The following is a 72,089-nucleotide window of genomic DNA, read 5'->3' as shown; positions in this document are numbered from 1 at the left end:
GTATTGCTATGAACTTTCCTCTTAGCACTGCTTTTATAGTGTCCCACAGGTTTTGGGTTGTTGTGTTTTCATTTTCATTAGTTTCTATGCATATTTTGATTTCTTTTTTGATTTCTTCTGTGATTTGTTGGTTATTCAGAAGTGTGTTGTTCAACCTCCATATATTGGAATTTTTAATAGTTTTTCTCCTGTAATTGAGATCTAATCTTAATGCATTATGGTCAGAAAAGATGCTTGGAATGATTCAATTTTTTTGAATTTATCAAGTTTAGATTTATGGCCCAGGATGTGATCTATCCTGGAGAAGGTTCCATGAGCACTTGAAAAAAAGGTGAAATTCATTGTTTGGGGGTGAAATGTCCTATAGATATCAATTAGGTCTAACTGATCTAATGTATCGTTTAAAGTTTGCGTTTCTTTGTTAATTTTCTGTTTAGTTGATCTGTCCATAGGTGTGAGTGGTGTATTAAAGTCTCCCACTATTATTGTGTTATTGTTGATTTCCCCTTTTGTACTTGTTAGCATTTGTCTTACATATTGCGGTGCTCCTATATTGGGTGCATATATATTTATAATTGTTATATCTTCTTCTTGGATTGTTCCTTTGATCATTATGTAGTGGCCTTCTTTGTCTCTTTTCACAGCCTTTGTTTTAAAGTCTATTTTATCGGATATGAGTATTGCCACTCCTGCTTTCTTTTGGTCTCTATTTGCGTGGTATATCTTTTTCCAGCCCTTCACTTTCAGTTTGTTTGTGTCCCTTGTTTTGAGGTGTGTCTCTTGTAAGCAGCATGTAGAGGGGTCTTGTTTTTGTATCCATTTGACCAGTCTTTGCCTTTTGGTTGGGGCCTTCAACCCATTTACGTTTAAGGTAATTATTGATAAGTATGATCCCATTACCATTTACTTTATTGTTTTGGGTTTGGGTTTATACACCCTTTTTGTGTTTTCTGTCTAGACAATATCCTTTAGAATTTGTTGGAGAGCTGGTTTGGTGGTGCTGAATTCTCTCAGCTTTTGCTTGTCTGTAAAGCTTTTGATTTCTCCTTCGTATTTGAATGAGATCCTTGCTGGGTACAGTAATCTGGGCTGTAGGTTATTGTCTTTCATCACTTTAAGTATGTCTTGCCATTCCCTCCTGGCCTGAAGAGTTTCTATTGACAGATCAGCTGTTATCCTTATGGGAATCCCCTTGTGTGTTATTTGTTGTTTTTCCCTTGCTGCTTTTAATATTTGTTCTTTGTGTTTGATCTTTGTTAATTTGATTAATATGTGTCTTGGGGTGTTTCGCCTTGGGTTTATCCTATTTGGGACTCTCTGTGTTTCTTGGACTTGGGTGATCATTTCCTTCCCCATTTTAGGGAAGTTTTCAACTATTATCTCCTCAAGGATTTTCTCATGATCTTTCTTTCTGTCTTCTTCTTCTGAGACTCCTATAATTCGAATGTTGGAGCGTTTCATATTGTCCTGGAGGTCTCTGAGATTGTCCTCGTTTCTTTTAATTCGTTTTTCTTGTTTCCTCTCTGATTCATTTATTTCTACCATTCTATCTTCTATTTCACTAATCCTATCTTCTGCCTCCGTTATTCTACTATTTGTTGCCTCCAGAGTGTTTCTGATCTCATTTATTGCGTTATTCATTATATTTTGACTCTTTTTTATTTCTTCTAGGTCCTTGTTAAACCTTTCTTGCATCTTCTCAATTCTTGTCTCTAGGCTATTTATCTGTGATTCCATTTTGATTTCAAAATTTTGGATCATTTTCACTATCAATATTCAGAATTCCTTCTCCGGTAGATTCCCTACTTCTTCCTCTTTTGTTTGGTTTGGTGGGCAACTCTCCTGTTTTTTTACCTGCTGAGTATTCCTCTGTCTCTTCATCTTGGTTATATTGTTGCATTTGGGGTGGCCTTTTTATATTTTGGTAATTTGTGGAGTTCTCTTTATTATGGAGCTTCCTCACTTTGGGTGGGGTTCTATCAGTGGCTTGTCAAGGTTTCCTGTTTAGGGAGGCTTGTGTTGGAGTTTTGGAGTGCAGTGGAGTGACCCGTAATGGGTTATGAGACATCAAAGGTTTGGGGATCATTTTGAGCTGCCTGTATATTGAAGCTCAGGGGAGTGTTCCTGTGTTGCTGGAGAATTTGCGTGGTATGTCTTGTTTTGGAACTTGTTGGCCCTTGGGTGGAGCTTGGTTTCGGTGTAGGTATGAAGGCATTTGATGGGCTCCTATTGCTTAATGTTCCCGGAATTCAAGAGTTCTCTAATGTTTTCAGGCTTTGGATTTAAGCCTCCTGCTTCTGGTTTTCAGTTTTATTTTTACAGTAGCCTCTAGACTTCTCCATCTATACAGCACTGATGATAAAACATCTAGGTTAAAGATGAAAAGTTTCTCCACATTGAGGGACACTCAGAGAGGTTCACTGAGTTACAAGGAGAAGAGAAGATGGAGGGGGTCGTTAGAGGTAACTGGAATGAGATGCGGTGAGATCAAAAGAGGAGAGAGCAAGCTAGCCAGTAGTCACTTCCTTATGTGCGCTCTATAGTCTGGACCGCTCAGAGGTATTTACAGAGTTATACAGGGAAGAGGAGAGGGAGGAAGTAGACAGAGGTGTCCAGGAGGATAAGAGAGAGGAATGAGTAGGAGAGAGACAAATCCTGCCAGTAACCAGTTCCTTAGGTGTTCTCCACCGTCTGGAACACACAGAGATTCACAGAGTTGGATAGAGAAGAGATGGGGGAGAAAAGAGACAGAGGCCACCTGGTGGAGAAAAAGGAGAGTCCAGAGGAGGAGAGGGGTCACGCCAGTAATCTCGCTCTCAGGTAAACTTGGGTAGTGAAGTTTGGGTTTTTAAATTTACAAAATTGACAACAAAAACCTAAGAGCAAAGATTAAAAATCTGTTTTTGAAGACAATGGTCTGCTTTTCTGGTTGCCTGATGTCCTCTGCCAGCCTATAGAAGTTGTTTTGTGGAGTTTGCTCGGCGTTGAAATGTTCTTTTGAGGAATTTGTGAGGGAGAAAGTGGTCTTCCCGTCCTATTCCTCCGCCATCTTTTTGTATTCTGGTCCCACCACTTCTTTATTGGACAAAACACACTGTATGAATAGTCTGGCTACTCTTAAACTGGCTACACATAAGGGATAAATAAAAGCAGATATTCTTACGAGCCATCCAAGACTTTTGGTTTTGTTTGTTTATCTTTTGTCACTGCCACATGGCATCAGGGGTCTTTAGTTCCTTGACCAGGGATCCAATCCATGCTCCCTGAAGTGGAAGCATGGGGTCTTTTCAATGCACCGCCAGGGAAGTCCCAAGCCATCTAAGACTTTATTAATCAGTATTTGATGGGGCTTCAAAAATCTCTCCTAATGATGCTAATGTCTCACCAGTTTGATAACAACTTTTTTCCTTTTTGTCAAATTATGAAAAGCATTGAAAAAGTTAGCCTTCTTAAACACTTTAAGTTGACCATTTTTTTATCACTTATTCCAAGATTATACTAAATTTTGACCTGTAACAGGTGAACTTCTCAGCACTGCAATACCCCTGCTAGTGGTCCTGCTGCTCACACTTTATGAGGTCCTGTCCCACATATAGACTGCCTTTTGAAAGCAGGCAGCAGACTAGAAGCTGTACAGGTATGTGCAGGTGGGCGAGTCCCAGTAATCATGCTCTTTCAGTCTTGAACAGACCTCTACAGAGAAAAAAGCAACAAACTTTGACCTTTCTGTTCTAATCCTTGCAACACCTCAGTGAAATAGGCAGGGCTGGGTCATTTGTTTAAGTAGATAAGGAAGCTGAACCCCAAAGAGGTTATGTAATCCTTCTAAGATTCCACAGACTAGAAACTGTTCCAATGAACCACTTCTGTGTGTGTGTGCTCACTCAGTCATGTCTGACTCTTTGGGGCCGCATGAACTGTAGCCAGAACTGTAGCCTGCCAGACTCCTTTGCTTATGGAATTTTCCAGGCAAGAATACGGGAGTGCGTTGCCACTTCCTCCCCCAGGGGATGTTCTGGACCCAGGGATTAAAACTGTGTCTCTTGTGTCTCCTGCTCTGGCAGGTGGATTTTTTATTTGCCACTAACGATAGCTGCGAGGACTGAACCACTTCTACTAGGAACCAAACTCAGGTCTTCTAACTCAGATGAGGCTGTCACTGATTAGGCAATAATAGATAAACATGTGTACACACCCAAACACACACACACTTAAAACACAGACACATACACAGAAAGATACCTGTGATCTGTATCAACCAAAAGACTTTTAGTGATTATCCTATAGCTAGACTAGTAGAGCATGACTGATATATTTCTCTTAAATGTACTTGTCTAAGGTTTGGATATTTTCATGTAGATAAATATCTATATAAGTTAACTGTTCAATGCCTTGTAAGTTCTTACAGTTTGTGTTATGTATTAACTCATCAATAGTCTTCTGTCTGGATAATTCACCAATGCATGCTTCCTCTTTCCATTTCAGGGCTTTTTCCTCTATACAATGGGTGATCACTGGGATTTAGCACTGACATTCTATGACTTTTGTTTCTAATGTTTGTAATATATGCTATTCCATTGACCACTAACTCTGCCTGCATAATTACTACACAGATGGCAGGGCTCCAGACATCAGTCTTGGGACCCAGGAGAAGCAATGATGCTACTTCTTGTTCTGAATGGTTGTGGCATATTATCTGTGCTTCCTCATGTCTCATTTTCTCCCTTCTAGTTCTCTCTATATAACTTCATCTTGTGGAACTGTGAGCCTCTCACATTCAACTGAGAGTCTCTTGGCCCAAGAACAGTACAGTGAAAGGAAGAAGTGAACACTTTTGGAGGGCTGCAAGATTGGAAGTATTATTATATTCAATTAGCATAATGGGCAATAGACAAGGAGACTGAGGAACAGAGAGGTTAAGTAAATTGCCCAAAGTTACATAATAGTTAAGTGACAAAAATCTAGTCTTGTAACCGCTAGGCTATACTGTCCCAGTCCATGTACTTCGTGAAGGAAATTTATAAGCTACGCTAAGTCCAGTCTCCTTCATGCCTTGTAAACCCATTTCCTTCACCAGAAAGTAAGGAAACAAGAAGGACCTGGTGGCGTGTTTTTACAAGGGCACAGGATGAATCTTTACCATTAATGGGCAAGGCACCAGCCAGGTGAAGGTGAAAATGGAGGGCACCTTGGACAACTGGCTGCAATTATTTGCTTGTAGGGGCAGCTACACTGTTGGCCCTAAACAAATCAGGGAAAACAGCACTTGGCCAATGCTAATAACCACAAACAAAGCCTCTGTTGTTTCCTCAGCATTTCTTTCTTTCTTTTTTTTTTTTTTTTTTGGCCTTATGTCTCAATCAGTACTTAGAAAAAAAGAAAGACACAGCCTCCCTGAGCCTGGAGCTATTCTCCCAGGACACATTGAAATTGAAAAAGAAATCTGCAGTCCTGGATGGAATCAGCTTTGTATTTGTTTTATAACAGTTGCATCAGTTAGAGTAGTGAAACAGGGTAAGTCTTTGGGATCATTTTCAAAACAGGTTTTGAAGCTCAGTTTTAAAAGGAGATGCTTTATTTTAGAGCAGTGTTTGGCAAACTTTTTCTCTAAAGGAAGAGATGGTAAATATTTTAGACTTTGGAGGCTAAAGGTCCAAACTGAGGATGTGATATAACAAGAGAGACAAGAGGAAAAAGCTCAATTTGCCTGGGGTTGTCCAAGGTCAAATGGGGTGGTAAGCATGCTGTGGGCTCAGGTCCTGACAGATGTTCTTCAGAGAATCCCTGAAGAAAGGGAAGAGAGTCAGGCTGTGTCAGGGGAAGTGGTCCCTCACTTTTTATTCTGATATGACCCCTAGATTCAGATGCTTTCTCTCCTTCCAGAGAGCCTGGCCTTCTTAACCAAGGAAGATGGCTGGGATTACTCATTGAGATTTCAGTCTTCTCTTATCTTCCAAACTGAGTTTTCACCACCTCTTGCCAGCAGCAACCAAAGAGCAGAGCCCTCAACATGCAGATGGCAATTAGTGCAGGGTGTGGCCAATTGAGAGGCATCCAGGGGTAGAATGGGGAACTGGAGTGGAAAGAACTCTGGCATGCTTTTCATGACTTGAACTGCAAATCTGCTACAGCAGTGCCATGAGCTGTACCAAAGAGACAGCAGTCTGAATTCTGCCCACAGGTGGCCACTGTTTTAGGATAGGGCTGAACGTGACATGGAATAAAACTGACCTTTTCCAGCCCTGTGGCCAATGCTGAGTTTTCCAAATTTGCTGGCATATTGAGTGCAGCACTTTCACAGCATCATCTCTAAGGATTTGAAATAGCTCAACTGGAACTCCATCACCTCCACTAGCTTTGTTCATGGTGATGCTTTCTAAGGCTCATTTGACTTCACATTCCAGGGTGTTTGGCTCTAGCTGAGTGATCACACCATTGTGATTATCTGGGTCATGAAGATCTTTTTCGTATAGTTCTGTGTATTCTTGCCACTTCTTAATAATATCAGTTTTTGTTCCAATCCCAAAGAAAGGTAATGACAAAGAATGCTGACACTACTGCACAATTGCACTCATCTCACATGCTAGTCAAGTAATGCTCAAAATTCTCCAAGCCAGGCTTCAACAATAAATGAACCGTGAACTTCCAGATATTCAAGCTGGTTTGGCTCAGAGGTTAAAGCGTCTGCATCCAATGTGGGAGACTTGGGTTTGACCCCTGGGTCGGGAATATCCCCTGGAGAAGGAAATGGCAACCAACTCTAATATTCTTGCCTGGAGAATCCCATGGACGGAGGAGCCTGGTAGCTACAGTCCATGGGGTCGCAAAGAGTCGGACACGACTGAGCAACTTCACCTTCACCCTTAGAAAAGGCAGAAAGAACAGAGACTAAATTGCCAACGTCGGTTGGATCATCCAAAAAGCAAGAGAGTTCAAGAAAAAACATCTACTTCTGCTTTGTTGAGTATGACAAAGCCTTTGACTGTGTCAGTTAGTTCCGTTCAGTTCAGTCGCTCAGTCGTGTCCGACTCTTTGTGACCCCATGAATTGCAGTACGCCAGGCCTCCCTGTCCATCACCAACTCCTGGAGTTCACTCAGACTCACGTCCATTGAGTCAGTGATGCCATCCAGCCATCTCATCCTCTGTCATCCCCTTTTCCTCCTGTCCCCAATCCCTCCAAGCATCAGTCTTTTCCAATGAGTCAACTCTTCCCATAAGGTGGCCAAAGTACTGGAGTTTCAGCTTTAGCATCATTCCTCTGAAAGAAATCCCAGGGCTGATCTCCTTCAGAATGGACTGGTTGGATCTTCTTGCAGTCCAAGGGACTCTCAAGAATCTTCTCCAACACCACAGTTCTTCTGTGCTCAGCTTTCTTTATAGTCCAACTCTCTCATCCATACATGACAACTGGACAAACCATAGCCTTGACTAGATGGACCTTAGTCGGCAAAATAATGTCTCTGCTTTTGAATACGCTATCTAGTTTGGTCATAAGTTTCTTTCCAAGGAGTAAGCATCTTTTAATTTCATGGCTGCAGTCACCATATGCAGTGATTTTGGAGCCCCTCAAAATAAAATCTGACACTGCTCCCCCATCTGTTTCCCATGAAGGGATGGGACCAGATGCCATAATCTTCGTTTTCTAAAAGCTGAGCTTTAAGCCAACCTTGTGGATCACCATAAACTGTGGAAAATTCTGAAAGAGATGGGAATACCAGACCACCTGAACTGCCTGTGGAGAAACTTGTATGCAGGTCAGGAAGCCACAGTTAGAATGGGACATGGAACAACAGACTGGTTCCAAACAGGAAAAGGAGTACATCAAGGCTGTATATTGTCACCCTGTTTATTTAACTTATATGCTGAGTACATCATGAGAAACTCTGGGCTGGATGAAGCACAAGCTGGAATCAAGATTGCTGGGAGAAATATCAATCACCTCAGATATACAGATGACACCACCCTTATGGAAGAAAGTGAAGAAGAAGTAATGAGCCTGTTGATGAAAGTAAAAGAGGAGAGTTCAAAAGTTGGCTTAAAGCTCAACATTCAGAAAATTAAGATCATGACATCTAGTCCCATCACTTCAGGGCAAGTAGATGGGGAAACAGTGGAAACAGTGTCAGACTTTACTTTTTGGGCTCCAAAATCACTGCAGATGGTGACTGTAGCCATGAAATTAAAAGACACTTCCTCTTTGGAAGAAACACTATGGCCAACCTAGACAGCATATTAAAAAGCAGAGACTTACTTTGCCAACAAAGGTCTGTCTAGTCAAGGCTATGGTTTTCCAGTGGTCATGTATGGATGTGAGAGTTGGACTATAAAGAAATCTGAGTGCAGAAGAATTGATACTTTTGAACTGTGGTGTTGGAGAAGACTCTTGAGAGTCCCTTGGACTGCAAGGAGATCCAACCAGTCCATCCTAAAGGAGATCAGTCCTGAATATTAACTGGGAAGACTGATGCTGAAGCATCATCTTAGATGATGGTAGTCTGAGAGGCTGAATTTGGAAGGTGTAGGTGTGTAAAGGAATTGACCATGTGGGCATTACCAGGAAGGTGGAGGTTAATGCCATAGGCAGGGGGTTTTACAGTGACTGGATCTCAGAAATCCATGTGGCTTACTGCTTCCTGTTCCCTATAAAAGGCATATTTATATATTTCTATCAACTGTTTTATGATTCATGGGAATTTTCTGTGGAAGTATTGCTCCTATCTCATCAAGTTATCTACATGATTTGATTTGATTAATGATGTTTTTTAAGAACCTGTGATGTAGTGCTAGGTTTATGAACCACGCCATGATTTCTTTGGTAACTCCCAGTTCATTCTGCTAAGAAAATGTATGTACTTTTTGTATGTACTTGGATTTTGGAGCAGCTGTAGAGCTATGTTATCACTCAGCCCAAATGTCATTGGAACTGAGAGGTAAAACCCAGGGTTTTGTCTTTAGCAGATTCTATTAGTTTTTGTTATTTTAACTTTTATGAGTTTGGGTCTCCCATATTGTAAAGTAATTAGCCTCCAAGTAAAATAAGTTAATTTTAAAAACAAAACAAAACAGCAACAGCAAAAGAAGAAACTCAGTTTTCATAAGCCACAGAGATTTTTGAAGCCATTTGTTATGCAACAGAGCTGACTGATACGAAACAAAATTTAGAAAAGGAGAAAAGAAGCTTCCATGAGTGAAATCTGTTACTAGATATGAAAACCAGATACCAGGCTAAGGGTTAAGGCCAGGACTCCCTCCCACGATGATGAGATAAGGCAGGACATGATGCCTAGCAGCCCTGGTCCCAGGATACTGGACAGGATGTTTGGACAGGAATTTAGATTTATGAACTAGTTTGTCTTCCCTGAGCCACAAAGTTAGGGCTAGCAGCAGTGACCTTAACCCAAGCCAAGTCATTCAAATCCATGTATATTAAGAGTTTCTCACTTTATATCAGGAGTCAAACCCTGAGCTAAGGATTCAGAGAAAACTCAGAAGGTACAGCTCAGGTACTCATGGTGAGGAGGGTACATCATGAAGTTTCTTGAGAGGACATTGGGTCTAGAAGGTTGTGTAGATGAGTGGATTGAGGGACTAGCAGGCATAACTCCATGGAAGCATTAGGATTGGCCCAAGTTCCTTAAGTCCCTCCTTCCTACTCAAGATTGGTCCATGAGCAGTTCCTTAAAGTAGCTTCACAAACCACCTGTGTCAGAAACAGCTTCAAAAAACTCACAGATCCTGATCCCAAGTCTGGCAAATCAAGGTTTCTAAACCTGAAACCTCAGAATATGCAAAATGGACCCTCCTCGTGACTCTGCACTCAAGTCTGAGCCCCAGAGATGCAACTCAGTGGGTCTCAGACCCAGCTTCACATTGAATCATCTGGGCAGCTTGTAAGATATAACATGCCTGCATCTTGACATGGAGGTCTCCCTTAACTGCTCTGGTATAGGGTTCAAGCACTGGCATGTTTTAGAAGTTTCCTAAATTTATTTTGATGCAAACTCAGTTTGAGAATCCCTGGTATAGAGATAAATATCAGTTCATAGCTACTGCATATTCAGGAGGTATATCATGAAGATAACATTCAGGACACTGTTGTGTCTGGAGTAATCAAACTGAGGATGGTCTTTTTAAAAAGGAGCTCAAAATATTGAAATCTGATAGAAAGATAGTACCTGGCACAGGGTAAGCATTCAAAGTCATCAGTTGAGTGGATTAATGAAGAGACATATGTCCAAAGAGTTTGAGTATTGAAAGCAACTTTTCTTGTGCCGCTGCTAAGTCACTTCAGTTGTGTCCGACTCTGTGCGACCCCATAGATGGCAGCCCACCAGGCTCCCCCGTCCGTAGGATTTTCCAGGCAAGAGTACTGGAGTGGGGTGCCATTGTCTTCTCTGAAGCAAGTCTTCTAGGTTATTCTAATTGAGGTTTAAGATCTAATGTTCTAGAGACAGTGTGGGAAAGGAGTAGGGAGGGATGGGGTAGGGAGAGGAGAAAAACCTGAGTGTAGCTAGGCCTCAAGAAGCCCAGGAACCAGACCTTGACAGGATGATCTGGCTCAAAGAACACAAGGGCTTCATTCTCAATTGCCCTGAGGGCCTGGAGACTTTTGTGTTATTGCTTCTAATACAGAACTTATTCTCAGAACATGTGCTAAGTTATCTACCAGTTTCGGGTTTTGCTTATTGCATTTTCAGAATTGAATTTTTCAAGAGCGATTGCCACAATACAATTCTGTGAACTTGTAGCACTGAACATTTCTAATTAGGTTGCTATAGCCCTTAGCCAAATTACTGCAAATGTCATCTCTCTCTGCGCTCTTTTTGATGCAAAAATGTAGGGCAGTCAGCAATATACACAATTTAATCTTAACACAGGCAGACGCTGCTCTTGGTGACAGAAGGGTCTGTTTTCCATTAACCTAAAATTTGCTTAGTCAAGCAATTCCCTCATTACACAGCTTGTATCCAAAAGGATGTTTCTGACTTTCAAGCAAGCTACTACTTGAGCAATTAGCTCTCCATAAAAATGTGAGTAATCACCCTATCTCTGAATGGTTGGAATGTCGATCACGCCCACGGGCCAGTCTTGGCCATTCCTAGTCTCCTCTGCTGGCACTGTCCCAGGTTTCAGAGATTCTGCATCAGTAGGACCCATGGCAGGATCGACAAGTGCATTCCCAGCCTTGGCATTGTTCTCTTTAGAGGAAGTTGTATTCAGTTATCCAAAATGTTTTTTCGTAAATTCTCATTAGGTCAGCCTCGTGACATAATGCCCTCACCTTTGCCCTTCAAGTCCCATTTTTTAGTTCCATAAATTTTGCCCACACCCCAGCCTGGACCAATTCATGAGCCAACAAATCATAACAAAATAAAATGAACCATTGGTCAAGAGGAATAGTAGTCGCCACCACTGAATACTCACTATGAATGAGGAACTGTATTGGGCCCTTTGTTGTTGTTTAGTTACTAAATTATGTCTGCCTCCTTGCAACCCCATGGACTGTAGCCCGCCAGGCTCCTCCATCTGTGGAATTTCCTAGGTAAGAATATTGGAGTGCGTTGCCATTTTCTTCCTAAGCCAGTGATCAAACCTAGGTCTCCTGAAGCGCAGGCTGATTCTTTACCACTGAGCCACCAGAGAAGCTTATATTAGGCCCTTTAGATCACATTTAATTCTGGCTGCAGTTCAAAGTATATGCATTATTATTCCCAACTTACAGACAAAAAACTGAGTCAGTGAGAATAAGTGAGTCATGAAATAACTAGCTACACAACATCCGACTGTACAGCTCTTTTTTACACTGTCCTAAACAACATAGCTATGGGTGTTAAAAAATATGCTTGGGGCTGGTGCATGGGGATGACCCAGAGGGATGTTGTGGGGAGGGAGGTGGGAGGGGGGTTCATGTTTGGGATCGCATGTACACCCGTGGTGGATTCATGTCAATGTATGGCAAAACCAATACAGTATCATAAAGTAAAATAAAGTAAAAATAAAAATTAAAAAAAATAAAAGAAAAGAATAAAAAAAAAGAGTATACATCAGAAAAGGGTACATGGAAAGGATTGGATGGAAAGGATTTCTTTGTGGGGCACCCTGTAGCTATAACACCTACTAATTTGTGATATTAAGAAACTTTTTTTATTCCTTGATGTGCGACTCCTAATAAACACTTCCCCATATTGGTTTAAAAAAAAAAAAAGCCATCCTTTCTGACTTGGAATCCTCAGCCCCATGAACAATGGGCTCCCTGGGCACATTCCTATCTGCAGTTTTTTTCTGGAGATGAAGCTGATTTCCCAAGAATATTTGTTCTCTACTCTTTGGAGTCTGCTTCCTATGAATAGTCATCTAAAATAAAGCTTACTTAAACTCCTGACTCTGAGAATTGTCTACTCCAGGTTCTTCATTGCTAAGATTGGTCCACTAATTAGTACCAGATCTGATCCTCTGACTTCACCAGGAGAATCCCCTTGAATTCATCTGGGAGACAGGGAAGATGTGCAAGCTTATGGGACCTTAGGTCTTCTCTATCACATAGCCAGCATCACATAAAATGGACTCTCTGCATCTCCTCATTATTCACAACCTTGGTTATGACCTGATTTTCCTGATCTATTTCTTTGTCCCATTACATGTTGTTCTGATTTTATAAGTTTATAAGCTTGTTGCTTCATTAATTCATCTTTACTTTTAACCCCACTTCCCTCTGGCTTCTCAAAGGTGACTGTGAGTTTCTTCTTCGTCAGCCACTTTGTCTCTGGGCATACTGTAGTCAGCTCACCTGAACTATCTCTCACTTGGGTCTCCCCTTACCTTCTGGTTCGTCACCAACTAAAAGTCTCATAAGGACCTTAATGACTCTCACTATTGGTATTCATGGAGAACCATGTCCTGTGGATTCTTATTTCTAAATCCCTTTGATGTTTTTTACCTTTTCCTCCATTACCTTTTCTACTTTCCTGTTCTAGACCCTCATCACTTATTGTCTAGGTTAGGATGTAACTTCCCTCTACATCTCTAAAAACAACATTCTGATATTCTATCTTCTCCCTTTCCATCAGGGTGATCTTTCTAAAGACTATGCTCCTCCTTTTTAAACCTTTCAAAGGATACCCATGTTTTCAAGATAAAGTCTGAAGCTCTTATGATAGCTATCTTACCTATATTTCAAATTGTATTCACCTTTCAAAATCCTACATAAACTTCCTCTCTGTTTGTCTATCTCAATTTACTCTACCCCCAAGCAATTTCTAACACAGAATTTCTTAAATTAGGTTGTAATGATTTATCATGAGCCACTCTCACCTCTCTGAATTTTACATACCTTGACTAGGCAAAGACTGAGTCTAGTTAATCTCTGTATCCCCAAAGATAGAAGTGTCTGGCACTTATTGGATGTGCACTAATTGTTTGCTAAATGAATGGATGTGTGAATCAGTTAATGGTGGAAATAGAGGTCAGCATCACCATTGCTTTCCTTCATGTCCACCTAAGAAACAGTGAGTGCCTCATTAGGATACAGAGATGAAGGCAGTCATGAAAACCCAATGAAACTGCTCAGTTTCTTTTCAATCAGATATATGCCAAGCTAATTCTATGGGTCTTTATGCTGTAGAAAACATTCATTCAAAGCATATACTTTTTAAAACTCAGATTTGCATATGCCCTTAGCTTGTGGACAGGGAGATGAGATTCCAAAGTTACTTAGAAATAGGTTTTTGTGACTGCAATCAGTATAGGATAAAAGCAGGGGGGTTGATAATGTTGGTAACAGAGAGAAAATGAAAATTGTAGGTGGAGAGCAGGTTCAGTAAGTGCTTCTCCTCCTGCCTGTAACCTCAGTGACATTAGAACAGAATGAAAAGGTAAAACGATGGTCTTTAGAGGGGTCTTGCCATTCCACCAGCTACTTATGAGCACCATCCTGGGACAGGCACTATGCTAGGCTCCAAGAATAAAGAAATACTGAAGAGAAGCTCTCTGCTCCTGGTGTGACGTGGAGCAGGGACACAACATAGGTTGTTATGTGCAATGTAGAGAGTATTAGACTAGAAAATGGACAATGTACCCTGGATGTAGATTAGGGATGAAAGTTGTTGTCCTAGAGACTGTGGGAGAGCTTTGCAGGGGTGACATTTGAGTTGACAGTGGAAGTGCGATTCACGGAAAACAGCATTCTAGCTGGATAGAAGACTTTGTCTAGACTTCCCAGTGTGTGAAGTGATGTGGTCAAGGCGTGATGCAACAGGCGACAAATGAGTCTGAGGCGGAAGATGGGAAGAGTCATTTCATGAGCAGAGATCCAGAAACCAGTGGAGGAACTGAGAGAGGGCTTGACTTGACCCCACAGATACTGTACATTCACAGGCTTCATAAAGTTTGAAGCCTGTATAATTTAAGATATTATCTATTAATTCAATTCAGTTCAGTCACTCAGTCATGTCCGACATTTGTGACCCCGTGAACTGTGGGACGCCAGGGCTCCCTGTCCATCACCAACTCCCAGAGTTCACTCAAACCCATGTCCATTGAGTCGGTGATGCCTTCAAACCATCTCATCCTCTGTTGTCCCTTCTCCTGCCCTCAATCCTTCCCAGAATAAGGGTCTTTGCCAATGAGTCAGCTCTCTGCATCAGGTGGCCAAAGTATTGGAGTTTCAGCTTCAGCATCAGTACTTTCAATGAACACTCAGGACTGATCTCCTTCATAATAGACTGGTTGGATCTCCTTGCAGTCCAAGAGACTCTCAAGAGTCTTCTCCAAAACCACAGTTTAAAAGCATCAATTCTTTAGCACTCAGCTTTCTTTACAGTCCAACTCTCACATCCATACATGACCACTGGAAAAACCATAGCTTTCATTAGATGGACCTTTGTTGACAAAGTGATGTCTCTGCTTTTTAATATGCTGTTTAGGTTGGTCACAACTGTCCTTCCAAGGAATAAGTGTCTTTTAATTTCATGGCTGCAATCACCATCTGCAGTGATTTTGGAGCCCCCCAAAATAAAGTCAGCCACTGTTTCCACTGTTTCACTGTCTATTTGCCATGAAGTGATGAGACCAGATGCCATGATCTTAGTTTTCTGAATGTTGAGCTTTAAGCCAACTTTTTCACTCTCCACTTTCACTTCATCAAGAGGGCCTTTATTTCTTCTTCACTTTCTGCCATAAGGGTGATGTCATCTGCATATCTGAGGTTATTGATATTTCTCCTGGCAATCTTGATTACAGCTTGTGCTTCCTCCAGCCTAGTGTTTCTCATGATGTACTCTGCATATAAGTTAAATAAGCAGGGTGACGATATACAGCCTTGACATACTCCTTTTCCTATTCGGTGAACCAGTCTGTTGTTCCATGTCCAGTTCTAATTGCTGCTTCCTGACCTGCATACAGATTTCTCAAGAGGCAGGTCAGATGGTCTGTTATCCCCATCTCTTTCAGAATTTTCCAAAGTTTATTGTGATCCACATAGTCAAAGGCATTGGCATAGTCAATAAAGCATAAATAGATGTTTTTCTGGAACTCTCTTGTTTTTTCGATGATCCAGCAGATGTTGGCAATTTGATCTTTGGTTCCTCTGCCTTTTCTAAAACCAGCTTGAACATCTGGAAGTTCATGATTCACATTTTCCTGAAGCCTGGTTTGGAGAATTTTGAGCATTACTTTACTAGTGTGTGAGATGAGTGCAATTGTGTGGTCCTTTGATCATTCTTTGGCATTGCCTTTCATTGGGATTAGAATGAAAACTGACCCTTTCCAGTCCTGTGGCCACTGCTGAGTTTTCCAAATTTGCTGGCATATTGAATGCAGCACTTTCACAGCATCATCTTTTAGAATTTGAAATAGCTCTACTGGAATTCTGTCACCTCTACTTGCTTTGTTCGTAGTAATGCTTCCTAAGGCCTACGTGACTTTGCATTCCAGGATGTCTGGCTCTAGGTGAGTGATCACATCATTGTGATTATCTGTGTTGTGACGATTTTTTTTGTACAGTTCTTCTGTGTATTCTTGCCACCTCTTCTTAATATCTTTGCTTCTGTTAGGCCCATATCGTTTCTGTCCTTTATTGAGCCCATCTTTGCATAAAATGTTCCCTAGGTATCTCTAATTTTCTTGAAGAGATCTCTAGTCTTTTCCATTCTTTTGTTTTCCCCTATTTCTTTTCACTGATCACTGAGGAAGGCTTTCTCAACTCTCCTACTATTCTTTGGAACTCTGCATTCAAATGGTATATCTTTCCTTTCGTCGTTTGCTTTTCGCTCCTCTTCTTTTCACAGCTATTTGTAAGGCCTCCTCACACAGCCATTTTTTTTTTTTTTTTTTGCATTTCTTTTTCTTGGAGATTGTGTTGATTTCTGTCTCCTGTACAATGTCAGGAATGTCTATCCATAGTTCATCAGGCACTCTATCTATCAGATCTAGTCCCTTAAATCTATTTCTCACTTTCACTTTATAGTCATAAGGGATTTGATTTAGGTCATACCTGAATGGTCTAGTGGTTTTCCCCACTTTCTTAAATTTTAGTCTAAATTTGGCAATAAGGAGTTTATGATCTGAGCCAGAGTCAGCTCCCAGTCTTGTTTTTGCTGACTGTATAGAGCTTCTCCAACTGTGGCTGCAAAGAATATAATCAATCTGATTCAGTGTTGACCATCTGGTGATGTCCATGTGTAGAGTCTTCTTTTGTGTTGTTGGAAGAGGGTGTTTGCTATGACCATTGTGTTCTCTTGGCAAAACTCTATTAGCCTTTGCCCTGCTTCATTCTGTACTCCAAAAGCAGATTTGCCTGTTACTCCAGGTGCTCTTGACTTCCTACTTTTGCATTCCAGTCTCCTATAATGAAAAGGACATCTTTTTTGGTGTTAGTTCTAAAATGTCTTGTAGGTCTTCATAGAGCTATTCAACTTCAGCTTCTTCAGCATCACTGATTGTGGCATACACTTGGATTACTGTGATAATGAACAGTTTGCCTTGGAAGTGAACAGAGATCATTCTGTTGTTTTTGAAACTGCATCCAAGTACTGCATTCCGGACTCTTTTATTGACTATGATGGCTACTCCATTTCTTCTAAGGGATTCCTGCTCACAGTAGTAGATATAATGGCCATCTGAGTTAAATTCACCCATTCCAGTCCATCTTATTTCACTGATTCCTAGAGTGTCAATGTTCACTCTTGCCATCTCCTGTTTGACCACTTCCAATTTGCCTTGATTCGTGGACTTAACATTCCAGGTTCCTATGCAATATTGCAGTTAAAGACCGTTTTATGCTTGTACTTTATACTGACAGAAAATTAAGTACATATTTGTGAAAGTGAAGGGCTCTGTGCTCATTAGCCTCAAGGTAAATTGTCTTCTGGTTCAGAGAGGGTGGACTTGATTGGTATAAAATGTTCTACTCTTAAATAAATTCTGAAGATAAAGTGGGACTTACTTTGCTAGAAAGAAAGCAAGTAGAACCATAAAACACACAGAAACCCAGTTTAGAATGGCTAAATCAGCCTCTGTGAAGAAGTCTTCTGGCTCTGGAAAGCTGTCCCATCTCTCTTTAAATAGAGTTGACAGGCTGCCTCTTTTGACAATCCTATCACCGTATCATCAATTTCTCCTTCTGCTCCTGAAAGGGTGCTAATCCAATGGAGGAGGAGGTGGGAAAGCCTAACACATGTGAGGCATTTTATTTTTTTATATTGCCATATATCCCATGTGTAAATAAGTAGTAAACATTCCAGTAATTTGTTTATGGAAGAAAATGTCATAAGAAGTGATCAGAAATAGTTAATCTATACATGCCATTTCATTTCCTTTCTAAGCATCTCTGGAAAGAGAACTTGGACAGAAAAAAATTGTTGACTTCTCCCAAGATTTTCTGCATGTCATGCATCTTACACCAGTCAACTGGTTTGGATTTCTCTGCCACTGCCACTGTTTGTATCTCTACTATTTATAGCATACTGTAGGTGAGGTCAACTTGTCTACTCCCCACAGTTCATAAATGGTAGAGTTCACATTTGAAACCTGGTCTTCCCAACCCCCATAGTCAGTCTTTTCCCATTGTTGCTGTTCAGTCACTCAGTTGTGTCTAACTCGTTGCGACCCCATGGACTGTAGCATGCCAGGCTTTCCTGTCCTTTACCATCTCCCAGGACTTGCTCAAACTCATGTCCCTAGAGTTGGTGATATCATCCAAACATCTCATCCTCTGTCATCCCTTTTTTCTCCTGCCTTCAATCTTTCCCAGCATCAGGGTCTTTTCCAATCAGTCAGCTCTTTGCATCAGGTGGTCAAAGTATTAGGGCTTCAGCCTCAGCATCAGTCCCTCCAATGAATATTCATAATTGATATCCTTTAGGATTGACTGGTTTGATCTCCTTGCAGTCCAAGGGATTCTCAAGAGACTTCTTCAAAACCATAGTTCAAAAGCATCAGTTCTTCAGCACTCAGCTTTCTTTATGGTCCAACTTTCACATCTCACATCCATTTCCCATTAGAAAGTTTATTTTCTTAAAGGCACCACAGTTAAAAAAAACTACTGCAGGTCATCTAAGGCACCCACAAAAAGTTCCAATCTGATTTCAAATAATGTAGCCTTTAAAGAATTTGATATTTTGCTGGCGTTACTCATTAGAAATTATGGGAATGAACACTGGTAATTTCTCAGGATTCTTCCACGCCATTTCAAGATATTATTTCCTTGCTGTGGACCATTTTTAAAGTCTTTATTGAATTTGTTACAATATTTCTTTTGTTTTATGCTTTGGTTTTTTGGTCATGATGCCTGTGGCATCTTAGCTCCCTGACCAGGGATCAAACCTACATGCTCTGCACTGGCAGGCAAAGCTGTAACCACTGGACCACCAGGGAAGACCCTGCCATGCCATTTTTTGACTCAAGTACCTTCATTTGGTAGTCCATTTCCTGAGCTTCTCCTCCCCATGCTGGTGTGCAGACACTATTGATTCATGACAGCATCATATGCCAATTACAAAACATCATGTCGTTCTTTCACTATAAATGGAATGAACTGGACATTCCTATCGTGAGTGCCTTGATTTCTTGCCCAAAAGTCTTGTCTCACTGTTCTCACTTCTGGAGTGCTTCCCTGCATTTTAATTAAATACAGCTGAGTGCCGAAGAATTGATACTTTTGAACTGTGGTGTTGGAGAAGACTCTTGAGAGTCCCTTGGACTGCAAGGAGACCCAACCAGTCCATTATAAAGGAGATCAGTCCTGGGTGTTCTTTGGAAGGACTGATGCTAAAGTTGAAACTCCAATACTTTGGCCACCTCATGCGAAGAGTTGACTCATTGGAAAAGACTCTGATGCTGGGAGGGATTGGGAGCAGGAGGAGAAGGGGACGACAGAGGATGAGATGGCTGGATGGCATCACAGACTCGATGTACGTGAGTCTGAGTGAACTCCGGGAGCTGGTGATGGATAGGAAGGCTTGGGGTGCTGAGATTCATGGGGTCGCAAAGAGTTGGACATGACTGAATGACTGAACTGACTGACTGATTTTACTTTCAGAGGTAATTACGACATGTGACCATGCCTCCAAGCCTGGGTAGGGTCTTCCTTGTATGTATCATCTTATTCAAGTGTAGATCCATTCTCTCGTCTTCTGTAATTGACTACAGTCTTTTCAAGGATATAATCAGTGTCTGACTCATCCCTATATCTCTCACAGCATGAGCTGAATGTGTTTTTATAATTGCTAGAATGCATGGGTAGATACATTTAGGTATAATGATCTTTGACAAACCTTATTACTTCTGTAACATCTCCATACTAGTAGAACATGATTAGAGCAGCTAGCAATTTTATGAACTCTTTTCAACTTTCACACTATATGTTGGTTTACAGGAAGCCCTAAAAGAGCTTTCTAAATCTCAGTGATAGGAGGAGAGCCATTTCTGATGGGGAAATTTATCCATACAGGTGATTTCACATGTTTCTTCTCCATATAACAGATAGATATAGTCATCTTTTCTTAAAGAAAGAAAAGCTATCTTGTCTAACATGAAGAAATTAAACTGAAATGAATGGAATTTAGTCATATTTCTATGCAATTGGCTACAGATACTTAAATCAGCACCTTTCCTAGGATCAATCTTTTTTCCCAGTGACAAAGACTGTTAAGCGGTTTTTGGGAAATTCCCTAAAGATCTGAAGAAAGAACCTATATAAACTCAAGGGTTTGAAATTTTGAAAAGTGGAGAAAAAGAGAGTCAGAGAAGCATTTGTCATAGTCATTGCAAGAGGGATAAAATGTATAACTTCATCTGTACAGTTTTTAATCTTCCTCTCTCTCTCATAAAACAGGGAAATACCATAAACTTGGTGAATTACAGTATTAAAAGGAAAATAACTTGATGAGATTCTTCAGTATGTATCTATTGACTGGGAGGAGACAGTGGATTCAAACTTGGTGAAAATTTATCCAGTGAAGGCAGAAAATGGACAGTTGCCATCCCACAGAGACACTTAATGATATGCTCTAGCAGTGTCTCCTTTATACCACTTGCATTCACAAATTGTGTAGAAATATGCATGGTCCACTTGCAGAAGGAATACGTAAGATAACACTGAGTGGGAGAACTCTACACATGAAGTTGTATTTATAGAAGTACAGAGCATGTGAAAAAAAAGAATGCTCTTAGCTACCCAATGTAAACATGAAAGTGATGATAGGGAATATGAAAGTCAGTATTGTGAAGAATTTTTCATCAGCACTTTTGAATGCTTGGGCTGCCTGGTAAAACAGATAAAAATACACCCTGATGGTAATTTAGTTGTTATGACCTATTTTAAAGTCTCACGCGATAAAACAGGTGAGACCTCTTCCATGTAGTTTAGCCAACTGAACTGAAATGCATGGGTAGAAGTTAGCTTGAATCAGAAAGTACCTGCATGTGGAAATTAAACAATTAAATCAGGGAATATTTCTTGAATGGATAAACAATAGTGTCCTACTGTATAGCACAGATGTATTCAATATCTTGTGATAAAACATAATGAAAAAAATATATGCATATATATGATATATACATATATATTTAAATAAAATTAAAGTATATATATACTTTAATAAAATTAAAAAAAATAAATTCATCCAACTTGGTCTAGGAAGTATAAGCTCTGGAGTTTTGTAGTAATTCTGGCTATCTATTTCTGCATTATTGACTATGCCAAAGCCTTTGACTGTGTGGATCACAATAAACTGTGGAAAATTCTGAGAGAGATGGAAATACCAGACCACCTAACCTGCCTCTTGAGAAACCTGTATGCAGGTCAGGAAGCAACAGTTAGAATGGGATATGGAACAACAGACTGGTTCCAAACAGGAAAAGGAGTACGTCAAGGCTGTATATTGTCACTCTGCTTGTTTAACTTCTATGCAGAGTACATCATGAGAAACGCTGGGCTGGAAGAAGCACAGACTGGAATCAAGATTGCCAGGAGAAATATCAATCACCTCAGATATGTAGATGACATCACCCTTATGGCAGAAAGTGAAGAGGAACTAAAAAGTCTCTTGATGAAAGTGAAAGTGGAGAGGGAAAAAGTTGGCTTAAAGCTCAACATTCAGAAAATGACGATCATGGCATCCGGTCCCATCACTTCATGGGAAATACATGGGGAAACTGTGGAAACAGTATCAGACTTCATTTTGGGGGGCTCCAAATCACTGTAGATGGTGACTGCAGCCATGAAATTAAAAAACGCTTACTCTTTGGAAGAAAAGTTATGACCAACCTAGAGAGCATATTGAAAAGCAGAGACATTACTTTGCCACCAAAGGTCTGTCTAGTCAAGGCTATAGTTTTTCCAGTGGTCATGTATGGATGTGAGAGTTGGACTGTGAAGAAAGCTGAGCGCTGAAGAATTGATGCTTTGGGACTGTGGTGTTGGAGAAGACTCTAGAGAGTCCCTGGGACTGCAAGGAGATCCAACCAGTCCATTTTGAAGGAGATCAGCCCTGGGATTTCTTTGGAGGGAATGATGCTGAAGCTGAAGCTCCAGTACTTTGGCCACCTCATGCGAAGAGTTGACTCATTGGAAAAGACTCTGATGCTGGGAGGGATTGAGGACAGGAGGAGAAGGGGATGACAGAGGATGAGATGGCTGGATGGCATCACTGACTCGATGGATGTGAGTCTGAGTGAAATCCAGGAGTTGGTGATGGACAGGGAGGCCTGGCGTGCTACAATTCATGGGGTCGCAAAGAGTCGGACACAGCTGAGCGACTGAACTGAACTGGCTATCTTGTGAAAATTACTTGATAACTCTGTGCCACAGTGCTTTATTGAAACAAGAGAAGGTTGTATTAGATTATACAAGTAGTCTAAGACTATACTGGCCTTATGCCATTCCTGGAATGCTATACCACATACGGGAATAAATTAGACCAAAGATCCAAAGCAATGTTGAGCACCAAGTAACAAATATAATCACCAATGTTAATGGAAACAGAAATGTGAGTGAAAACAAAGGACTTGATAAGGTGGTTTCATTACAGACTTAGTTGATGATGTAATTTTTTTTTAAAATTACTGGACTTTATTTCTTAGAGCCAGGAAGTCTTGCACCATTTCTGGAACTTTACAGTGTAGTGTATTTAGGAAACACAATAAGTCCTCTTATCGGGGCTTCAGTTCAGTTCAGTTCATTTCAGTCGCTCAGTCGTGTCTGACTCTTTGCGACCCCATAATTACAGGACACCAGGCAGCCCTGTCCATCACCAACTCCCAGAGTCTACTCAGGTTCACGTCCATCGAGTCAGTGTTGCCACCCAGCCATCTCATCCTCGGTCATCCCCTTCTCCTCCTGCCCCCAATCCCTCCCAGCATCAGAGTCTTTTCCAATGAGCCAACTCTTCGCATCAGGTGGCCAAAGTACTGGAGCTTCAGTTTTAGCATCATTCCTTCCAAAAAAATCCCAGGGCTGATCTCCTTCAGAATGGACTGGTTGGATCTCCTTGTAGTCCAAGGGACTCTCAAGAGTCTTCTTCAACACCACAGTTCAAAAGCATCAATTCTTTGGTGCTCAGCTTTCTTCACAGTCCAACTCTCACATCCATACATGACCACTGGAAAAACCATAGCCTTGACTAGACAGACCTTAGCAGGCAAAGTAATGTCTCTGCTTTTCAATATGCTCTCTAGGTTGGTCATAACTTTTCTTCCAAGGAGTAAGCGTCTTTTAATTTCATGGCTGTAGTCACCATCTGCAGTGATTTTGGAGCCTAAAAATATAAAGTCTGACACTGTTTCCCCATCTATTTCCCATGAAGTGATGGGACCGGATGCCATGATCTTTGTTTTCTAAATGTTGAGCTTTAAGCCAACTTTTTCACTCTCCTCTTTCACTTTCATCAAGAGGCTTTTTAGTTCTTCTTCACTTTCTGCCATAAGCGTGATGTCATCTGCATATCTGAGGTGATTGATATTTCTCCCAGCAATCTTGATTCTAGCTTGTGCTTCTTCCAGTCCAGCGTTTCTCATGATGTACTCTGCATATAGGTTAAATAAGCAGGGTGACAATATACAGCCTTGACGCACTCCTTTTCCTGTTTGCAACCAGTCTGTTGTTCCATGTCCAGTTCTAACTATTGCTTCCTGACCTGCATACAGATTTCTCAAGAGGCAGGTCAGATGGTCTGGTATTCCCATCTCTCTCAGAATTTTCCACAGTTTATTGTGATCCACACAGTCAAAGCCTTTGGCATAGTCAATAAAGCAGAAATAGATATTTCTCTGGAACTCTCTTGCTTTTTCGATGATCCAGTGGATGTTGGCAATTTGATCTCTGGTTCCTCTGCCTTTTCTAAAACCAGCTTGAACATCTGGAAGTTCACGGTTCACATATTGTTGAAGCCTGGCTTGGAGAATTTTGAACATTACTTGACTAGTGTGTGAGATGAGTACAATTGTGTGGTAGTTTGAGCATTCTTTTGCATTGCCTTTCTTTGGGATTGGAATGAAAACTGACCTTTTTCAGTCCTGTGACCACTACTGAGTTTTCCAAATTTGCTGGCATATTGAGTGCAGCACTTTCACAGCATCATCTTTCAGGATTTGAAATAGCTCCACTGGAATTCCATCACCTCCACTAGCTTTGTTCGTAGTGATGCTTTCTAAGGCCCACTTGACTTCACATTGATATTTATACATAAAGTAATAGAAGGGTTTTTTTAAAGGTGCACACTTGTATTCTTATAGGGGAGACAAATCTTCCTTAGCAATGTAACTATTTCACTTTCCTCCTTAACCCCTTTCTGTATTCTTAACTCTAAATTAGGAGAAGGCAATGGCAATCCACTCCAGTACTCTTGCCTGGAAAATCCCATGGGCAGAGGAGCCTGGTAGGCTGCAGTCCATGGGGTTACTAAGAGTTGGACAAGACTGAGCAACTTCACTTTCACTTTTCACTTTCATGTATTGGAGAAAGAAATGGCAACCCACTCCAGTGTTCTCGCCTGGAGAATCCCAGGGATGGGGGAGCCTGGTGGGCTGCCATCTACGGGGTCGCACAGAGTCGGACATGACTGAAGCGACTTAGCAGCAGCCAGCAGCAGCAGCAGCAGCAACTCTAAATTATAAACTTAATTTCAAAGCTTAAAGGGACTTTTTCCCCCAGGAGTGGGGGCAAATGAAAACTCAGAGCCTCTCCTTCAACAGAGATTATAGAAAAGTCTATCTACATATCACTCATCCTCCATTGTGTTTTATTTTTCTCTGCTTCCTTCCTTCTGTCTAAGGAGTATTTGCTTGAATCTGTAAGAATTAAAATCTAAACATGGTACATTCATATTTTTATTGATCCTAGTCTTTTCAGATTGAGCTGTTGGATGCCATGGTCAAATCTTGGTGTCAATGCCAGCTTGTAGCTGGAAGCAAAAGTATTTCTTGCAACCTGTGTTTATAGACAAAGACAGTGAAGCAAAGTAGAAAAGTCATGGGGCCTGGCCCCTGTGGCTGGGTGTGCATTTTCCTTGACGCCCTCAATGCTCTGGGCTCACACCCATTACAGAGCTCCTAACATTGCCCAGTGATCCATGAGGCTGCTTATTTTCTCTTTTCCTAAGCTCTGAATTTCTTGAAGGCAAGTATTTTCCCCTCCATCTGTTAACAAAGACTAGAACCCTGTACCTACCACAGGCAAGCATCCTTTTTAGACAGTTTTTATCTATCAGCAGTAACAGATTGTGTTCTGCACTGTGACAAAGAGACTTTTATCTGAGTATAAGCAGCAAAATTAGGTATAAGATGTGTCTCCACTCAGCTTCTGTATTTCATAACCATTACCCCTCCATATAGTGTTAGGTCATTAGCCTCCAAATTCTTGGATCAGGAAGCAACTGACGTTTTCATCACATTTTTGCATCACGCAAAGATACAAGAAAGCCAAGAAAACAAAATGATATACCAAAAAAAAAAAAAGATTTTGTTTTCTGATCCACCTGAGGGAAATTGCTACACAACTTTTGCCTTTAATGTGAACTTTGTGTGTTTCAGAGTAAGTTTTTTTTTTTTCCCAGAAATGATTTTTAGAAACCAAATCTTGATCATCTTTTAATCTTGGCTTGACAACGTTCCAGATGAACTGTCACTTTTGCTTCATAATTAAAAAGTGAAATAGAGCCCTTTTTAGCTATTTTTCTCCAACTTGCCATTAGAAATGAACACAAGTCATTGCCGATACATGGATTTATATTTCCTAGAAATAGCAAGTGGATGGGCAAGAAGATATAAACCAACTTAAATTAAACTGGTTCTGCATATGAAGTGGCTGCCTGCTTCTGGGCAGACTTTATTTCATCCATAAATACTTAATAGAAATTGGTGGTCTCTGAGTTTTGCTGGAGGGAGTACTTTTCATTCTTACTGACTTTCCCAGGTGGCTTGGGAAAAAGAAAAAAAGAGATGGCTGTAAGTGATTTATTTTTCCAGCACCAGTTTGCAGTCATGTATTCCCAATGGGTGACCTTGGATATCATGAACTGTTCCCTTGTGCCTTGGTTTTACTGTCTGTAAAACAGGTAAGAATGTTTCTCTTATGTCTCTATTGGGCTCTTGGGAGGAATTGAATGATGGGAAAGCTGCAGCTCTAATGCACATGGCTTCATCCATAAGGCATTCTGGAATCTCATTAGCAACTGATGGGAAGAGGCTGGAGTCAGAAGTGAGCTAAAGGAACTGGTCTGGTTCTAGGACTGGCTGACAAGTGGTGCCTACAGTCACAATTACAGTATCCAAAGGAAGCACAGAGGTTGAGTGTACTTTGAGCTTAGGTTCCAGAGAGATGAGCCAAGAATTGTGCCCAGAGCCAAGGAGTGAAGATGCTCATGGACTTTGCATGGCTGGATGCCTGTGATGCTGAAATTTCGGACTCTGTGCACCAGTGCCAAACTGACTCTCGGACATAGAGCTTTCTACCTTGGGTGAAGCAAAAAAGAATAGCTTTATGGCATTGCCAGGTAAAGTGGGAACACAGCAAGTTCCTTGTCTAAAAAATCTGAGTCCCAACCTGCAGGGGATTGGTGAGGAATTTTATAGCAATAGTTCAAGGGAAGGGTTGCTGACAAAGATCAGGGTGTATACAGGGCCTACATTCTTTTAATCTGATCTCAGGTGATCTCCTGATGAGCTTCTCATAATTATTAAACTGTGTCCTTCCCTCTGGAACATTTTCCATTCAGTGTGGGGTTTTAATTCTGCAGAAGAGCTTAAAGATATTATGTGTGTCTCTTGAGGCAGAACCTGGGTCCTATCCCAAGGAAGCACTACTGTTTCTTGGCTGCTCCTCCCTTGTCTGATTAGGTTGAAAGTGCTTCCAGGTGCCCAGGATCCCCACAGGGTCCTGCTGGGTTTCACCTGCACTGTTTTCTTCATTTGCTACTTTTTTATTAGCACCCTAGACAGCATCTAGGTGTGTGTAGTGGGGAGAGAAAGAGTGAGAGAAAGGTTGAGAGAGAGAGTACGTAAACTAATATGGATGAGAGAGAGGGAGAGGAATGATGAAAGGGATTTGGTGGAGTGTAAGGGAGTAAAATTTGCCACCCCAAAATGTTTATTTGGCATGTGGGTTACTTCAAGCTGAAAATAATCAGGGCCCAAAGACTCAGGAAGAAACTGATCTCCTAACTAACTGCCTAAAGAAAGCAGCTAGAGGATGGGTTCCAGGAAGAAAGCTGTGACCACTGAATACATAGGTGTATAGACAGGTAGGGAGGAACCTAACAGAGTCTATTAAATTCCTCTCTGTGACTCATTGTCTTTGCCTGGCCAGTATTTAGTTACTTAACTCTTGATTTTCCTCCTCCATGTGACTTAACCTTCTTCCCCTTTGAAGTCCCAAACTCCTACCCCCAGCATCCTCTTTTGTCTTTAGCTGATGATGTATTTAAAGTGAGGGTTCTAGCAATTGTGGTGAGTTGTTCAGTTTCCCTGGGTCTCACTCATGTATGCATGTTATTAAGCTCTTGTTTGACTTTCTCCTATTAATCTGTCTCATGCCAATTTAAATTTTAGAGCAGCCAGAAGAACCTAGAAGGGTTGAAGAAAGCCTCCTATGAAAGCTGGTGAAGGACAAGCAAGGGGAAAATTCCAGCTCCAGGAGGAGGACCTAGCAAACAACAGGATTTGTATCCAGGACACAGAGAAAGGAAATGGGATTCAGGGTGGGGGCTCATTCCAGAAGAGACCTGGAGGAGGTAAGGGCAGAACCATGGCTAGTGAAGTTGCACAGAGGCGCCCAAAGGCTCACCCAACCATGTCATCAAACCTCAAGCAGCAGTACTAATCCCAGACTAGCTCTGCTGGTAGGTTTGAGTTGTCTGAAAATAGTCAGGCTAGAGCCAATTTTGCTATGGAATTTGCCAACACCAAGACTTCAGTCTGAAGTTCTCTACTGCCTGTTGTTCTCTTGGTGCTGAGACAAATGAACAAAGAGTCCAGATGTCTGGACTCCAGAGTCCAGTGTCCAGTTTTGATAATTAGTTCGAAAAGTAGATGATTTTTTTAAGATAAATCTAAAATACATTTATTGCACTGAATTTGAACTTCAGTCTGTTTTCTGCTATTAGAGCAGAGAAATAAATCTCATGTTTCTAAGCTCTAATGATGAACATATGTCATCAAGGTAAAGTTCTCAAAAGAAAGCTATTTTTACCAGGGCATGTTAATTCTGGGGATAAAAGTCAAATGCAAAGTATGTGCCTACATCAATCATATCAGAACTTCTCACCCAAACATCTGCTGGTTCATGTCTTTTCCTTAAGGTATCTCTTTCACAAAGAGAAACGGTGTGTATAAATGTATTCATGGCAGAGATAAAAGCGGCTGCCCTGTTCTGCTTAGCTGGTCTCATGACCATCTGCTTTCTGTCTTCTCTTGCCCTGAGCCTTCCTTGTACTTGCTAGGTGCTGACCACCTGATACCCTGAGCCTGGGATGCTGGGGCTGGTGGGATGACTAGATAATGGAGTAGGAAGGTCCTTGAGTTTTTTGTTGAGTGGAAATACAGGATTTGAGAAAGTCAGGTAGAAGTGACAGATGGGGTTGTAGAAGACAGCTGGAACTTGGAGGAACATAGAGGAAAGTTGAAGTCAAGCAGGCACAGAGAATAGTGAGTGGCCACATTTGGCAGCATCTCAGTTTCTGGGCTAGAAGAGGGACGGGGTGAAAAGACAGAAGTTCCTGCCAAGGAAGAGAGGAAGAGAGACTTCCAAGGCAGGGGCCCAAGCCCAAAAGAAAAGACAGACAAGGGGAAGGAGGGCACAGAGGAGAGGTAAGTGGCCAGTTACTTACTGGAAGGCAGGCCGGAGAAGACGGCAAACCTGCTAGCTGCAGTTATCTTCACCGCTACATCCAAATCTCTGAAACTGTCCTTTATTAAGAGTAGGGGGTTTCCATGAACCCAGAGGGACATGGTTTGGGGAGTGTGCTTTCACAAACAGATAGCACTAGAAGTGGGTATTTGAAAGTGGTCCAAGGACTGGGTGTCAGGTAGATCATTAAAACTCCTCCTCTCCTGCTTTATTTCAAAAACCTCCATGTTCCTGAAGGAACACTGATGGCTTCTCTTAGGTATCAGGAAGAATGGAGTCTCTTCAGTTCATTTCAGTCGCTCAGTCGTGTCCGACTCTTTGTGACCCCATGAATCACAGCACGCCAGGCCTCCCTGTCCATCATCAACTCCCAGAGTCTACCCAAACCCATGTCCATTGAGTCAGTGATGCCATCCAGCCATCTCATCCTCTGTCATCCCCTTCTCCTCCTGCCCCCAATCCTTCCCAATATTAGGGTCTTTTCCAATGAGTCAACTCTTCGCATGAAGTGGTCAAAGTATTGGAGTTTCAGCTTCAACATCAGTCCTTTCAATGAACACCCAGGACTGATCTCTTTTAGGATGGACTGGTTGGATCTTCTTGCAGTCCAAGGGACTCTCAAGAGTCTTCTCCAACACCACAGTTCAAAAGCATCAATTCTTCAGTGCTCAGCTTTGTTCACCATCCAATTCTCACATCCATACATGACTACTGGAAAAGCCATAGCCTTGACTAGACAGATCTTTGTTGGCAAAGTAATGTCTCTGCTTTTAAATATGCTATCTAGGTTGGTCATAACTTTCCTTCCAAGGAGTAAGCATCTTTTAATTTCATGGCTGCAGTCACCATTTGCAGTAATTTTGGAGCTCCCCCCAAATAAAGTCTTGTCACTGTTTCCACTGTTTCCCCATCTATTTGCCATGACATGATGGGACCAGATGCCATAATCTTAGTTTTCTGAATATTGAGTTTTAAGTCAACTTTTTCACTCTCCTCTTTTACTTTCATCAAATCCCTTTCATCAAGAGGCTCTTTAGTTTTTATTCACTTTCTGCCATAAGTGTGATGTCATCCTCATATCTGAGGTTATTGATATTTCTCCCAGCAATCTTGATTCCAGCTTGTGCTTCATCCAGTCCAGTGTTTCTCATGATGTGCTATACATAAGTTAAATAAGCACGGTGACAATATACAGCCTTGACATACTACTTTCCCTATCTGGAGCCAGTCTGTTGTTCCATGTCCAGTTCTAACTGTTGCTTCCTGACATGCACACAGATTTCTCAGGAGGCAGGTTAGGTGGTTTGGTATTCCCATCTCTTTCAGAATTTTCCACAGTTTATTGTGATCCACACAGTCAAAGGCTTTGGCATAGACTATAAAGCAGAAGCTGGTGGTTGTCAGCTTAATAATGTTCTCCTTGCTGTGTACATAAACCACCTTCTCCAAGGTAGATAAACTCAATACTAAACTCTGCTCCTGGAAGATACGCAAGCAACAGTGAGAAATCAAACATTTTTGCGCTACTTTGCTAAATGAAGTTTATATACTGATGTTTAAGTTTGATTTCCTGAAATAACTTTAAATTATTTATCCATTTAAAACAGTTTTCACTAGAAAATTATGTCATGACTATAATTTGACTAAAAATACAAGTATATCTTAAAAGGCAGATTAAAAAACATTATTTATCTTCTAAAATGCAAAAAAAATCTTGTTATATGCAATGACCAGCTTTTAAATAAATGAATAAAATGCATTTGAAACTCAGAAATATATACTGTGACTTTACTGCCTCATCTAACCTATCACGTAGCACACATCTAAACTCAGTTTTACCAGCTTGTGTGAGGTGGTGTAACAAAGGATTTGTGAAACTCTCAGAAAGGTATCCCAACGGTGTCAAGAGTTCATAATGAGAGTTGCTTGTTGTAAATAAGCTCAGATTTGACATCTAGAGCCTTGAATTTGTCTATATCAGCTGCAAAATCAATGCAGACAGTATACATCCAGAATTCAATTCCTTCCAAAGATGACAGATAAGAGAAGAACTACTAATTGTAATGTTACATTTCAGGCTCTATCTGAAGTCCAATCAGAGCAAGACCCCACAAAAAGGGCCATCAGATCTGTTAGGAATTCAGAGACCCACTGAGCTTGATTATAGCTGTGTGTATATGGAGAAAGAGAGGCAGCTGCGTCACAGGTTTCACTCTTAGTGATGTTTCATTACTCAGGTGGGATCTGTGTGATTTTTCCATTGCAAAGGCACAAACTTCCTTTGGGAACATGAAGTAGTCTGTGGACGATACTTTGAAACTCTATAACGAACAGGCTCCCCCAACGTTTCCTCTAGTGTTCTGTCTTTGTGCATTTGCATTAATGCCTCTCTGAGAAGTGCCTTCATCTTAACATAAACTCAAACTGATCACATCTGAATAACAAATCAGCTATTTACAGCATCAAGGACACGCTTGACCCAATGATGAAATTATCCTTAATTTCCTCTGGGGGCTTTTCAAAGGGGAATGTCCAGAGAATATTGTGTCCTTACTTCCTGCCTCTCATCAGGACTGAGTCTCCCTCTCACAGCACCTGGAGTTTTGAGTAACAGGGAACCCGAGGTTCAAGGTCTTCTTCAGGGTTTACAAACCCATGTCGCTGCTATGAACATCAGCACAACTGTACCACCAGTTTAACAAGAAAAATGAATGAAGGCTCAAAGAAACATTTGGTTCACATACTGCCTGGACCATAAAACCTCTGCTCAGGTACATCTGAGTCCCATCATCTTCTCCTTAAGCAGAAATAAGCTATATAGTTTCATACTCTAAAAAATAAAAATCCAATGAATATATATTCTTCAGGGTATAGCTCTGTGTGCCATCTGACTTGGTATGTAAAGGCAAAACATGGTTAATGACGCTGTGTGCAGGACAGATTTCTGGAGAGCAAGGGTTTGATGCTCAGGACTGAACACCCTGAATGTATTTCTCTCTTCCCAGCTCTGTTGTGGTCACTTGAAATAGGCCATAATGGGAGTCTCTCTACTATAAACCCTGCAAATGCTTCAAACTGAGACATTTTCTTTTCCTGAAAGTCTATTTACCAGCACACAACTGAATCTGGATTTACCTCTGCCTTGCTGAGGACCACATTCAGAAAACTAAGGTCATGGCATCTGGTCCCATCACTTCCTGGCAAATAGATGGGGAAATAGTGACAGACTTTATTTTTTTGTGCTCCAAAATCACTGCCTATGGTGACTGCAACCAACCATGAAATTAAATGATGCTTGCACCTTGGAAGAAAAGTTATGACCAACCTAAACAGTATATTAAAAAGCAGAGACATTACTTTGCCAACAAAAGTCCATCTAATCAAAGCTATGGTTTTTTCAGTAGTCATGTATGGATGTGAGAGTTGGACTATAAAGAAAGCTGAGTGCCAAAGAACTGATTCTTTTGAATTGTGTTGTTGGAGAAGACTCTTTAGAATCCCTTGGACAGCAAGGAGATTCAACCAGTCCATCCTAAAGGAAATCATTCCTGAATATTCATTGGAAGGACTGATGCTGAAACTGAAACCTCAACACTTTGGCAACCTGATGTGAAGAACTGACTCATCTGAAAAAATCCTGATGCTGGAAAAGGTTGAAGGTGGGAGGAGAAGGGAATGACAGAGGATGAGATGGTTGGATGGCATCACCGACTCAATGGACATGAGTTTGAGTAAACTCTGGGAGTTAGTGATGGACAGGGAGGCCTGAAGTGCTGCAGTCCATGGGGTTGCAAAGAGTCAGATATGACTGAGAGAATGAACTGAATTGGTGAGGACCAGAGAGCGGGCAAAGTCAGACTAGAGAGTGTGTTCTTAGAGGCAGAGGATACCAGAGAGCAAATGGTAGTTTAAGTGCAATGCATTGTCTGGGAGGCCTGTCAGAATTATGGTGCTGCCCTAACATGTGGGTGTGAAATACCCTCTTCATAGCCCCAAAGACAAGTGGGAGTTGAAGTAGGAAGCTTCAGGGCAGGCAGCCAGCATGTAAAAATAGATAGGCAATGTCATCAGATATGTGGATCACTGTCTCAGGGGAAAAAAAAAATGCTAGAGATTAAAAACACTGTCACAGAAATGAAGAATAACTTCAAGGGCTTGTTAGGAGATTAGAGAGCTAAATAAATAAACTCTGAGCCTGAGGGTATATCAATAGAAACCTCCAAAGCTGAAGAGCAAAACGAATGAAGATCGATAAAAAGAAAAACCAAAGGGATATCCAAGCAGTATAGAAAAGCTGTGAAAGTTGAAATGTATGCATAACAGGAATACCAGGAGAAGAAAGGAGCCAGACAGACATTTAAAACAATAAGGACTGATAATTTCTCCAAATGTCAGATACCAAACCACAGATACAGGAATCTCAGAGAATGCCAAGCAAGGAAAATGCCAAATACTAAACCTAAGTATATTATTTTATTATTTTCAAAATACAGAAAATCAAAGGGAAAGGGAAATGGGAACAATATGCTCAATAATCTGAGATCTAAACTTAAAAAGAAAGAAAGAACATGCACCAAAGAAAGAATAAGTGCAGGCAAAATGAAAATTTTTTTTCTCTTGTTCTTAATTGATCTGCCAGACTACAGATTGCTCCAAGATAATAATAATGACTATACTACTACTACTACTAATTCGCTTCAGTCGTGTCCGACTCTGTGTGACCCCACAGACGGCAGCCCACCAGGCTCCCCCATCCCTGGGATTCTCAAGGCAAGAACACTGGAGTGGGTTGCCATTTCCTTCTCCAGTTTTCCTTTAAAATCGGAAGAAGTTAAAGTTCAGTACACACAGGCAAAGTCGTATGACTATATATTTGGTTATATATGCCTGTGAAGATATCATGTGTATTAATAAATATGAGTATATGTATATATATTGCCAACATCCGCTGGATCATGGAAAAAGCAAGAGAGTTCCAGAAAATCATCTATTTCTGCTTTATTGACTATGCCAAAGCCTTTGACTGGGTGGATCACAATAAACTGTGGAAAATTCTGAGAGAGATGGAAATACCAGACCATCTGACCTGCCTCTTGAGAAATCTGTATGCAGGTCAGGAAGCAACAGTTAGAACTGGGCATGGAACAACAGACTGCTTCCAAATAGGAAAAGGAATACGTCAAGGCTGTATATTGTCACCCTGCTTATTTAACTTATATGAAGAGTACATCATGTGAAATGCTGGACTGGAAGAAACACAAGCTGGAATCAAGATTGCCAGGAGAAATATCAATCACCTCAGATATGCAGATGACACCACCCTTATGGCAGAAAGTGAAGAGGAACTAAAAAGCCTCTTGATGAAAGTGAAGGAGGAGAGTGAAAAAGTTGGCTTAAAGCTCAACATTCAGAAAACGAAGATCATGGCATCTGGTCCCATCACTTCATGGGAAATAGATGGGGAAACAGTGTCAGACTTTATTTTTGGGGGCTCCAAAATTACCGCAGATGGCGACTGCAGCCATGAAATTAAAAAACGCTTACTCCTTGGAAGGAGAGCTATGATCAACCTAGATAGCATATTCAAAAGCAGAGACATTACTTTGCTGACTAAGGTCCGTCTAGTCAAGGCTATGGTTTTTTCAGTAGTCATGTATGCATGTAAGAATTGGACTGTGAATAAGGCTGAGCACCGAAGAATTGATGCCTTTGAACTGTGGTGTTGGAGAAGACTCTTGAGAGTCCCTTAGACTGCAAGGAGATCCAACCAGTCCATTCTGAAGGAGATCAGCCCTGGGATTTCTTTGGAAGGAATGATGCTAAAGCTGAAGCTCCAGTACTTTGGCCACCTCATGCGAAGAGTTGACTCATTGGAAAAGACTCTGATGCTGGGAGGGGTTGGGGGCAGGAGGAGAAGGAGACTACAGAGGATAAGATGGCTGGATGGCATTACTGACTCGATGGACATGAGTCTGAGTGGACTCTGGGAGTTGGTGATGGACAGGGAAGCCTGGCATGCTGCAATTCATGGGGTCACAAAGAGTCGGACACGACTGAGCGACTGAACTGAACTGAACTGAACTGATGTATATATATACATATACATATATATATATATATATATATATATATATATGAGCAAATCGGTAACTGTATTAGGATAAATATACAAATAAATATAATCAAAATAAAAACATATGAATGAAATATTATACATAAGTGAAATAACAACTGAAACAATATAGAACACATGGGTCAAAGAAGAAATCTGAAGAAAATGTTTATAAGATTTTGAACTAAATAAAAACTATAGTATGATTTTCCCAAATTTGGGGGATCCAACCAAAATAGTGCTAAAAGAGAAAGATATTGAATGCATGTAGTAGAAAAGGACAATGACCCAAAATCAATAATTTAAGTTTCTATCTTAGGAAGCTAGAACAAGAAGGGTAAATTAAATCCAAATAAGCAGAATAAATTAGAAGCATTAGAGCAGAAATCAATAAAATTGAAAACAGAAAATCAATACAGAAAATCAATGAAAATAAAAATTGTTTTCTTTTAAAAAGATAAGTAAAACTGATAAGCCTACAGCCAGGCTAGTGAATTACTAATGTCAGGAATAAAAGAGGGGCCATCACTAGAGATCTTGTGGAAATTAAAAGAATAATAAGGGAATTCTATGAACAAGCCTGGATCAACAAAATTGATGCTTTCAAACTGTGGTGTTGGAGAAGACTCTTGAGAGTCCCTTGGACTGAAAGGAGATCAAACCAGTCAATCCTAAAGGAAATCAACCCTGAATATTCATTGGAAGGACTGATGTTAAAGCTGAAGCTCCAATATTTTGACCACCTGATGCGAAGCACTGACTCATTTGAAAAGACCTTGATGCTGGGAAAAATTGAGGGCAGAGGAGAAGGGGGTGACAGAGAACAAGATGGTTGGATGACATCACTGACTCAGTGGACATGAATTTGAGCAAACTGTTTGAGAAAGTGAAGGCCAGAGAAGCCTGGCTTGCTATAGTTCATTGGGTCGCAAGAAGTTGGATATGACTTAGAGACTGAACAACAATAGTAACAAGAAATTCAATGACTAAGATGAAATTGACCAATTTCTTGAAAGATATAACTTACCAAAACTCACCCACAAAAATAGGCCATCTGAATAGACCTGTGTCTGTTAAAGAAATTGAATCAATAATTACTTAACTCCAAGTGTACACAGCAACATGTTCATATGCATTCACAGATGAACTCCACCGAATATTTAATGAATAAATTATATCAGTACTCTATCATCTCTTTCAGAGGACAGGAGTAGAAGGAATATTCCCTAACTCATCCTTTAATGCCAGCATTACCCTAACACCAAAACCAAATACACTGAAAGAAAACCATAGATCAATATCTCTCATGAATATAGATGCAAACATCCTCTACAAAATAAAAGAAAATAGAATTAAACAACATATGAAATTGCCTGGAGGATCCTATGGACAGAGGAGCCTGGCATGCTACAGTTCATGGGGTTGCAAGAGTCAGACATGACATAGCAACCTAATCACCACCACAATTAAAAGAATTATACAACCCAGTGAGACTTATCTCAAAACTTATAAACAAAACTTGTGCAAGGTTTGTTCAAAATCTGAAAATGATGAGTGTAATCCATCAACCAACAGGCTAAAAAATGGTCATATCAATAGATAAGATAAAGCATTGAAAAAACCAACACATATTACTGATATTTAAAAAAAAAAACACTCCAAATAAAATAGGAATAGAAGGAAATTTCTTCAACTTGATAAAGAGCATCTACAAAGTGATAATATAAATATAAACTTAAGAAATAATAAGCATCTCACTATTGCATATGGAATTGCACCTAAATTTATGAAGTTTTTCCCCAAATTTGTCTCTAATTTCAATGCAATTACACTCAAAATTCAAATAGGAATTCTTATGAAGCTAGAAAAGTTAATTCAAGCATTCTCATATAAAAATAGCACTGGGTGAGAGTAAATAAGAAAATTTTGCAGCAAATAATGTTGAGTTTTTCTAGTCAGATGTAAATATTTATAATAAAACTACTAAGCCAGCACAGTAGTGGGAAAGAGACAGACAAATTAACTGATGAGGCAGAATAAAGAGCCCAAAACAAGCTTATCCATAGAAGGAAATTTAAAAATAGGAAATGTTGCAGATCATTGGGAAAGGATTAGCACAATGTTGGAACTATTGGTTAGCTAAATGAAAGATGAATAAAATGTCCTGAAAGAGAATAAAATTTCAACTCTAACTCATCCCTTATCCAAAAACTCAGTGCTAGGTGGACTGAGCTTCAAAAGAAAAATTAAATGTGTAAAACTTTTGAAAATTACACACACGAATAAGTTTATGATTTCTTAAACAAGACAGTAAGAGCATAAGTCAAAAAAGAAAAGACTAATATATTTAATCTAATTAAAATAAAAACTGTCGTTGCCTCAAAAATCACCAGAGTTGAGAAAATAAGACACAGACTGGGGCAAAATACTTGCAATGCACAGAACTAACAGGATTCTCAGGTGGCTCAGTGATAAAGAACCCACTGGCCAATGCAAGAGACACAGATCTGATCCCTGGGTTGGGAAGATCGCCTGAAGAAGGGAATGGCTCCCCACTCCAGTGGGAGAATTCTATGAACAGAGGAGCCTGGTGGGTTACAGTCCTGGGGGCATAAAGAGTTGGACATGACAGAGTGACAAACATAGTGTCTGATCATGCTAAATATGATCACAGATTCAGAGTAGTGAGGTCATATATATATATATATATATATATATATATATATACATATATACATATACATATATACATATATATATACATACATACTTCTGGGGATCAATAATGGGTTACAAGCCTTTGGGAGACTTATTTGGCAATATCAATTAAAAGTAAAGATCTGCTTATGCTACATGGAGATTTTGAATCTTAGAAAATAGCCACATATATGTGAAGAAAACATAGAAAATTGTTCATGGTATCATGGTTTTAAGGGTATATTTATAGAATGAGCTTTGAACTACATTTGTCATCATGAATCAATCTCAAAAACAAATACTGAGCAAACAAAATATTGAACCTGTACAGAGGAATCAGTAGTGGTCTGTGCTGGGTAAGCGTTAAATTGTCCGTTGGGACCTAGAAGGCCAAGGGGTGATGAGGAGCAATGAAATGAGCCCAACCAGAGACAAGATCAAACTAAAATTTTTGAAGATAATTTTGAATAACAAGATTGAACTTTTCTTTTTTTTAAGCTCTTTCATACAATTAGTCCCTTACAAAATCAGAATTTTATTGCTTTGTAGAAATTTTACTTACTTGTATCCATTTTTCCCTTAAAGCTTCATTTGTATGGAAAAGACAAAATCAATTCATGTTCAAACTAAAATCAATTCAATATTCCCTTAGTTTTTCTGAGCTATTTCCTTATCATATGTATTTTTTTCAGAATTTAACTGGAGATTGTAAATTTTATTTGGTATAAACTGTGTGATAGATCTAAATATTCATAATTTTGTTCCATAGGTAATTTCCTTTCCTTACTTAAGTGAATTCAACCCTATGGAATCGGATATGAGTATTGCCACTCCTGCTTTCTTTTGGTCTCTATTTGCATCGAATATCTTTTTCCAGCCCTTCACTTTCAGTCTGTATGTGTCCCTTGTTTTGAGGTGGGTCTCTTGTAAGCAGGATATAGAGGGGTCTTGTTTTTGTATCCATTCAGCCAGTCTTTGCCTTTTGGTTGGGGCATTCAACCCATCATGTTTAAGGTAATTATTGATAAGTATGATCCCGTTACCATTTACTTTATTGTTTTGGGTTCGGGTTTATACACCCTTTTTGTGTTTCCTGTTTAGAGAATATCCTTTAGAATTTGTTGGAGAGCTGGTTTGGTGGTGCTGAATTCTCTCAGCTTTTGCTTGTCTGTAAAGCTTTTGATTTCTCCTTCATATTTGAATGAGATCCTTGCTGGGTACAGTAATCTGGGCTGGCAGGAGTGGCGATACTCTGATAAAATAGACTTTAAAACAAAGGTTGTGAAAAGAGACAAATAAGGCCACTACATAATGATCAAAGGATCAATCCAAGAAGAAGATATAACAATTATAAATATATATGCACCCAATAGAGGAGCACCGCAATATGTAAGACAAATGCTAACAAGTATGAAAGGGGAAATTAACAATAACACAATAATAGCAGGAGACTTTAATATCCCACTCACACCTATGGACAGATCAACTAAACAGAAAATTAACAAAGAAACGCAAACTTTAAATGATACAATAGACCAGTTAGACCTAATTGATATCTATAGGACATTTCACCCCAAAACAATGAATTTCACCTTTTTCTCAAGTGCTCAGAGAACCTTCTCCAGGATAGATCACATCCTGGGCCATAAATCTAACCTTGACAAATTAAAAAAAAAATCGAAATCATTCCAAGCATCTTTTCTGACCATAATGCATTAAGATTAGATCTCAATTACAGAAGAAAAACTATTAAAAATTCCAACATATGGAGGCTAAAAAACACGCTTCTGAATAACCAACAAATCACAGAAGAAATCAAAAAAGAAATCAAAATATGCATAGAAACTAATGAAAATGAAAATACAACAACCCAAAACCTGTGGGACACTATAAAAGCAGTGCTAAGAGGAAAATTCATAGCAATACAGGCATACCTCAAGAAACAAGAAAAAAGTCAAATAAATAACCTAACTCTACACCTAAAGCAATAGAAGAGGAAGAAATGGAGAACCCCAGATTTAGTAGAAGGAAAGAAATCTTAAAAATTAGGGCAGAAACAAATGCAAAAGAAACAAAAGAGACCATAGCAAAAATCAACAAAGCCAAAAGCTGGTTCTTTGAAAGGATAAATAAAATTGACAAACCATTAGCCAGACTCACCAAGAAACAAAGAGAGAAAAATCAAATCAATAAAATTAGCAATGAAAATGGAGAGATCACAACAGACAACACAGAAACACAAAGGATCATAAGAGACTACTATCAGCAATTATATGCCAATAAAATGGACAACTTGGAAGAAATGGACAAATTCTTAGAAAAGTACCACTTTCCAAAACTGAACCAGGAAGAAATAGAAAATCTTCACAGATCCTTCACAAGCACAGAAATTGAAACTGTAATCAGAAATCTTCCAGCAAACAAATGCCCAGGTCCCGACAGCTTCACAGTTGAATTCTACCAAAATTTTCAAGAAGAGCTAACAGCTATCCTACTCAAACTCTTCCAGAAAATTGCAGAGGAAGGTAAACTTCCAAACCCATTCTATGAGGCCACCATCACCCTAATACCAAAACCTGACAAAGATACTACAAAAAAAAAAAAAAAGAAAAAAGAAAACTACAGGCCAATATCACTGATGAACTTAGATGCAGAAATCCTCAACAAAATTCTAGCAATCAGAATCCAACAACACATTAAAAAGATCATACACCATGACCAAGTGGGCTTTATCCCAGGGATGCAAGGATTCTTCAATATCCGCAAATCAATCAATGTAATTCACCATATTAACAAATTGAAAAATAAACGCCATATGATTATCTCAATAGATGCAGAGAAGGCCTTTGACAAAATTCAACATCCATTTATGATAAAAACTCTCCAGAAAGCAGGAATAGAAGGAACATACCTCAACATAATAAAAGCTACATATGACAAACCTACAGCAAACATTATCCTCAGTGGTGAAAAATTAAAAGCATTTCCCCTGAAGTCAGGAACAAGACAAGGGTGCCCACTTTCACCGCTACTATTCAACATAGTTCTGGAAGTTTTGGCCACAGCAATCAGAGCAGAAAAAGAAATAAAAGGAATCCAAATTGGAAAAGAAGAAGTAAAACTCTCACTGTTTGCAGATGACATGATCCTCTACATGGAAAACCCTAAAGACTCCACCAGAAAACTACTAGAGCTAATCAATGAATATAGTAAAGTTGCAGGATATAAAATCAATACACAGAAATCCCTTGCATTCCTATACACTAATAATGAGAAAGTAGAAAAAGAAATTAAGGAAGCAATTCCATTCACCATTGCAACGAAAAGAATAAAATACTTAGGAATATATCTACCTAAAGAAACTAAAGACCTATATATAGAAAACTATAAAACACTGGTGAAGAAAATCAAAGTGAACACTAATAGATGGAGAAATATACCATGTTCATGGATCGGAAGAATCAATATAGTGAAAATGAGTATACTACCCAAAGCAATCTACAAATTCAATGCAATCCCTATCAAGCTACCAGCGATATTTTTCACAGAACTAGAACAAATAATTTCAAGATTTCTGTGGAAATACAAAAAACCTCGAATAGCCAAAACAATCTTGAGAAAGAAGAATGGAACTGGAGGAATCAACTTGCCTGACTTCAGGCTCTACTACAAAGCCACAGTCATCAAGACAGTATGGTACTGGCACAAAGACAGAAATATAGATCAATGGAACAAAATAGAAAGCCCAGAGATTAATCCACACACATATGGACAGCTTATCTTTGACAAAGGAGGCAAGAATATACAATGGAATAAAGACAATCTCTCTAACAAGTGGTGCTGGGAAAACTGGTCAGCCACTTGTAAAAGAATGAAACTAGATCACTTTCTAACACCACACACAAAAATAAACTCAAAATGGATTAAAGACCTAAATGTAAGACCAGAAACTATAAAACTCCCAGAGGAGAACATAGGCAAAACACTCTCCGACATTAATCACAGCAGGATCCTCTATGATCCACCCCCCAGAATTCTGGAAGTAAAAGCAAAAATAAACAAATGGGATCTAGTTAAAATTAAAAGCTTCTGCACAACAAAGGAAACTATAAGCAAGGTGGAAAGACAGCCTTCAGAATGGGAGAAAATAATAGCAAATGAAGCAACTGACAAACAACTAATCTCAAAAATATACAAGCAACTTATGCAGCTCAATTCCAGAAAAATAAACGATCCAATCAAAAAATGGGTCAAAGAACTAAATAGACATTTCTCCAAAGAAGACATATGGATGGCTAACAAACACATGAAAAGATGCTCAACATCACTCATTATTAGAGAAATGCAAATCAAAACCACAATGAGGTACCACTTCACACCAGTCAGAATGTCTGTGACCCAAAAGTCTATAAGCAATAAATGCTGGAGAGGGTGTGGAGAAAAGGGAACCCTCCTACACTGTTGGTGGGAATGCGAACTAGTACAGCCACTATGGAGAACAGTGTGGATATTCCTTAAAAAATTGCAAATAGAACTGCCTTATGACCCAGCAATCCCACTTCTGGGCAAACACACTGAGGAAACCAGAATTGAAAGAGACACATGTACCCCAATGTTCGTCGCAACACTGTTTATAATAGCCAGGACATGAAACAACCTAGATGTCCATCAGCAGATGAATGGATAAGAAAGCTGTGGTACATATACACAATGGAATGTTAGCCATTAAAAAGCCATTTGAATCAGTTCTAATGAGATGGATGAAACTGGAGCCTATTATACAGAGTGAAGTAAGCCAGAAAGAAAAACACCAATACAGTATATTAACACATATATATGGAATTTAGAAAGATGGCAATGATGACCCTGTATGTGAGACAGCAAAAGAGACACAGATGTGTAGAGTGGACTTTTGGACTCAGAGGGAGAGGGAGAGGATGGGATGATTTGGGAGAATGGAATTGAAACATGTATACTATCATGTAAGAATCGAATCGCCAGTCTATGTCTGATGCAGGATACAGCATGCTTGGCGCTGGTGCATGGGGATGACCCAGAGAGATGTTATGGGGAGGGAGGTGGGAGGGGGTTTCATGTTTGGGAACGCATGTACACCTGTGGTGGATTCATGTCAATGTATGGCAAAACCAATACAGTATTGTAAATTAAAATAAAGTAAAAATAAAAATTAAAAAAAAAATAGTACAATTCTCACACACACACACACAAAAGCAACCAACAATAACAACAACAACAACAAAAAACCAGTATGAAATCACCGATTTAGAAGCTGGCCTTCTCAGAAATCAGAGTTGTAACAATTCACATCATTTCTTTACACGTTTTAGAACAAACAGAAGTTATGAACCTTATAAAATTACATTAATGTTTTGTTTTCTCACAAGATGGGCATATTCCCACAAAGTGCCAACATTTAGAACATTTCCTAGTCAATGAATAGACAGCAACCAAGCACTTTTCAAATGAGATTCAATTTGTAAATGATCAGCAGCCCCACAAAGCTTTATTCAAATTCATATCTCAGAATAATTGCAAATTACTACATGGCATGAACTGTCATCGCGTGGGAGAGAGACCATTAGGACCTGAATTAAGACTGCGGCTGCAGTGAAAAGAGGAGGAACCGGATTCCGAAGATATTAGAATATTTTGAGTCCTTCTCCTGCTAAAGGTCTGCATCTTACATGTCTATCCTATTTTGTGCCATCCACTGGTCTGACGATTCTTTTATTATTATCATTCTGCATGAGCTGCTGTTTATGGTGTCATCGATGTTAAGTAAAGGATCCTTCTCCCATACCTCTATATTTTAAAAGGTATAGACAAATAAATAAATAAATAATTGCATCAAAAGAAAAAAAAATAAATAAAAGGTATAGGCATTGTTTTCCCACAAGAGAAAAAAAATAAACCCATGAGAGATTTCTGTTTTCAAGGTTATAGCCCTGCCTCCCTGCATTCACCTTCAGCAATGCTATTTTTATCAGATGTTTAATCATTTGGACATGAATTTGGGAAAATTGATACCTTTGCAACTGACAGCCAACATTTTGATATGACTCAGTCGAAATTTTTGTAGTTTTCCTCAGAAAGTGTCTGTTCAGATCTTTCAAGATTAGATATCTTTATAATTTTCATTGTTGCTGACAGTTGGGGATATTTAGTATGTATTTGCCTTTAGCATCCAAATTATTAACTTTACTGTAGTGACTAATTTTCATCATGAAACATTACAAAATGCCCACAATATATTCATAAAAGAGTACCATCTCAAAGAAAAACACTGAAATCATCTTGAAATGTTTATTTCTATTATCTGGTAGTGCTGGTAAAAATTCACTTTTGGTGTCATTTTAATGATGCATTGTCTTTCATTTTGTATTCATTCAGAAAAGCGTGTTTTCAATTTTGTTATATTTATATGGTTTCTTATTTTTAACTATTAGAAATGAAAATGTTGAAAATAAAGCATCTATTTAAATCTATGTTCATATCCTTAAATATGAACTTTCTTATCTTTAATTACCAAAGTATGGGATAACTATCTCTAAGGATATACACATTTTTATAACTCTTGATACGTACTTCCAGACTATTAACTACAGAGGTGTATGAGAGCATGCACATTCCTGGGTCCTTGCCCAAATAGGGTATTACCATCTTTTTTTTAGTGAAGAGTGAAGTCGCTCCGTCATGTCCGACTCTTTGCTACCCCGTGGACTGTAGTCTATCAGGCTCCTCTGTCCATGGGATTTTCCAGGCCATAGTCCTAGAGTGGGTTGCCATTTCCTTCTCCAGGGGATCTTCCCAACCCAGGGCTCAAACCCGGGTCTCCCGCATTGTAGACAGACGCTTTACCATCTGAGCCACCAGGGAAGCCATCTTTTTTTTAATTTAAATTTATTTATTTTAATTGGAGGCTAATTACCATCTTAAAAAATTATTGCCAATGCATGGAGAAAACTGATAATTATTCTAATTTGTTTTTTTCTGAGTAATCATTAATTATATGTTCATCAGCTCTATTTTCCATTTACCTTTCTTGTTTCTCAAATTTTCTAATTATATGTGGAAATAAAGGACTCAGTAGCTTAGAAAAAAACACTCATTGAAGAAATCTGTATATGGGAAATCTAATTTATCTGTTTAGGTCGCTGTCCTACCAGCTTATGTCATGTATAGCTGAGAGCTCATGGACTAACCACCTCGCTCGTCTTGGGGTTGGTCTGAGCATGAGACACAGTGAAGGAACCCAACACTTACCATCTAGGGACAGACAATACACACTGCAAAGCCTACAGTGTCCATGTCGTTTGGCATTTCCAGTTCTGTGGATGAGAGCAGTTTCTGCTCACAGTGACCTAGCCTTGTGCTTTTCTTGAGAAATGCCTCTGCAGATAAATTTCACAAGGGTTCTTTAATAGAATCTGAAGTTATTAATTGACAATTATAGTTTGGTCTTCATTTTACTCCAGTGTGGGAATAAGAGAGAGAGAGAGAGTTCAGTATCCTGGCTTGTTCAATTTAAAAGTGGAAGAAATTTAATTTGGTTAAATTACATTTCTCCCAGGGATAGGGCAGAGACAACCTTGTTAGTGACAGAAATCATTTTTTCCAAAAATGCATTTCTTCAGTACAGAATGAAGACACCAAGATGGAACTTTAAAAGCTCTAAATTCTCCTTTAAATCTCTCCTCTATGTTTATCAATTGTGTCCTGTCTAGATCATCAGAAAGTTTTATTTTCCTCTAATAAATAATCTCATTTCTTCATACTTTGTTATAAAGTAATGTTCCATACTTTTATAGTTATGTTCAGTAACATGAATCATAATCACAATCATAAAGAATTCCAGGACAGAAAGTAATTCTACAGCTGAGCTTGTTTCATCACCTCAGTGTGTGGGCATGGAAAGAAACACTAAATGAATTATACTGAGATGTGACTTGGTGACATGCTTGTCTTCCACAATAGATACAGGAGCATCTCAGAAAGGGCTTTGCCACATTCATTTGTATGCCCCTAAGGCTGAACCTCCCACTTGACCCCTACCTAGAAAGAGTTATTAAGTCTCTACTTAGATATAAGACTTTCTAAAAGTTGAATATAACTTCCTGGGTTATAGCAAATGTAAAGTAGTATAATACCATATATTGTATTACTTTCACAAAAGCAATTGCTGTTTATTCTAAGAAAAAGTTACAAGATACTGTATGTAAATGTAACAGAAAAATAACAAGCTGGCTGCTCATAGAACACTACTAAAGTCACTTTGAAATATTGGTGTGTATAATCTTACACAAAACAGTTCCCTTTGGTGCCATCTTAATGGCTGCATTGTCTTCCTTCTTAAGGAAAAAAAGTAATTAAAGCAGAAATTCGTAGCTTAGTTTGACTCTTTTCACTGAAAACTCATTGAAATTTCTTCATATATTAAAAACAGGTGAAGTTTCAATGATTAAAAATTGGAGAGGAATAGTTTTTTTTTAATTAATATAAAAAATATTTCATGCTTTTTATATAAGCAATTGGCTTGCAGGATAAATCGCAGAACAATTCCAGAAAAATGTTACAGATAAATCAATAGATTGAGCCCAAGTGGGCAAAAAGCCTAGCTATTCTCATCTTGTCTGGAGAATCTCAATGTAATTCTTTATTAAATTAATAGTCATATTTATACATGGACACTCTCATTTATTCAATTAATGTTAACTGATCCCTTACTAGGTACCAAAGAGTGCATGTGGTGCTGGAGACCTGGAAATGAATCAAGCACACTTAATAATCCTTGAGAAGGCCAGGGTATTTTGGCAGCAAGCAAGCATGTATAGAACTTCCCTTTTGGCTCAGCTGGTAAAGAATCCACCTGCAATGCAGGAGACCTGGGTTCAATCCCTGGGTTGGGAAGATCCCCTGGAGAAGGGAAAGGCTACCCACTCCAGTATTCTGGCCTGGAGAATTCCATGGACTGTATAATCCATGGGGTTGCAAAGAGTCAGACACGACTGAGTAACTTTTGCTTTTTCAGACAAGCATATTAAAAGGTGTTCACATAGTATCTGATAAGTGCTTAAATAGCAAAAAGTAGTTGATATAACAGCAGCATCTAATCCACCTTGAGTATATTAGTAGTCTTCTAAGAAGAGTTGATGACTAGCTAAGTCTTGAGGGAAAGAAAGTGACCATAACTGAACCATAAGTAGGTACACACAATATACTCATACCCAGAGACAGTGTGATTCAGTTGTAGAATTAAAAACAAAACAAAATACAATTTAAAAAAAATCACAACTGGACCAAAAGCTATTAAACTGTATTCAGACAGAACACTAGTAACCTCCATGTGCTTGAGCAAGTCATACAAACTCTCTGAGCTCTTGTTTCTTTAACTGGTAAATGTAGATAATAGTATATACCTCACAAGGTTGTTGGATGATTGAAAAAAATTACAAAAATGAAGATGGCTAGCAAAATTACTTCCCTTGAAATACGGCACCAAGTGAATAAGATCTAATCTGAATCATGTAAGCAAAATGCAAGACATGAGAGATGGATAAGGCATGAGTTCTTTCTCTACGTACATATAGGATAGCTCAAAAGATACATATGCTCATATCAATATAATAAAAATATATAAAATATATCATGTAATTCATAAATGCAACATAAGTATATTTAATATATAATATGTATAATATAATTTGATACTAGGCTTCAGCTATAATATTTAATATGACATAAAATAATGTAATATATATTTGGGAATATAGTATATCTAACATATTGTTGTTTAGTTACTCAGTCATATCTGACTCTTTTGTGACCCCATGGACTCTAGTCTGCTGGGCTCCTCTGTCCATGGGATTTCACAGGCAAGAATACTGGAGTGGGTTGCCATTCCCTTCTCAGAGCATCTTCCAGACCCAAGAATTGAACCCAGGTCTCCTTCATTGGCAGGCAGATTCTTTACCACTGAGCAACCAGGGAAGCCTATCTAACATGTATATATATATATACACATACACACATACATACATATATACACACAGATATACACTGAATACTATAACATATATTAACATATTACTAATATATGTAGTATACAAAATATGTTTCATCATATAATTGAATGCTGTCATTTGAGCGAAATATTAGTTAAAAAATCAACAATAATGTCAATAACATAAAAACAAGAAAATCAATTGCTAACATTTTTTAAGACCTTGGTGTATACCAGAAATTGAGTTTGAGAACAGTATATAATATCTTCATTTGTTATCACAAAAAAGCTATGAAATAGACATTCTCCCCATTTTACAGATGAATATATTGAATATCAGGGAATTAAAAATGCAAGTCGAAAACCTATTGGAGAAGGGAATGGCAACCCACCCCAGTGTTCTTGCCTTGGAAATCCCATGGACAGGGCTGCCTGGTGGGCTACAGCCCATGGGATTGCAAGAGTTGGACATGACTGAGTGACTAAACAACAACAAAAACCTATAGCTGTCATAAGTCATATCCGAAATTAAGCCCCACATGGTACCATTAACCATTCTGCCAACTGTTTTTGGAAATAAACAGAACAGGGTAACATAATTGGCTGTTGGAAAAGGTGGGATTCTGCCCCAGGCTTTGAATAAAATGTTTGCCTCCCTCCTTGACTGTCTTTGTCCCTGCCTCTCTCTCTCCATTTCTTCCTTCCTAACGCAATGTCACAGTTCATATTCTTGGGCAGTGATTTACAATTTTTTGAGTATATATTTTGTTCAAAATTTACTCTGGGATCCAAATACTGGAAACCCAAAATTAAGGTAAGGCAAGTGAGGTGATGACAAAAATTCAGTAACTAATATCTAATGCATTTTTAAGCTATAAAACATAATGACAAACTCCACAATCCATGAAGAATAAATTATTAAAATTTTAAACAAAAACCTTGTATTTGCAGGAACTTAGCTCCCTAGCTGCACCTTAATGCCAACCACAGCTCCAGAGAAACTTTGTTCACAAAATAGATGGTCAGCTTGTGGGCCACAGTGTTTGTTTTTTCTTTTTTTTTTTTTGGACTTCATTAAATATTACTCATCTCAAATGCTGAGATTTCCAGCATCTTCAACTTCCTGTCCAAGGTGAACGCCTCACTCATCTCACCCTAGTCCTCATTCCCTAATCTTAAGAGAAAACTCAATGATGACACTGGTTCAAAATACAGTGGTTTCCATGACAGTGGGGTTGAGGGACCTAAAGCTTCCCTAGTGAGACTTGGTTGACCCTCTTCTTCTACCTCCCTTTTACCTCCTTCATGTCCATACAAACCCAGGCACATTTCTGGAACCTCAGGGAAACCTCTAAGATCGGAGAACATTCAGTCTGGGGAAACAGAATATTCAGTCTAGGGAAACAAGGATGTTTCATATGGAAATTTAATCCCTAATTAGGAAAACTAAAAGCATATTATCAGAGTAGTTTAATTTCTGTGTAGCTACTCCACAATAGTGCAGAGACAAAAAGTTTAAATAATAGCTAAGTATTAATAGTTGTTCTCCAGATATATCCTGAATCTCTAATTGCTTTTTTTTTGGTCCCTGTGGTATTTCGTTTTGGGACAGGTTTTGTTTTATATTTGCATTTCATATGCAGTGTGTACCTGTCAGTTCAGTTCAGTCATTCAGTCATGTCTGACTCTGCGACCCCATGAACAGCAGCACGCCAGGCCTCCCTGTCCATCACCAACTGCCAGAGTATACCCAAACTCAGGTCCATTGAGTCGGTGACGCCATCTAACCATCTCATACTCGGTCATCCCCTTCTCCTCCCGCCTTCAATTTTTCCCAACAACAGGGTCTTTTCAAATGAGTCAGCTCTTCGCATCAGGTGGTCAAAATACTGTGTATGTGTGTGTTGGGGGTGGGGGGAAGCTAAAACTAGGATATGTTGCATCTCCTTTTTCAGGTTGACACCTACATAAAATTTAAAAGGATATCCAAATTATCAGTATGTTTACTCCTCAAAACCCCCTTCTTGAGAAATAAGTGTCAATCCCTGGGTTGGGACCATCCCCTGGAGAAAGAAATGGCAACCCACTCCAGTTTCCTTGCCTAGAAAATCTCATGGGCAGAGGAGCCTGGCGGGCTACAATCCGCGGCATCACAGAGTCAGACAGGACTAAGAGACTGAGCACGCATGCGCAAGAGGAGGTTAGGGATTGGCGTGGGTGTGTTTCTGAGGACTCGGAAGCGTTTCATTACTGACACTCGTTAGAGGACCTCTTCTTCCCCATAGGACTGACTGATACTTACCTTCTATTTAAAAGTGTTTCCACACATATTATGTGTGAGTCTTAGTGAACTGACACAAATAAGCCTAACTATTGACACAAATAAGCCCTGCTCTCAGCCATGCATATATATATGAATATATTCATGAATATATATATATATATTCATGGAGACAGCTACAAATACAAGATCTTTAGTTAAATATTTCTAATATTTTTTTTTCTTTGCCTAAGTGTAATTTTGTCAACCAAGAGTTACTTATCACTGGCCCTAAAAACCTCTATAATTCCAGTCCTTGGAAGCTTGGCAATATAGTATCTATAGGGGGTACATATTCTCCCATTCATCTATTTCAGAGTCTTGTCACACAAAAATGACACTTAGCATTCTTCTTCTTTTTTTTTTTTTTTGACACCTAGTATTCTTAAATGGAGAAGGAAATGGCAACCCACTCCAGTATTTCTGCCTGGAAAATCCAATGGACAGAGGAGCCTTGTGGGCTACAGTCCATGGGGTCACAAGAGTTGGACACAGCTGAGTGACTAACATTTGTGGTGTGTGTTTTATTCTTAAATAGAACTACAATGTCTTTGGGAACATTCATTCCAATATACCACAGGCCACAAATTATTTCATGGGCCATTAGAGAACTGTTTTTTTTCCCCTTGAACCAAGATCAAACTGCCAAATTTCTAACCTAATGTATGTGTGTGCGTGTGTGTGTGTGTGTGTGTGTGTGTGTGTTCACACACATGCAGATGTGGGCATCTGTAATAATATAGATAGAAGGAGACACTAGAGTTCAATTTTTCTAATGGACACAATAGGTGCACAAGTGCAGCCAAGAAAAGCTACCCCACGTCCGAGGTCAGGGGCAGTGGCCCAGAGTGCTAGGCTGCGGCAGTGCAGGAACGGCCGAGAGGAGCTGCCCTCCGCCCGAGGCCAGGGGCGGCTGCTGAGGGGAGCTGCTCCGCGTCCCACGAGTGGTGGCTGTGCGGGCACAGGAGGGCCTAGAGGAGATATTCCACGTTCAAGGTCAGGAGGGACAGCGGTAAGCAGATACCCCTCATCCAAGGTAAGGAACAGCAGCTGCACTTTGATGGAGCAGCCGTGAAGAGATACCCCACGTCCAAAGTAAGAGAAATCCAAGTAAGATGGTAGGTGTGGCAAGAGGGCATCAGAGGGCAGACACACTGAAACCATACTCACAGAAAACTAGTCAATCTAATCACACTAGGATCACAGCCTTGTCTAACTCAGTGAAACTAAGCCATGCTGTGTGGGGCCACCCAAGACGGGCAGGTCATGGTGGAGAGGTCTGACAGAATGTGGTCCACTGGAGAAGGGAATGGCAAACCATTTCAGTATTCTTGCCTTGAGGACCCCATGAACAGTATGAAAAAGCAAAATGATAGGATACTGAAAGAGGAACTCACCAGGTCAGTAGGTGCCCAATATGCTACTGCAGATCAGTGAAGAAATAACTCCAGAAAGAATGAAGGGATGGAGCCAAAGCAAAAACAATACCCAGTTGTGGTTGTGACTGGTGATAGAAGTGAGGTCTGATGCTGTAAAGAGCAATATTGCATAGGAACCTGGAATGTCAGGTCCATGAATCAAGGCAAATTGGAAGTGGTCAAACAGGAGATGGCAAGAGTGAACGTCGACATTCTAGGAATCAGCGAACTAAAATGGACTGGAATGGGTGAAATTAACTCAGATGACCATTATATCTACTACTGTGGGCAGGAATCCCTTAGAAGAAATGGAGTAGCCATCATGGTCAACAAAAGAGTCTGAAATGCAGTACTTGGATGCAATCTCAAGAACGAAACTCCAGTACTTTGGCCATCTCATGCGAAGAGTTGACTCATTGGAAAAGACTCTGATGCTGGAAGGGATTGGGGGCAGGAGGAAAAGGGGATGACAGAGGATGAGATGGCTGGATGGCATCACTGACTCAATGGACGTGAGTTTGAGTGAACATCGGGAGTTGGTGATGGACAGAGAGGCCTGGCGTGCTGTGATTCATGGGGTCGCAAAGAGTCAGACATGACTGAGCGACTGAACTGAACTGAACTGAATCTATACCTTGGTTTACCTCTTGAAACCTATGTGAATTTGGACCATTTTCTCAGGAAAAGAAGTCAAGAGTTTTAATTATGCTTCACACAAAGGATTATTATGAGTATAAATTGGGGTTACATACATGATTTGAGGGCTGAACCAGTATTAATTGGGCCTATTTAATTTTGTGACCTCCCCTTCAAAGAGGACAGTGGGATGAGTTGCTGGAAGTGTCTGCCATATGGTCTTTCGATGATGAGGTCGCTGCCTAATCATTTTCCCCATGGAGAGGGTTTATTACAGTGAATACTGAATGTACTGTTATCAGGGGAAGAGGTGGAAGAAAAAGTGGAGCTGGCAACAAGCAGGAGCAATTCCTCATCACTGAGTGACATAACAGTTCAGATCATTTTTGTCTCCACATTTGGGGGAAAGGTCAAAGTTATTAGTTTGGAATGGATACACAGATCACAGTGAAAATGGAAAGGTGTGGACCAAGAAAACTCACAGGTATGGCTATCCTGAGCAGCAGATGCTTCTGAACTCACTACCATGCTTAATTTTTAGAATGTGTGTATCTTACAGTAAACAATCTTCTTTTCCTAATGGAAAGCTAGGGGAAATATGCTTTTTATTTAGTTAGCTATATCTATTTAATAACCATTCTCTGAACCTCCATATATATCAGGCTGTTAAACAGGCACTGGAAATATAACAGCTGTGAGTTTTTTGTCTTCCGTGAATAATGCAATAAAGATAAATGATTTGTAAGTGACCAAATTCAGTGGAAATGAGATTAGAGCAGGGGATGATAAATATTAACACATAAATTTACATCTTACAAAGGACTTTCTCATCTGTTAACTTGACCAACACATCAACCCCATATTTATCTTCTCATTTTCTATAGTGAACACTGGCTTTATTTTCTAGTTTGTTCACAACTTGGAATATTCTTCCATTATTTGGGGAGTTCTCCCTGTATGCACCCCACCACTCACCCATGCAGGTTGAATTTAAACATGGGACCAAGATGCCCATAAGTAGGAGGACCCAGTCAGGACTTCAGTTTCATGCAGTAAATGAAAGAGGTGCTTCTGGTATAGAAAAATGGTTTTAGAGAGGTTCCTGAGAGTAGCACAAAGTATGAACCTGAATTCTGAGTGTGACTAGTGGTTCCCTCAACAGACTGCGTTGGGAAACTGAATTTTGATTGTGGAAGCTCTGTTTATTCCAACTGGGCAGTTTCCCAGTGATTCTACAAACTATTTAATATCTTTTTTTAAGAAATTTATTTACTGCTTCAAATTGAAAATGTGAATTATATTGTTTGAAAATAAGAACTCTGATTCCTCCAGCTCTATTTTATGGAAGAAGAGGCTCAATTTCAAAATGTGAAAAGATATCCAGGATACTAACTTAGGCAATTATTAACATGTAACTCGGAACCAGGGCAAACCCATTTTTGTTTCCATGACACCATGCTGTCTTACATTATAAAGCATATCAGTTTCATGGCATGACTAACAAAATAATCTATAGAGAGAATAAACCTATAAAATATGGAGGAAATTAGTATCTATATACTGTCTTTCTAGGTCGAGGAACATACATCCCAGACCACCCCAGATTATCCTGGTTTGCACTCCATCCCACTTCCCAGAAGTTTAAGTACCATGGTGATCCTAAGATGCTGCTTAATTTCTTTTTGTGTCTCTTTAGTTTGTTGTTACATTTTCCCAAGTCTAGTTTTTAACATTTCTTTTTGCAAAAGCACATTTTCCTTTTTCTTCATATTATTTTTTTTTCCAGCTGTGTTGAGATACGATTGACTAAAGTAGACATTCCTTTCTTTCATTAACAGACTGCTTAGTGACTATATAAGAGAAGGCAATGGCACCCCACTCCAGTACTCCTGCCTGGAAAATCCCATGGGCGGAGGAGCCTGGAAGGCTGCAGTCCATGGGGTCGCTGAGGGTCGGACACGACTGAGCGACTTCACTTTCACTTTTCACTTTCATGCATTGCAGAAGGAAATGGCAACCCACTCCAGTGTTCTTGCCTGGAGAATCCCAGGGACGGTGGAGCCTGGTGGGCTGCCATCTACGGGGTCGCACAGAGTTGGACACGACTGAAGTAACTTAGCAGCAGCAGCAGCAGCAGCATAGTCACTATCCTTTGCATCAGGTCTCCAGAACTTACTCATCCTATAAGTGAAAGCTTATACACTTGATCAATAGCTCCCTTTTCCTCCACTTCCTGGTAACAACCATTCTACTCTCTGTTACTATGAGTTTGATTTTTTTTTTAAATTTCACATATAAATGAGATGATGTGGTATTTATTTTTTCTATGTCTGACTGATTTCATTTAGCATAATGATTTATTTCTTCAGTAACTCTTTAGAAAATTTTTTTGAACATTTATTCTGTGCAGTGCCGGGGTCCAGCCCCTGCAGGATCCAGGGGAACCTGAAGGAAAAATGGTGTTGGTGGATGATTTGGAGAGAGATAAGGAAAAAATATTGTAGATAAGAAAATAAAGGAGAGAAAGAGGCTGATATTCTTTGGTTTACATAGAAAGCCAGTAAAACTTCAAGATAAGAAGTTTGCCCTGTTCACGGAGGCCACAGGTGCCTTCCTGGTCTCCTGAGGGAGTGAAGACGCAGAACGTCTTCCCATTCAGGTCTTAGAAACCTGGGCAGATAAGTGAATGCAGGGAGCCTCTATGCTCCAAGGTATCAGCCTGAAAAAAAAGAGAGAAGGAGAGGGAGAAAATGATTGACATGAGGTGACCAAGCTTCTTCAAGCGAGGCCCCTTGTTTTTATTTTCAAAAAGGTCTTTTATACCTTTACTTGTACATAGAGGGAAATGAAAGATGCAAAGTCATACAGAGTCAGCCCAAACATTACATCTGTTTTGTCTTTATCGAAACCAGGATTTTTTTTCTGCAAATCTTTCCCATAGACAATGTTGTGTACATTATCTTCTGGCCTTGGAGGCCTGTGAACATTTTATGACCTTCTTTTGATAAAGCCTTCTCAACCAGAAAACTTATTTTCCCTTGAAATGTTTTTTTCTTTATATTTCTAATCTATGTCAGCCTCAAAAAGTATTAAACAGAGTTACATTCTCACGAAGCAAAGGTGCAGTGAGTTACAAGAAAGAACCAATTAGCTCAAAAGTCTGATGTGGTTAATTTCAAGGCTACATTTGTTTTTCTTACTTTCCAACTATGTTAACTAATGCACTCCCAGGTGCACAGTGGATAAGAGATATGGGAACTTAGCAATAAGCATTGGCCCAATAATGAAATCCTACATTAGCACTACTCTAATAACTTTTAACTCTTTGAAAGGTTCTATGTTTTAGGCTTTCCATGCCTCTCACAGTTGGGAGGCTGTAAATAATCATATGTGTAGCTGCAACATGTATATACCTGCCAAGCAAGCTAGAATGGTAACAGAGGGATTTTGATTGGAAATATTCCTCTCATGTCCAGGAGACTTATTAGCTATAGCCCTAAGTTAATTTTCTCCAGAGAAAGGTGGTCAGGAATAGCCCCCTGTTAATGTCAGAAGAGATGGTGAAAGTCATGAAATAGTAAATCAGACAGATTCTCGTTTTTGGGTAGATGCTCGAGAAAGCGTAGGAAGCCCGTTGAGTCCTGAAGCCTTGCTTAACAGTACTCTTCCACATGACCTTGTCATGGGTGGGCTCTCCTGTGGTGGCTCCCGGCAGTGCAGAACACTGCCTTTAAAGTAAAGTTCTGGGAAGGACATTCAACATGAACCCAGAGTATCTGTTTAGCTATTTACTATCTGTGTGATCCTCAGAAAATTAATTGAATCACCAAATTCCATGTGTTTTAGCTTGATTATTAATAATATTTACATTTCACTCGAGTGTTCCAGTTTAGACAATAAATCTTGATGATTTTTAAAGATAAGTGGTAAACAGATTTTTGTTAAATGAATTTAAAAATTAGATGAGCATACTATGACATTTAAATTAATCCTTTGGGAAACAAAAAGTTGGGATGAGGTAGAGACAAAATCAACAAAGAGCTCATCACCTGGGGAGAGGTTTCTTTCTTTTTTTTTTTTTTTCCAGTGAGCTATAGTTTCTATAAATGGGATATTTCTCCTAACTCAGCAAGTTTCCTCTAGTAATGCACTAGAGATGCCATACTACAAGTACAGTTTCTAAAACTCTCTCTCCGTTTCTCTCTCGCTCTCTCATACACACACAAGCCCCAATGCTAAAATAGAAGAATCCTTTCTACACCATCATTTCAAAACTGAGTGCTCAAATGCTTCACTATTTATATATCAAAAGGAAAAGCCTTATTAAAATCCCTGATTTGCATATTTATAATTGACTGGAAAAGAAAACAACATATTTCCCACTTTGCCATCAAAGTGTGTCAGTCAAAAGTAAGAGTAATTTGTGTACACTGAAATTATATTTGAACAAATAAATTAATAATGAATCATCCAAGTTTTTTATAAAAGGAGCTTTCTTATTTTTTTTACTAACAACTAGAGGCTTTATCCTCATACATCCCCTTGTTTCTCTCTAGTAACATTACAGGAGCTCTCACAGAGGAGTAGCATTTTTTTTTTTTTAAGTCTGAGAATGAGGAAATAGACTAAAATAAAGGAAATCCTAATAATATTAATATAAATCCAAACAAATTTAACTCTGTATCTTAATTAGGCTAATACACTTTAAAAATTGCCTTTACTTTGTCATGCCAAAATACTCTCTCTATATTCACAAGTTGCTCAATTGCTCTGAGTTCTATTGTATATTTATAATTTATGCCTTCACTGCTTCCAGACTAGACTAGAGGCAGCTTGCCACAAAGATATAAGTGTAAATGTAGTTGTAGAAAGAGATCTGTAGATATCAATGCATATATATACATACATACATACATATATATATATATACATGTATATATATATATATATATATATACATATCTCCATAGGAAAGTTAAAATTAAAAATAGGAGAAGAAGAAAATTTATGGAGAAAAGAGATGTTAGCTGTGTTAGGAACCAATATGAAATTTATTCAGGTCTCCCCAGAAGCCAAGATAAAAAAGGAAAGAGAATTGATTCTATAGTAACTAGCTGTATGAAACTCATTCTGTAGAGTATTAATCATAATCTGCTCTAACAGGCTGTCCATCATGTACTGCATGAAAGCAAATTTGGGTTGTCAATCTTGTCTCTCGTGTTCTCTTTAGAAGATGACAGTGATAAGTAAATGCATTCTCTAAGTAAAAATAAATGCCAAAAACGGGCATGTATATTCCCAAAGTGATAGTAATTTGATACGAATCAGGTCCTTTCTTCTGTCTTTACTACCAGGGAGTTCTTAGGAAAAATCATCCTTCATTTCAAAAATATTGAATAATAATAATAATTCAATGGATCGTTATCAGGCCCATTATGACAATGTACCAAGTAGTACATTATGGGTGGGAAAGTTTTATACAGATACCACTTGCCATTATTGTGACAGCTGTGTTTACTGAAATGTGTGGGTGGGGAAGATCAGAAGGGTAACAGACACGTGTAACACCAATATCCCTGGTCGTCTGAGCCAAGTTTTCTCAAGCACTCCTAATTTTAACGTGTTCTCAACGCACTTCAGAAGCCTGCTGCTACTGCTGCTGCTGCTAAGTCACTTCGGTTGTGTCTGACTCTGTGCGACCCCATAGACGGCAGCCCACCACCTAGCAAATCCCAATTAGAATATTTCACCTAAGCCTTCAGCTTCCGGCTCTGTGAAGAGACGCAGGTCCTCTGGTAAGTCAGTTTTTTTGACAGCAAGGAATATTTTGCAGATGGAGATTTGGTCATAGAAGATGCTGCTGGGTGGATGACGTTCAGAATGGCCACACAAACCCTGCCCCGACTTCAGCTTGTCTCACTTTCTCTCATGTAGGTCTCACTTTGGAATGAGCTGATACAAATTAATTTGCAGTTTTTAAAGAAGCAATGAGTTATTCCTCAATTTGATTTCAGTGTCTTAAAGTTCCCAGAAGAAACAGATATTTTAAATGCACAGCTTCACTTCACAGTATGGGTATACTTTTGTGACCTTCAGCAATTGTATTCCATACAATGTATAGGGTTATATTCTACAAACAGAAATATTTATTTTAATAATAATAACATTTATTGAGAACTGTCAGGCGCTACAGTTGGTTCTTTACATGATCTCACTTGATGCTTTCAACAGTCCTATCAGAGGAGGTCTATTATTATCTCATTTTACATATCTGTAAACTGACTTAAAGCCAGGATTCAAGCATTAGGTTTAATGCCATGCTAAAACAGGCTTTCCCAGACACTATATCTGACGTGGTGCCACTAAGTTATCCCATATCGAATCACTGTTACTTGCCTCGTAGCATTTAGTAGAATCTACATTTGTTCAGAGGTTTACTGACTGTTGTATGTCTCCCCTATAAAAATGTAGGCTCCAGGCACAGGAATCAAGCCTGTCTTGTCTACCTGTGTCTGCAGTGCTTTGAACAGTGACAATACAGGCACAAAACAAATTGCTGAATTAATGAATAAATAAATGAATACCGCCAAAGTGCAGGTGTTTTAAAGAATTCTCTTTCCTCTGAAATTTGTCAGGTTTTCTTTTTTCCTTCAGCTCAAGGAAGGCATTAAGCAAATTATGAATGTCTCTTGTGTGCTGGAAGAGTTTATTTCAAATTGAGAGCAAGAGCATAAAATCATTTTCTATAGGTCACCAAAGACACTCTTAATATATTCCCCCAAATGAAAGATAGCTTTGGAGTTTATATAGCCACTTCATGATATTTAGCCCTTTGATCCCCGAAGTCTTTTAGCTCAGATTGATTCAAAGCATGGCTAAAAGCTTAACAGAAAATGAATTGTGCCAATAAATATTTACTTTCATCTCTTTTCTGTATGCTGAAATGTTCCTTCTGTCTAAACTGTTTTAAAAGTGGAAATTAAGTTGGTCATTTGAATTGTGAAAAAACAAGTGGGAAAAAAATCATTTCCAAGGCATGGTCTTTGTTTTTCTGCTGTATTATTATGTATGAACTGCTTCTGAGTTACTGAAAGTGCAAAACTGATTTTTAGAAATTCAAAGGCTTAAGAATTCAGCAAGTGCAATGAATGCCTTGTAATACAGATAGTGAAAGCACCCATGCCTTCCATTATCTTTTGGTACAGAAAGTCTTGGGCTATCTTTTCACCACTTTCCATATAACTTGTACATCGATAACCATCAACTCAGAATACACCATGTTCGTGCGCGTGTGTATACACACACACACACACACACACACACACACACACACACACACACCCATCTCCCTCTGGCTAAATCTTTCTCCAATTCAAGATATAACTGATATATGACCTACACAAGAAAGCCTTCCTCTCCCAGACCCCTCCTCACATTACCATGTTCCTTAAATCTTTTTTTCCTATAAAATACTTTTTACTGCATTCATTAATATCTATTACCTTTATCTGTTTAATTATCTTTCTTATGTGGGATCACTTATAGCAACAGCTATGTCTTGTTTGTATCTGTTATCACCAACATCTATGCAGTGCTTGCTAAATAAATACGTTTTAATAACTATTTGTTGATTAATGAATGAGAAGACTGAACTTAGTTCCTTTCTTGGAGAATGGTAGTCGGCTAATGAGTCTGAAAAGAATGTATTCCATGAAATACATCCTGGTATGATTCCAATGACTAGTCCTTACGATTAGTATTATACTATCCAGACTCTGAGCTGGAAACTAAAGCAGCAAAATACTGGTGCTTAAAACAGAGTGCGTGTGTGCTCCGTGGCTCAGGCATGTCTGACTCTTGCGACCCCATGGACTGCAGCCTGCCAGTCTCCTCTATCCATGCGATTCTCCAGGCAAAAATAATGGAGTGGGTTGCCATTTCCTTCTCCAGGGGGTCATTCTGACCCAAAGATCAAGCCCTCATCTCCATTGGCAGGTGGATCCTTTACTACTGAACCTCCTGGAGGGACAGAAAAGGCAAATAAGAGTAGAAGAGGTTCTTTCAGAAATCTTTCTTTGACGTGCATGTGGGAAATGAAGGGGTCACTGGCACTTGAATGGTAAGGGAGACTTTTCCAGGAGAATTTAATGTAGGACTTTTTTCTCTTTTGTCCATACTTCAGGGAAGTTTCTGTAACCACTCCCAGTACCAAAACAATGTGACAGCACATGGCTCTGAAAAATACACATTTAGAAAAGATTGAGCCTCCTTAAATATTAACTTTCACCAAATTCTGTGTAAAGATGTACATAGAAAAATAAATAATAAAGGCTAGAACAGAAATGGGGATGCTAAACAAGTATAAACAGAAGGAGTATGGGTTTTTGCAGGAATCTTCCAGGCCTATACAAAGAAACAATTTCAGGACGCAGTGGCATGTGGCATGGGGACCAGAACTGGGTTTAGATTTGGAACAGCAACATCAAACAACCAAGGTCGTGAAAAGAAAGCTAGTTTTCCAATAGCTTCCCTTGACTAATGATTTAGCTTGTTTCTAGGGTTGGGGAATTAAAGGTTGCAATAAACATGTTTATGCATACATATTTTATCTATCTTGCATGTAAACTGAGTGTAACACATTCCACAATGCAGCTTCTTTCATGATAATGCATAAATCATGCTTTAATTATGACTATAGTTAAACCAAACCAACTAAAATGTCCTCTTCCATTCTTTTGCCTGCATCAGTTGCCTCAAGCTTACCAGTCTACAGGTAGGTTTTTAAATCAGTCTTACTTGGATTATGCCCACACAGCTTTGTACATGTTATTTCCTCCCTAAAATGCCTACACTAACTTATTCTTTGTGTGACTAGTTCCCATTCATCCGGTGGAACAGAGCTCATTTATTACAGAATTATTTTCCCTGAAAACTTTTCCTTGATGTACTGTTTTGGAATAATGAGTCAACTTCCTGGTCCCCCTTGCCCCCTCTATGTAGATAAGTCTTATTTTATTTACCTGTGCTTTTTCAAAGGACCTCTACATAGTGTTTATGCTTTTCCTATTAAAATAAATCTGCAATGAACCTGATTGTAACTCACATATTTGCATATTTGTAGATAATACAGTAGCTTAAGTGCCATTAAAATCCCCTGCTTCTTGAAATAATTTATCTCTGAAAATGTCTGGCACTGTTTATATGTTATGTCTGCTTGTTCATTTTCTGGGAGCAATCAATAATTTTGATTGTTGTATTTTTAAAGATAATTTTGTATTACACATAAGTTTTACATTTTCAATGAGATTCTATATATCTGTGGCTATTTTCTTAATTAATTTTTACTTTTATGGAATTTTTGCTTTTCCCTTTTATTGCTTATTGTTTGCTTGTTTTACTATTTATGAGATTCATTATCACATCTACTATTTTATCATTTCATAATCCATTAATTTATGTTTTGATATTTATTGGTTTCTCCATTTTGTTTTCCATACGTAGTCCTTTTTTCTCCTATAAAATTTTTATTGGATGTTCAATTAATTTATTTTTATTATTTATTTTGAAATTAACATTTTTTGCAATATAGTTTTCCTCTGAATATAGCTTCAGCTCCACCTTGTAGGATTTAGACTGTTTTTATTACTGCTATTATCTAGATACTGATCTATGGCAGTTTTAATTTCCTCTTTAACATTAGAGCTTACCATAAGATTTTAAGCTGGTAGTATGTATGCATATATACATACTTGTGCTTATTTTAATTTAGTATATCTTTCAAATCTAACTTTGAAATTTTATAATTTGTTCTATAGTTTTGTTCATTTTTTTAAAATCTAACTGGGATTTTAAGGATTAAAGATATATTAGCATCCTCCTCATATGTACTCACACACACATACACATGCTTGGGAAAGTGATTATGTGTGTGTGTACATAAATAGACAAGTGAAACAAAATGTAAAGATTATGTTCAGAGAGTCAAACAGAGGATGGTTTTGCTTTCTTTTAACCACATGCCCTTATGCAGAACTATTACTTCTTTAATTAGAGGATATACTATTTTGCATAATATCTAAAATATTTTTCTGAACAGATGTAATTGCTGGAATTACCTTTTCTTCACCTATACAATTACCATCATTATTTCACATGAAAAGTCTTCACTTGCATGTGAATTCATTCAGCCAGTACTAACTGGGTAACTTCAATGTGCAAGGTACACAAGATAAGTGCAATGAGCAAACTGGACCCGTTGGTCACTGGGAGTCCTTTCATGCCACAGATTCTACATTAGTGAGAGTTACTTGGCTTGAGAAGGTTGATTTTGTTCACTGTGCTATTGACTGGACAGTTTGATTGTCATGCAATGAACACACTGCATACTTTATTCGTTTGATTTTGTCATTTAATGTGTACACAGAGATCTGTTTATCCTCTCTATGGTGACATTTTTCCTCAGTGTGGTCATGAAATTTTCATTCATTCTTGAATTTCAATCATCGCACTAAATTGTCTCAATCTTCACCACTTTTCATTGTTTTTGCAAAATATGTCAGTGATACATTGCCCAGTATCCTTTTGATCCACCTGAATTTACCCATAGATGCAGACAGTTCCCAGAATGTTTGTAGTTCCCCACTACAAAAACCTGAATTTGCTTCTTTTCAAGATTTTCTTCCACTCAAGATTTTTCTTGGTTGCCCACCATTGTTGCCTGACAGAGAAGAGTCCACATCAGACAATCTCAACAATGAAGGATGGGAGTCTGTAGCTAAGTGCCTCAGCCTCTTGTTTACTGGTAGGGCCATTCTAAGCTGTATCATATCTTGTGTCTTTGACCCAGGGATTCATAAAAAACAAAACAAAACAAACAAAAAAAACCAACTCATAAACAAACTGGATTAGCCCCTTTTTTGTCCCACTTTGTCCTCTTCCCCCCTCATCCCCTGAGGTCAACTCTCCAATAAAGTATGTGCACCAAACTTTTGTCTTAAATTAAGTCAACATGTTACACACTTAAAGATTTATATAGTCCTCTATTTAAGAAAAAAATTCTATTTTAGATTTTTCTATTTCATAATGATTTGGGCTATTTTATTTAATAACCCCAATCTTCTTGTAAGGATCTAACTTCCATATAGTTCATTTCATCTTTAGTTGTTTATTCCCTTGGCCCATTTCCAGTGCATTTTATAAGTTATTGTTTTCAAAGCTTTTCTTTTCTTATAGATGACTCTATTTTATTTTTAAAAAATTTATTTATTTTAATTGGAGGTTAATTACTTACAATATTGTATTGCATGAATCTGCTGCAGGTATACACGTGTTCCCCATCCTGAAGTCCCCTCCCTCCTCCCTGGCTGTACCATTCCTCTGGGTCGTCTCAGTGTACTAGCCCCAAACATCCAGTATCATGCATCGAACCTGAACTGGCGATTCGTTTCATATATGATATTATACATGTTTCAGTGCCATTCTCCCAAATCATCCCACCCTCTCCCTCCCCCTCTCCCACAGAGTCCAAATAACTGTTCTATACAATTCTACTATAAATTATAAATTTATAATTCTATTATAATTTTATAATTCTAGAATACAATTCCATTCTATGCATGTGGCATTTGATGTGCTTTTAAATGCTCTAGCATAATATATTTTCATTTCTTTCTTTGGTGATGCCATTTTCCACTTCATCACATGCTCTTAATTTAGTACCTCCTATGAGATAGCTTGCCTTTTGTCTCAGGCTGGGTTCCTTTGCAAGCAGAGTCTTAGATGGAGTTTAGTGTGAAGGATGTTTATTAGGAAGTGCTCTTGAGACTAACATGTGTGAAGAGTAGAGGAATAAACTGGGATTGGGCAGAAGGAGAGATCAAACTGTAGGGCAATTCCAACTGGTAGCATTTCAGCCAATCTCAATGGGAGATCTGGAGCTTAAATGATTCATTAGTGATGTCGTTGGTGAGGCCAAAATGGCCAGGCCTTCATAACCCTATCTTGGTTAGTTACTGGATGTTGGGGAGGATTTAAATTAGAGGCAGATGGACTCCCTGTAGCTGGGGTAATCCCATGCTGTCAGCACTTTGCTGTCAGCCCTCCTGACCAGCTCCAGCAGTCAGTCCTTTCTGGGGGAAAACTGCAGGTGGGGCAGACCGCTGAGTCCACCCTTATTCATTCTCCAATCATTATTACAAATTAAGATTTATTTTGTTTGACAGTTTGGCTCAGTCAGTACCTGTTGAATATGTTCTTTGTTTTTTTGATTAGTTCCTTTAAGAACTTTAGTTTTCATCTTCATTATGAAGTTTGTCTTCCTTTAAGGTAGGCTTCCCTGGTGGCTCAGACAGTAAAGCATCTGTTTGCAATGCAGGAGACCTGGTTTCAATCCCTGGGTTGGGAAGATCCCCTGGAGAAGGAAATGGCAGTCCTTTCCAGTACTCTTGCCTGGAAAATCCCATGGATGGAGGAGCCTGGTGGGCTACAGTCCATGGGGTCGCAAAGAATCGGACATGACTGAGCACTTTCACTTTCACTTTCTTTACTGTAGGCCATGGCCTGTTTGGTACACTCGTTTATTAAAAGATGAATCATCTTTGTCTGTTATTCATTACAAAATAGACTGCTTTTTCTGAACCATCTCTTTCCCCCAAGAACACTGCGAAAGGAATTTTAAAAATTTACTGTCCATTTACCTGAGCAAGTTTTCATTTGATTCCTTTAAATTTTATATTGAAGGGCTGGATGTTGATACTGTGGTATGAATGCGTAGTCATTGGATCTTGGGAGGGGATGCGATACCATGTGTGAGTAGTACGTTACAGCCACTTGCAACCAGCATCACAACACCAGGAGTCAGGGAGGCTGCATGTTTGCAGAAGTCATATGAGTGCTGAAGCATTTGTCCTTCTGCTATTTACTTAGTTTTTGCAGACTCATTCTTCAGCTCTCAGTTCAAAAGTTACTTCTTAGGGAAATTGTCCTGTCTCTTTAACCAGGTTATCCTCACTATTATAAATTCATACAGTAGGTCTTGATGGATGGTGGAAATAATTAAACTGACCATTTGTGAAGGAATATTTGCCAGTCAGTTGATTGTCCTTGAGAATATAAAGGTGACTAGGACATAGAACATGTCTTGAACATCTCCAGTTTTATTTTCCCACAGTTCCCATTTTACTGGTCTTGGCATAATTTGGGATTAATATATGTTTCTCACTAGACATGAAACTAGAGACAAGATCTGTTTGCTCGCCACTGTATCGCATCTCCTTGCCTGATACCAGTAGGTACCCAGTAAATTTGTTAAGTAAATGGGTGTATTTCTGAAAAATTGTTCTGCCTACCTAAAGCTCAATAGTTAAATCTCCAATTCCATACAATTTGCTGCCAGTGCTTGTGTTCATAGATTTTGAAATGCAAATACATCTTAAAGTACATGAAAGACATAATCAAATAGCTAATGTAGACCCAGGGTTCTCAACATCACTATTGAAAAGAGGCAAAAAGCATAGTCCTTGGCTTTGAAGGGCTTTTAATCAGAGATAAAACACTATCCAGACCGACAGCATATCCAAAGAAGGACCCATCAGTCACAAACACCAGAAAATTCATGTGCATTCATCATTCCAGTGAATGTTTAAGGTGAGTGGATGGAAAATGTTCTCATTTCCTATCAACATTTTCAGGTTACTAAGAAAGAACATGGACATGTTAACATCAAACCAGTTCATCATAAAAATGTCAGAGCAATTTTTCCGGTGATTGGAAGAGCTTGCTTTTGCCTTTTTTTGTTCTATCTTGTCACAAAGCATCCTGAAATCACCCAAGGGGAATTAACCTTTTAAATTTCATGTTGTTCTGAAAAGAACATTCAGTTTCTTCCAGCCTCTAAAGAGCTTTTATTGGTGCTCTCTGCACAAATTCATTTGCTTCTTCTAAATCTGAATGTTTTCAAAACAATAACACATTTTATACATTATAAAATCTATGTCCAAGTTTAAGACAGCTGAACCGCTTTCACTGTTTGAAATATATTTATGTTCTGGCAACCTAAAAAATACCTCACATTGCCCATAAAGGTTTATTAATGTCAAATACTTTGAAATATCTTCCCTCCCCCCAAACCAATGGTCTTACAAAAGTATTTTGTTCTTAAAAAAAAAAAAAATCAATTCTCCCTCCCCTGGAAAATAACTGAATGTTCAGTTTATATATTCTGACTAGCAGTCCCTTTTCCCCTGGAGCTCTTTTCATTCCCAGAAAACATCTAGGTTCCCTTTATTATCTCTTCTGTCTGTATATTGCAGTTCCCACAGAAAACGCTATTCTGTCCACAATGCAAATTGCATAGCCCTTAAAAAAACTAAATCCCCTTTAAATAACTGTAGTTCAATACTTTTTAAGAACATAAGTGTTTTCCTTCTGTGATCAACACATTTCTTCCACAAGCAGGAATTCACGCTATGAAATGAAAATTTCACTGCCAGGTCATTAATCATTTGGGGACTAGAAAACAACTAATGAGTGTTATTTAGTTTCTGAAAAGTCTAAATGAGTCATTCTTTGGTTTGTTATCTCTACTTCAGAAAACTCTTATTATTTATTTAATTTCAAGCATAATAAGTCTTTGATAAATTGTCTTATTTTGCTGGACTGACTTACTGAAATATACAGACAAACCAGCCCATTTCACAAAAGGGGAAACTGAGTCTTAAAGATATAAAGGGACTCATCCAGTATATGAATCAACATTCTTAGTTGAAAGCAACAGAAGCCAATAAGAAAAACTTGTGCAAATTAATTAATTTGTGCAAAGGGGTATTGAGAAGTTCTCTGGACAAGTCAAAAGCCATATTTGAGATTAAATAATCAGGGGCAATATCCAAAATTGTGTCATAGAACTGATCTACTGGAAATACTGCTGTCTCCTCTGCTGGGCCACTGTGACCTAGTTTGTATTGGCAATTCTGCCTGCTGGACTGTGGACAGGTCCTTCTAGAACCACAGCCCTTACCATCCTTAGAAATCTGATGCATAGCAACCACTCTCATCCTCACTGAAACAAATTCTTTCTAATTTCTAGTTCTTTTCATCTAAAGCTGGTGATTCAAAATCTGGATCAGTCAAATCTGTTTGGCACAACTTGGGTCATATATCAGGGTTGCAAGCAAAGCTGATAGAAAGGCTGGGGAGATGACTATCTAGATGACGTCTAGAAAATGTTCTAGAACTGGAATATTTTCAAGTTCTGTAGTGAGAGGCAAGGTTTGTTTAAGGATTTTGGAATTTTACAAACATTGAAAGTAAGTTAATATACAGTATGAGATTGCATAGTAAGAAACATTCTCTTTCCCTCCCTCTCTCTCATCATATCTAGAAACAGTTTATAAAAGTAAGACACGCCATACAAAGAAAAGCCTAATTCACAAAGGCTATTTCAGGAGTCTCTTGGAGTGTTGAACACCCCACTTGTCTGAGCTGCCCTGAGAACTACCTTATCTCTCCTTTATACAACTGGAGAAGCAGTCATTTCAGACCTGGCAATCCTAGTGTGAGAATTGCTCACAACATCTGCAGAGAATACTAAGCCAGATGATTGTCCTAGGAGAGGAGTCCAAGAATGATGTGAGGATACAGAGATGAGAACAAATTCATGCGGGAGAATCACATCCTTAAAGTATAAAAACAGGAGGCTCTCTGGGACGTATCAAGAGGAAGAAAGGTGTGTTCCATGCTGGAATCTATACCAGTGACTCTGAGACTTCCCCTTGGAATACATTTAATTAATTAAAGAGTTGATTCCCTCATGAGTGATAGTACTAAATATATATACTGTGTATATACAGTATCACACTCTGGGGTTAGGGGTGGGGGACACAGCTCAAAAGCTTCAGAATTCAATCCTTCAATTATTTACACTCAGAAGTAAAAGTACAGGAACAGCAAACAAACCCTGAATTCTTGTTAGCAGTTTTGCTTTTTGCACTGGTGTGAGGAAAGCAACTCTGAAATTATTTTCAGTGTATTAGGTGACTGAAGAGGAGATATATTGGTATTGCTGACAATCAAGTTTTTCTCTATGAAAGGAGACAGGCACAAATATGAAATAACGCAAAGTACAGAAGAACTCTTTCGGGTTGAAATAGAATGGGAGGAACTTCTCTCAGATCTGTTTACTGAGCAGAATTAGATGGACAACATTCCACGATTAATGAGAGCAACTGCTGCTCAGAGTTCAGTTTCTAAATGCTTTGGCCATTAAGACAAGTCAGGCATCTTTGAAGAATTGGCCTTCTCCAGGTTTGGGGAACAGAAAATACAGGATGAACATGAGACATCTTGTTTCACTAAAAAGTAACAGTGCTCCAAGTGGGGGAAAAATGAGGATGGGGCTTTCCTGGTGGTTCAATGTTTAAGAGTCTACCTTGCAATGCAAGAGACACTGGTTCGAATGCCTCGTCCAGGAAAACCCCACACGCACCTAAGGCAATGCACCACAACTATTGAGCTGTGCTCCGGAGTCCTGGATTTGAAACTACTGAAGCCCAAGTACCCTAGACGCCATGCTCTGCAACAAGAGAAGCCACCACAATGAGAAGCCTGAGCACTGCAACTAGAGGGTAGGCCCTGCACACCACAATTAGAAAAAGCCCACCATCGGCAACTAAGACCCAGATCAGTAAAAAAAATAAATAAATAAATGAAAAGATGAGTAAGTATCAAGAAGATACAGAAGTCACCTTGAAGCATCTTATTCTGGCTGATTCTGGGGAAATAAATAAAACAGCAAAGAAACACAGTTCAGTGATTAAAAGAAAAATCAAATAAATAAAAATATGACAGGTAAAACAGGACAAGAAAAATCCTTTTTCATAGCCACAATGCCAATTAACAAACACACAAGGATGATGAAACTCAGTTCAGTCGCTCAGTTGTGTTCAGCTCTTTGAGACCCCATGAATTGCAGCACGCCAGGCCTCCCTGTCCATCACCAACTCCCGGAGTTCACTCAAACTCACATCCATAGAGTCAGTGATGCCATCCAGCCATCTCATCCTCTGTCATCCCCTTCTCCTCCTGCCCCAATCCCTCCCAGCATCAGAGTCTTTTCCAATGAGTCAACTCTTCACATGAGGTGGCCAAAATACGATGAAATAGAAAATTACTATTTTTCAATCATCATAGTAAAACTGAATTATTAATAAATAACAATTAGATCAAAAAAGCAAGAGAGTTCCAGAAAAACATCTATTTCTGCTTTATTGACTATGCAAAAGCCTTTGACTGTGTGGATCGCAATAAACTGTGGAAAATTCTGAAAGAGATGGGAAGACCAGACCACCTGACCTGCCTCTTGAGAAATTTGTATTCAGGTCAGGAAGCAACAGTTAGAACTGGACATGGAACAACAGACTGGTTGCAAACAGGAAAAGGAGTGCGTCAAGGCTGTATATTGTCACCCTGCTTATTTAACTTATATGCAGAGTACATCATGAGAAACACTGGGCTGGAAGAAGCACAAGCTGGAATCAAGATTGCTGGGAGAAATATCAATCACCTCAGATATGCAGATGACACCACCTTTATGGCAGAAAGTGAAGAGGAACTAAAAAGCCTCTTGATGAAAGTGGAAGAGGAGAGTGAAAAAGTTGGCTTAAAGCTCTTTATTCAGAAAACGAAGATTATGCCATCTGGTCCCATCACTTCATAGGAAATAGATGGGGAAACAGTGGAAATAGCTTCAGACTTTATTTTGAGGGCCTCCAAAATCATTGCAGATGGTGACTGCAGCCATGAAATTAAGAGACGCTTACTCCTTGGAAGAAAAGTTATGACCAACCTAGAGAGCATATTGAAAAGCAGAGACATTGCTTTGCCAACAAAGGTCCATCTAGTCAAGGCTATGGTTTTTCCAGTGGTCATGTATGGATGTGAGATTGGACTGTGAAGAAAGCTGAGCACCAAAGAATTGAGGCTTTTGAACTGTAGTCCCTTGGACTGCAAGGAGATCCAACCAGTCCATTCTGAAGGAGATCCGCCCTGGGATTTCTTTGGAGGGAATGATGCTAAAGCTGAAACTCCAGTACTTTGGCCACCTCATGCGAAGAGCTGACTCATTGGAAAAGACCCTGATGCTGGGAGGGATTGGGGGCAGGAGGAGAAGGGGACGACAGAGGATGAGATGGCTGGATGGCATCACTGACTCGATGGACGTGAATCTGAGTGTACTCCGGGAGTTGGTGATGGACAGGGAGGCCTGGCGTGCTGCGATTCATGGGGTCACAAAGAGTTGGACACGGCTGAGCTACTGAACTGAACTGAACCGAACCAATAGATGATAAACCTATGGATGATTTTTAGATTTACATATAATCTCATTATAGATTTCTGCAAATTATTTAACCAAAGAAACATATTAACTGTACACTGAAGAAAATGGATGATATGTGTCACCTCAAGAGGCAAAACATCATCAGGTACTTCCTGATGTGATGTTCTGAGACGGACACATCATCACTATAGAGCAGTTTTGCCAAAAGAGCCGGATATTCAATCCAATCAAGAAACATCAGACAGCTAAAATTGTGAAAGAGCTGACATTATCACTGCCGTGTTTCTTCAAAAATGTCAAAGTCATAAAAGACAAAGAAAGGCTGATAAACTGTTCCAGATTAAAGAAAGCTCAAAAATATGAATACTAAGTGCCCTATATGATTTGGAGTGGGGGGGAGAATGCTATAAAAGTCATTAGTGGAATAATTCAACACACTGGAAGGTGTACTTCAGATTAAAAATTCTGGAAATGTTATATTTTCTGAATGTTAGAATGTTCTGAGAAGTAATCCCCTGAGGTAACACAATGAGAATAGTTATAAAGATGGATGCAACCTATATATTCCAATGGTTCAGAAAATATGACATGATAGAGAAAATTGTAAGTGAATATGGAAAAAATTAAGTTGGATGAGTGTTTTCTTCATATATACTTTCAACTATGCTGTAAGAGTAAAATCATTCCAAAATGAAAAGAGAGAAAAAAAAGAGAGAGAGAGAAACAGAGATGGAAAAAAAAAGTATCATCAGAGAAATACAAGTGTAAACACATCCTGGAATAGATATCGATGAAGTAAATAGCATCAAGTATAGATTGCTAAAACAAAACAGAAACCTAGATGAAAACCCAGCTTAATGCACAAACAGAGGAAGCTCCTGAAGCTGCAGAAAACCTGAAGCCAAGACACAGTAGACTGAGCTGGCTTCCTCAGTGTTTCCAAAATTGATTAATTAAGGAGCAGCTTGTGAACCAGTTGGGTTGTCAGTCCTTTCCCACAGCAAACTCTTCTGGACATTTAAACTCAGAGAAGGACAGTGCATTTGAGCACAGGGGCTGGAAGAGGGGGAGAAGGGCAAGAGAGGCCTCTGGAGAGTATGAATGGAGCTCTGATGCTTAGGATACATGTAAGCATGAGTGACTTCCTGGATGTCTTCCTGGAGTGTTTCCTAACACTCAAATATTTGACTTCACTATAATCTAAACATATGACTGTTGAAATCAAATAGATATTCGGCAGAAGAAAAACAAAAAGCCAAAAAAAATGCTTTGTAGAAAGTATATAGACATTAGAATGATGGTGAGATGGAAGGAACATAGCAATTTTTAGTCACAGAGATCTGGATTGCTTCAGTGATCTCTGCTTCAAATTCTTGCTTTAGAATAGACTTTAAAATTGCATATTTGAGGAGTCTTGAGAAGAGGAAATGGACAAGATCTTAAAAAAAAAAAAAGCAATGATACCACTTCCCACTTAATAGTTGTTTCAAAATGCTACTTTTCTTCTCTAGCTTCCTGCTAAATCAGAGGTACAACATTAATCCAGGAAGTTGAGACACTGATTCTTCAAAAGCCAGACTTTATTTCAACTTTTCAATATTTTTTATTAATGCACACCTGCCGGGAGCATCTTCTGCCATCAATGCTAAAAATATTAAAATTGATGGAAAGTCTGGTGGGAATATAAATTGGTACAGCCATTGTGGGAAAAC

This window comes from Ovis canadensis, chromosome 3, assembly GCF_042477335.2.
Source record: "Ovis canadensis isolate MfBH-ARS-UI-01 breed Bighorn chromosome 3, ARS-UI_OviCan_v2, whole genome shotgun sequence".
Classification (NCBI taxonomy): domain Eukaryota; kingdom Metazoa; phylum Chordata; class Mammalia; order Artiodactyla; family Bovidae; genus Ovis; species Ovis canadensis.
The sequence above is the reverse complement of the archived record's forward strand: the minus strand, read 5'-3'. Positions refer to the sequence as shown.